At 37.9% G+C, this 60,948-nt stretch overlaps 1 long non-coding RNA gene across 1 annotated transcript; it reads right to left on the bottom strand.

Moving 5' to 3' along the window:
- Window positions 1-2,253: 2,253 nt before the first annotated feature.
- On the bottom strand, window positions 2,254-48,962 carry LOC143663639 (uncharacterized). The gene is made up of 4 exons (XR_013166086.1): window positions 48,928-48,962; window positions 32,812-32,865; window positions 25,286-25,383; window positions 2,254-3,743 (listed from the first exon to the last, which is right to left on the bottom strand). It is a non-coding gene; the product is annotated as an uncharacterized LOC143663639 (long non-coding RNA).
- Window positions 48,963-60,948: the final 11,986 nt, after the last annotated feature.

The following is a 60,948-nucleotide window of genomic DNA, read 5'->3' as shown; positions in this document are numbered from 1 at the left end:
TAGTGGGGATATTGTTAAAATGATTGCCCCTTGTCCAAGCAGAGTAACAGATAAAGTAAGTTACAATAAAGCTAATTGGCTGAGAAAAAAAGTGTGCTTGCAGTGACTGAGAAACATGAGGCTGGGAGGTCAGCAAAAAGAAGGTACTATCTCCACTGATATAAACATGGCAGCACATCCTTCATCTTTCCCAGACCTCAGGTTTCTCATCTGTAAAATAAGGATTTGGATGAGACTTCTTCAAAGCTTCTTCCCATTGAATAATATCAAAGTGTTTATGGTTTAGCAAGTTAGGAAATGCTGCACACTGCATCTCTTTCCAGGAGATTTACAATGCAGAGTAACATCTTAAAGCTCCATTCAAAGAGTCATTCAATTTTAGTTACTCTCATGATTTCCAGGTATATTTATCTTCCCTATTTCTGAGGAACATCTATTAATAGCTAGATGAAAAAATTCTTCAAAACACAATTTAGGAAAAGCTAGCTATAAACTAAGAATATAGAAAATATGAAGAAACATTGTCCTAGTTTGCTAGCTGCCAGAATGCAACACACCAGAGATGGATTGGCTTTTAATAAAAGGGGATTTATTTTGTTGGTTCTTCAGAGGAAAGGCAGCTAACTTTCCACTGAGGTTCTTTCTTACGTGGAAGGCACAAGATGGTCTCTGCTGGTATTCTCTCCAGGCCCCTGGGTTCCAGCAACTTTCCCTGGGGTGACTTCTTTCTGCATCTCCAAAGGCCTGGGCTGAGTTGCAAGTGCTGAGATGAGAAATGCTGAGCTGCTTAGCAATGCTACGTTGCAATCTCTCATTTAAGCATCAGCCAATTAAGTCAAATGTCACTCATTGCAGCAGACACGCCTCCTAGCCGACTGCAGATGTAATTAGCAACAGATGAGGTTCATGTACCATTGGCTTATGTCCTCAGCAACAAGACTAGGTATGCTCACCTGGCCAAGTTGACAACTGAATCTAACTAACACATACATATAAGCATATCTTGTGTATTCTTAGATAGGTCTGATGAAGCTGTACTTTAGAAAGAATAAATGACAATTTCATAGAGTGATGGTGGCACTAAGAATAAGACTTGGGTCAAAGTTTGAAGCTCAAACATCTACAGTTATTTTAAAGTAGGTGAGAATATATGAAGAAAAGAAAAATATAAGATGCTAAAAAGGAATTGGCAGTCTGCATGAGACACAGAGAGAGACAAGGAAATGGTTGAGGCTATACTGAAGAAAATAATGCAGAGCTTCATGAAAGAGGACAGTACCTACTCGTGCAAGCAACAGTTTCCAGGTAGGAATATGGGTGGTAAAATAGCAGTGTTCTAGTTTGCTAGCTGCCAAAATGCAATATACCAGAAACAGAATGGTTCTGAAAAAGGGGAATTTAGTAAGTTGCTAATTAACAGTTCTAAGGCTGAGAAAATGTCCCAATTAAAGCAAGCCTGTAGAAATGTCCCATCTAAAGCACCTAGGGAAAGACACCTTGGTTCAAGAAGGCCAATGAAATTCAGGGCTTCTTTCTCAAGTGGAAGGGCACATGGTGAACACAGTCACAGTTTCTCTCAAATCTGGAAGAGCACATGGCGAACATGGTGTCATCTGCTAGCTTCTTCTCTTGGCTTCCAATTTCATGAAGCTCCCCAGGAGGCATTTTCCTTCTTCATCTCCAAAGGTTGCTGGCTGGTGGACTCTGCTTCTTGTGGCTATTTTTGTTCTGCTCTGCTCTCTCTGAATCTCTCTTGTTCTCCAAAATGTCTCCTCTTTTATAGGACTCCAGAAACGAATCAAGACCCACCCAAATGGGTGGAGACACACCTCCAGAGAATTCAGATTAACAACCACTCTTGATTAAATCACATCTCCAGGGAGATGATCTGATTACAGTTTCAAACATACAATATTGAATAGGAATTGGAACAAATGGCTGTCTTTACAAAATGGGATTAGGATTAAAACATGGCTTTTTCAGGGTACATACATTATTTCAAACCAGCACATTCCACCCTCTAGACCCTAAAAAAGACATGTTTTCCCTGTATACAAAATACATTCATTCCATAACAATACAAGAGAATTTTAAACCATTTCAGTAATATTTCAAATACAAGATTAAAATCAGTACAAAATCTCATCAAAGTTAGTTAAAGACACGGACAGTCCTAAGGCAAAATTTTATCCATTTGCTCTGGACCTGTAAAATGCAGAACCAGTTATCTGCTGCCAACATACACAGGAGGACATTCATAGGATACATATACCCATTTCCATAGGAGGAAGAAACACAAGGGTCACTGCACCCATACAATTTCAAAAATCTGCAGGGTGAAGTGTATTAGATTTCAAAATCTGAGAGTCATTTATCTTCAGGGCTTCTGAAAGCAGCAGTTCCACCCTTTCCAAAGGCCTATGCAGTACCCTGCCTCTCTCCAAATCAATACTGGGGGACATTGAGGAGACCCCCTTTTTCTTGGCTCCACCCCCTCCAAGCATCAGGACCATACCTGGGCTCTGGCATCTCTGGGGCACATGCTCAACCCCTCCATGTGGTGGCAGCCAGGCCCTCCCCAGTCGCTAAGGAGCATGCTATACCTTCTCAAAGGCATGAGGTGGCACAGCTCTTCCACTGCAATGAGATGGGAGACTCATCCTCTGCCCTCAGGGTAAACTCACCCTCTCCATGTATATGGGTGGGTCCACTCTTCTGGGCCTAGGCTTCTTGGCCTCAGACCCAAACTTCCATGGTTCTCAGTCTGCAAACTCCAATTTGTCCCTTTTGTGTCCCCCTTTGTCCAGATTGGCAGTGGTTCCATTTATACCAACAGTCTCTTCAAGCACTTCAGGACTTCTCCATCATTCTCTTCACAGTTCCTCCAAAATCTTCCCCTTAGCCATCCAAAAAACCATTCCAACATATCTGGTATTTGCAAACTGCAGCAGCACCCCACTTTTCAGGTACCAAATCTGTTCTAGTTTGCTAGCTGCCAGAATGCAACACACCAGAGTCAGGTTGGCTTTTAATAGAAGGGGATTTATTTTGTTAGTTCTTCAGAAGAAAGATAGCTAACTTTCTACTGAGGTTCTTTCTTACATAGGAAGGCACAGGGTGATCTCTGCTGGCCTTCTCTCCAGGCCTCTGGGTTCCAACAACTTTCCTCAGGGTGATTCCTTTCTGTATCTCCAAAGGTCTGGGCTGAGCTGCGAGTTCTGAGATGAGGTATGCTGAGCTGCTTGGGCTGTGCTACATTAAACTCTCTCATTTACACACCAGCCAATTAAATCAAGCATCATTTATTATAGCAGGCGTGCCTCCTAGCCGACTGCAGATGTAATGAGCAACAGGTGAGGTTCATCTATTATTGGTTCATGTCCACAGCAACAGAACTAGGTGGCTTCACCTGGCCAAGTTGACAACTGAATCTAACTACCACAACCAGTATTCCAATTTTCAAGAGAAGGTGGAAAGTCTTATTTTTAAATAAAAGTTATCCGATTTTTGATGTTGAAAAATAATTCAAATTTAAAATACTGTGCTTTCCATTAGTTTGGAACCCAAGAACTTGCAGTCTAAGAAAACACATCTTCAGGCCATCCTTGTGCCATGAGCACTTTCCTGTTACCACTAAACAATCAAACAAGTAACTAATGAATCCCTGCCCTGTTAATCGCAGTGAAGCAGAAGTGAGAGAAGCAGCAGTCTTCAATAGAGAGTTTATGGTGAGATGACATCACCTGACAAAAAAAAAAGAAAGAGAGAGAGATTTCAATTAAGTTTAATGGATGTTTTGCAGGAAATGCAGGGCATATAGAAGAGAAGTTCTATAAAGCTCTCTTTGGGGGAAGTTTGCAGCAACATTGGAAAGTGGATTACACTTGTGAGATTAATGACAGAGATGGAAAGTCATGAAATTTCGAGTTATAAGAGTCAGAGGAGAAGAATATCACACATCTTATTTCAAACTGACCTTGAGTGGGCACACAGAGTACCCTATAGGTTTACAAAGTTGCATACCTTGTAGGGCAGATTTGGGGGAACCACTCAGACCTTCCAATTCCCAGCCTCATCCTTTTTAGTCAAGTCATGATGTTTTTATTATTTTAACACTATATATTTACTCTAACATTTTATTCTAGATATAGTTGAATAAATTTACTTATTGATAATATTTTTGATACCTTTTCCCAGAACCATAAAAATGATATAATGGATGGCATTTGAAGTGTCCCAGACAGACAATGTGATAGATGATAAGTTATTAAAATGAGATCCGTCAGGTAAGTATATTTTTGTTTCAACACAATTCATATAAATTCTAGGTTCTATACTAAGATAAAATAAAGCATGACATGAGAAGTCCAGTTAACTCAACCCTCAATTTTTTTTTTTTTACCTCTGCAGGGGTATTCTACATTGAAAAATGGATGCCCAGCAGAACAGAGGTTGAGAAATGCTCATTAGCAACATTCCATGGTAGACATGGCTAAATGTGACTGCTCAAGGGTCACTTGAGTATCTTTTATTAAAAACTGATTTTGGGAACTAACCCCCAGGTGATTCTGATGCTCAGCTGCAGTGAAAAAACATTGTGCTAACGGAAGATATGGTGTTTTAATTGTATTTAGATTTCTTTCAAAGCATGTTTTAGAGTAGACATTTTCTACATTGCTAAGAAAAACTTCCTTAGGTTGTATAAGTCTTAAAATTTATGAAGCAGTTTTGTAAAAGTTTGAACTTCCAACAACTGTAGAAGAGGCAAAAAGTTAATTAGATTCCCATTTTACAGATCAGGAAGTGATAATACCAAGAAATTTAGCTTAAATTTTCTAAAAGTAGTAGAACTGAGTAGAATTTAGTAATGAGTTATGATATAATGCCCATAGTGGGCATTATAATCAATTTATATCAATTTAATGAATTTTTAAAGTATAAATGATAGATGTTTTTATTGTGATATTATTAAGTTAACAAACTTGCTCTATAATCAAAATCATTGCGGTCACAATATGGCACTTTAAAATAGCAAATGTTAAGTTGAATGTTCTCTACAATATTATCTTTTATTGTTCTACAGTACTTTCTATAGTAATAGTGATAATTTCTATTTCTTGTCGAGTTTTCCAAGATACATTCTCTGCAAAAGAGTTCAATATGCCCAATGGTAAGGAGTGAGGAAATGAATGAAAGGTTATCAGGAGTGGGCAGGGAGAAAAATGAAGACAACAGCTTTGGGTAATCACCTGCTGAGTTTTAGAGCTATAATTGCCATTTTGGTTTGTCCTTAATGGGGCAACTCCTAAAAATCAGACACTGATATGTGCTGCAGAGGGGAGTGATGTGACCTTGGAAGAGGGAAACCTCTGCAGTTGAGGAAATCAGTCCTTTGTTGAAGGGATTTGCGTGGTATGTCAGTGTCTCCTATTCAATTAGTTTCTCTTTATCCATGATTCACTCAGCAGTAGTTTCCTGGCTCTCTATCACCATAAGTTCTACAATAGCACACTCCAAAATTAAATCCCATATTTTTGGTTGCACATTGAAATTTCAATCTAGGTATGATTTTACAACTTTGTAAAATATGTCTTGGGAAAATGCCCCCATGATCATCTTGAGAGATGTTATTTCCTGTTCCTTATGTCAAAGAGTAAAAAGATAGTTCACTGTCTTGCAAGCTTTTTCTTAAAATAAACTGAATCACATGTGGTTTATAGGTATTAAATGTTTTCATTTCCCCAGAGATTGAGTTTTTATGTATTTGATGAACATGGGATAGAAACATAAAAGATATGCATTTTCTCTATAAAAAATTGAAAATCATATTTTAGTCATCTAAGGCATTCATCTGTTAGATCTCAGAACAGACAGAAAGGTTACCTTGTTCCAAATTGCATGTACATATTCAGAACATTTTCTTCTTTCTTTTATTTATTCTTCCATTCTTTCTACTAATATTCATCTATATATATATTAGGCACTACACTATATATTAAGTACATCAAGGACCATATCAAGAACCATATTAAGGAGCTCACAGTCATGTTAAGGAAATGTATAAGAAAAAACATGCAATGCAGAATAATATACCTTGACATAGAAGTGTTGGTATAAAAAAGAAAGTTAACCAGTAAAGCTTGATAATACTATTGGAGACATAAACAAAACATAGATTTCTTCATTTGACTATATCCCAAAAGTCATTTACACATACAAACCATTTGATACTTGAATTTCTCAGACCAGAAATGGCCCAGTTTATGTTAATAAATTCTTTTGACAAGAAAAGCATGACTGTTAGAACTTTCCTTTCCTTCTTTGGGTATCTTGAGATGTTAGAACAAAAAAATGAACAGGAAAAATATTAAAATTAAAGGTGTCCTTTCAAAGTTGATCCTTAGTGACCCCTTTTTATTTTCTACTGAGTGAATATAATCTCATCTCAACATTTCAGACCTTCAAGTATGTAAAAACCCGCAAGGATTATGTTACTTGTTTACCTCATTCACAAATGCAAAATGTCAGAAGACAGTAACTAAGACTAGCTTTTAAAAATCAAATAGGAACATAGAAGGGTAGGGGATAAGCAAATGCTAGAAGAGAGAGCATGTCTAACTCAAAAAATACAAACAATAAATGTTTGAGCAATGTGAATATAATAAAATTAAACTAAAAAGAACCTGGGTGATCAGATATCATAAAGTATTTTTAAATCATAAGAAAAATATCCAAATGTCAATGAATAAAAACATCAAATGAGATGACAACTTATACAAAAAGAAATATGATTTTAAATATGCTTATAGAAAAAAGTCAATTCTTAGTTGCTAAGGGAAATCAAATTAAACAGCATAAGGTATCATTTTACAAGGGCTAGACTAGCAAAATTCTTTTGTATGCATGGACAGGTTTTAAAAGGATAATTCCTAGTGCTAGTGTAGTTCATGTGAAACAGTAAATACTTGGTGGAATTTCTAAATTAGTAAATTGTTAATAAATGCATTTGCCCTTTGAATAAAAAGAATAATAGCCATGCCTAACAATTATTCAACATTTACTGTCAGAAGATTTGTGTATGCATAAACCCCATGTAAGACCAATGAAGTATGTGCTTTTATTATGTCCATATTATAGATGAGAAAATTGAGGTTTCTAGAGTCCTGGGGTTTTTCATGGATGCCTTAGTGTAAGTGATAGAACCCAAGCTGTTAATCAGACCTAACATATAACAGTATACATTTGTTGGGATTAGCCCCAAGGATGAAATGTCACAGAAGAAAAATATGCTGATAAGCAAACAAAAAGACATTAATCAGTGTTATGTTAACAACCAAAAAGCAACTAAATATGTAGTCATTATTAAGAGGATGATGTAGAAATGTCAGAAATTAAAAGTAGAATTCAAATGGTACATACACTAATTATAACCATATAAATGCATCTTGACAGGTGGAAAAGGAGAGGAAACTAATGTGTAAAATGAAAATAACTATGTTAAAGATACTTTTAAAATTTTTATTTTAATAGCTCACATAACATCTTTCCAAAAGAACATTTCTTTGTCCCTTATCAAATTATATATAATTTAGACTTCATCCCTTATCAAATTATACATAATTTATACTTTGCCCCTTATCAAATTACATATTACTTTGAGGTCAGTATGCACAGAAGCCATGTTATTCTTGGTTATCTTAATTTTGGATAACTGATTTTGAATAAGAGTAAGCACAAACTGGAGGACAAGGACAGAGAAAAGCAAAATGAGAAGGGAAGATTTAAAACAAATTTCCTTTTTATGGTTAAAAACCTTTATAGAATTAATGTAGAACCATTCTCTGATTGTTGTCTTTAAAATTTTAATTTGATCTAAAGTGAAAAGTCAAGAGAATCTTGAATTGCTCAATATGGAATCATCGGGAATTTTTATGATTTGGTATAAAATTCCCTAGCAGTGCTGCCCATTTCCTATTATAAAGAGATAATAGTAGCAGAAAAAAAATGTAAAAACTCACCTAGAGAATATGTGAAATTTTAAGTAAAGTGTTATCATTAAATGATTGAGCATTCCAGAAGAAGCAGCAGCTGCTAGCTTGTATTTGATAGTCTGACATAGATTAGGATAATAAGGACATAATGGGCTACCATTGATTGTGACAGTTTATCACTTATGCTGTGTCAGCAAGATAAACATGGGATCAGCTCATCACATTCTACAGGATGACAAGACTTGTAGGGGCCAGGTAAGAGACATCACATGTGTTGTACTGCCCTTTTGTGGAGGAGCCAATTCTACACTGACTCATGGCAACTTTCTACACAATAGCATCTTAAAGGATGTTTATCTTATCAAGTTTCTGGGAAGATCACAGGTCCTTCCACAACGGCCTGGGTCTCTCTAAGGTTGAGATTTGCCTATACAGCCTATGTGGAGACATGCAAAGTCACCAAGAGGCCAGAGTGCCTTAGTAACAGTCATTTCTCTACAGGCGTAATGATCCAAAGCCTCTTAAACTGAAATGAAGTTCTCAAAGATGTGTTTTCTGTGCAACTTTAGCTTTATAGAAGTGACAAATATGAAATGAAGATGAGAAAATCTAAGAGAAATATTATTAAATGAAGATGTTTGAAAGACATCTAATCTACTGTGTTTGTTAAAGCTTGGTATTTTTTTTATTTTTATTGATTTGACCCTAGTTGAGAAAAAGAAAAGTTCTGATGATGCTCCAAGTCCAACATAATCCCAGAATAGTACTTATTGGAATAGTGTGTGTGTGTGTGTGTGTGTAGTCACGTACAACTGAAGACACATGGGAACCAATGGGTAGCTCTAACCCAAATGACAGGTTTGAGAATTACAAGTTTTAAATCCATGCTTCTCTCACTTTAAATTAAATATGACTCACCTGGGGATCTTGTTAAATGCAGATTCAGATGTAGCAGTCATAAGCTAGGGCCTGAGAATTTGCCTTTTTAGGAATCTCCCAGGTGAAGTAACTTGCATATTGAAGATACTACATGATAGTTATGTAGTTGATATCTTCTGCCTACCTCTAACAGTTTTCTAAATGTATATTAATGCAAGTTTTAACAATAAAGCTTTTGTCACACTTATTTTTCCCTAACAGCCTGTAGTCATGGCAAAAAGTTTATTACTGTGCCAAACTGACATCTAGTCATGAAAAAACATTTTGCTGAGCATTCATGGCAGCGTGTGAGTGATGGGAGTATGTGGATGTTGAGGGGAATTGTACAGAACAGATAAAACATGAAGGAAACACAGCCCTAACTTGGACAATTGGACTTGGAGATAAACTATACAGAGAAATAATTGCAAGGCAGTATACTTTATTCAAAACATCAAAAGGAAGATGAAAGTGAGTTTGACCAGGAAAATTACAAAAAGGTTCCCAGGGGGAATTATCATTTGTTATGGGTATTTTTAGTAGAAAAGAAATCATAAGACTAATTCAAATATTGGACACATCTATATTACATCTAAGAATAAAGGCCACAAGCTACTTTTCTACCTAATTGTTTTAACTGTGTCATGTGATACTCCTACCACCTTCTACTCATTTAGATGAGCCAGAAGTAGTGCTTCAAAGACAAACATTGATCAGCAAAATCTGAGGGACAACAGCAAACTTTGAGGAGATTCAAGTGATGCATTGTCTAAAATGGACATTTGATATTGAATTGTGGCAAAGCATCCACTTTTGGAGCTTTAAATGCAAAGCCTTAAGAGAGGGTTATAGAAGCTGAGATAACAGAAAAATGATAGGCAGTAGAAGGAAAACTAATAGCAGAGAACAGCTAATACACAGTAATGACAGAAACATGTATAGAAGGAGCAAAGTACATTAGAGTCACCCAGGGAGCTTTAAAAATCCCAAAGACCAGGCAGTATGCCAGGCCAAATGCTCTGGGGATGTGACCCAGGCTTCAGTGCTTTTAAAGCTCCCTAGTTGATTCCAAAGTGCAGCCAAGTTTGAGAGCCACTTATACAACAGATTTACTGTCATTCACTAGACCAGTTCTCCTTGAGGCTTGGTTGTGGAGTTTCCCTAGTTCTTCTTGAGGCTTGTTCATGTAATTGATAACTCGGTTTCCTGGGTTATCTTATACACTGGTTATTAAACTTTAGTTCTCAGCAGAATCAACCGAAGGGCTTATTAAAAAAATGGATGGTTGGAAGCAGTGTCAGAGTTTTTTAATTAGATTAGAGGAGGGGCCTACATTTACATTTCTAAGCTCCCAGGTGATGATAATGTTGCTGATCAATGGAACACACCTTATTAGAAAGATGAATTAGGAGACCGTGTGAAAGTGAGTGAGAAGGAGGCAAAGAGCAGGAAAGCAGAGAAGCAGATTCTAGGCTCTTGAATAATATGAATAAATGTGCATTTGTGTAAAATGGTGATTTGTTCACAGAATTTACAAAGTACTTTATGACTGTAATAAAGAAAACAAAAAAAGTGGAGAAGGCAAGAAATAAGACTGGTAGAGTGGACTGTGGCAGACAGGAAGAATTTGAATTATAGTATTTCATTGTATAAATTATGGTATGATGATTAAACTGAGCATATCTGGAATTAGAAAAGTAATTTTGGTCTTGGAATGTTAGTGGTTAATTCAAGAATAAAAAGAATTCTACCTTTCCCCCCAAATTCCAAAATGTGCATTTATTGTGATAGTTTTCATAAGAAATATTTTGGAAGCAAAGGGAAAAATACATTTATATGGTGCCTATCTCAAATGATGTATTTTTAAAATGAAAAATTGTGAAATAAAACAGCAACAAAAAGTTTTAGAAATTTAGAAAACAAAACAAATTATTTTTTCAAAATAATTGAATTTACTGTTATCAAACATTTAAAAAGTATTTCTTAGTGAAGTAACAAAAATTAGAATTTCTATCCTTCAGTTTGTTTGAGAATATATATATACAAGTAAATATATCTATGTATATATATTACACATCTATTTATATTCATTAAATATTAATTCCTGCTTTGCTCTGAAAATGATTTTGAATATTTTGGTCATTAAAAATAGGCATAGATTCTCAATTAAAAAATACCTTTCTGAAGAATTTTTACTGTGAAGGGGCAATATTATCATTTCTGCTAGTACATTGATACATAGATGGATTTCTCTTTCTTGATCTTCAGGAGATATTTTCATTTACTTTATTGTTTTAGCTTGTATAAAAATGCCTTCAAAAACAGTAATCATCGTTTCAACTTCAGTTTTATCTTCCTTGTTCCTGTTATTTAATGCATCAGTTTTATCAACTGTGACTGCTTCAGCAATACTTTATTTAAATGTCTATTGCTGGAAATGGAAGGGCAAAATTATATCTCTCATTCATATTGTCTTGAAAGCTTACATATTTATTTGTTTTCACGTCCTTATTCATCAAGTTATCTATTTCTTAGCTACAATAAAATTATAAACTACATATCACACTTGCTTTATTTTTAGGGTATCAATCTTTGACAATTCAGAAAAGTATACAATTGCAGTTATCACAAATTTCTCCTATTTAGTACTATTTTTTTAAAAAGATTTATGTACCCATGTATTTGGCCTGAATGAAGTTCCCATAACTTATGTGTTTTTCCTTGAGAAAAAATTTCCCAAATCAGAATCTTGTATTAAGCATGATATGAATTACAAGGGAGAAAATGTCCCCAAGTATTTGCAACTCATCAGCTCCGCTGGTAGAAGCAAATGATTCAAGGATCACTCCACTTTGGACAGTTATTTTGCTTGGCCCCTTTATCTTCTTGTTTCTTTGTCCTCAAAAATGTTTCATTTTATCATAGTACCTGTATTAGATAGGGTTCTCTAGAGAAACAGAATCAACAGGGAACACTTGCAAATATAAAATTTATGAAAGTGTCTCACGTGACCGTAGGAACGCAGAGTTCAAAATCCACAGGGCAGGCTGCGAAGCCGATGACTCGGATGGATGGCCTGGATGAACTCCACAGGAGAGACTCACCAGCCAGAGCAGGAATGGCACCTGTCTCCTCTGAGTCCTCCTTAAAAAGGCTTCCCATGATTGCATTTAGCATCACTAATTGCAGAAGACACTCCCCTTTGGCTGATTACAAATGGAATCAGCTGTGGATGTAGCTGACATGATCATGACCTAATCCTATGAAATGTCCTCATTGCAACAGACAGGCCAGCGCTTGCCCAATCAGATGAACAGGTACCACAACTTGGCCAAGTTGACACCTGTCCCCAACCATGACAGTACCTTTAGAATACATGGTGCCCTTAGATTGCAAAAATATTTTAATTTTTACATGATAATAATCATGATCAAAGATAATTTCAAATTTTAATTTTAAAATACTCAGCTTGGGGAAAGCATTTCCCAAACACAGGTACTGCATTTTGATAATAAGGTTGAGGGTGGGAGTGTCTGTTTATATCAGAAATTCAGACCCAAAGAAGAGGATGCCTGGACTGGCTGTGTGGACCATAGGAATACTGAGGGATTGTGGTTGGCCTTGATTCCAAAACCAAATCAGTACTCAGTCCCCAAGAATGTCTGTTAAATCAGACAAATGAGGTACCTGGGAAGAAAATCAAATATGTTGAATTTGTAGGGCATTTTGAAATCACTGAAAGTATAAAATTGGCTGAATTTACAAATGGGGTGAGTCATTGAGTTGAAGTCCTTTAAAAAAATTGGAAAATTTTTCAGGTTTATAAATAACTTAGAGAATAAACTCAATAATTTAAGAAATAGCTAGAGTTTAAAATTTTTAATTTAACTCATTGAAAATCATAGTTTAAAAACAGAAACTTAAATCTCTCAAAAATATTTTTTCTTCTATAAACACAGAAATACTTTATTTGTTTATTAAAGGCTGGACATTTACAGAATTTGGAAATTTGTCAAAATAAGTACTCCTTCCTCAAGTTAAGTCAAGATTACAAAAGGCAAGGGAGTGGAGTGACTGTATTTATTAAAATAAAGAATATCCATGGTTACATATCAAAATATAAATACATACAATTGTTGACAATTGTGTTTTAATACTTAGTCTAATCTCTTTTGTACAGAGAGAGAATTTCTTCATCCTAAAAATTTCTAATACTTAATTCATGCAACATATTACACATTTATAGAGAAAACAAAAATGCAATGGTGTTCAGAGATCTCGGAGTTTCAAGAATAGCTTCAAAAGACATCAAACTTATTTTAATATTTAAAAGTTATTTATATAAGTTGGTATAAAATATTCAAATGTTTAAAACAATGCAATATGTTTCAATAGTTTATGTGAGGAAATTCTGGCAAAATAATGAATTGTATAAATGTTTGTAAGTAGCTAAAAACTTTGTACATTTCTCAAAATCTACTATTTTGAAACCAATAATTCCATTTTCTCATATGGTCTAAACTCAAGAAATATAAATGTTGCCTAATATGAACAGATAATAAACCATGAAAGAAATAAGTTCGTCCCAAGGCTAAGAGCAGGAAGAAAGGAAAGTCGAAAAAAATGCTGAAACCATGGGCAGGAAAACCTGTTCGTAGAAATATCATCTGGAGCTGTAACCTTTTCTTCTGAGCTTGTTGGACTGCAGGACATATAACCTGAGCATGTGCAGAGAACAATGTCTCTGTCCTTTAAATGACTTTGGAAACACCTAGAACAGAGATCACCTCTCAGAACCAAGATTATGAGGACAGGGAGACACTGAAAGCAAATCAAATATGAGAGGTCCCCTCATCTCCATTCCCATAAAATCTCCCTTAATCTCCTTTATTAAATCACAGACACAGTTTTGAGCCTGGACCCCTGTCTGCATGGCTTGGTGACCTTGTATTAAAGCTCTTTCTTTTCTCAAAATCCCAATATCATGTATTGGCCTGTATGCATGCTGGGCAGCAAACCCTTGTTCAGTAACAATTTGATGACCACAGAGGGACCATTTGGTCTCAGTACACATGTCTGAAGTTCTGTGGCCCCAGCAGATGGAATTCAACAGTTGCTGGCCCCAGCAGAATGGAATTTGCCAGTCACTGACCCTAATTGCACACATAGATCTATTGTTTTAGAGGCTCTGTTGAGACATTGATTGAGACATTCTCTTATTTCCACCAGCATCACAGAATATTTGACACACTCTAATTTTGAGGGAAGAAACCATTCTGGGAACAAATGTTTTCTGGGTGAGTAAGTTTGAATGAGTGCCTCTTCTTTTGCCAAAGCTTGTCTGGTAGAAATGTAAATTTGAGTCCAAAGCTAGAATAAGACTGCTTTCAGGGGTTCCAATCCCTGTTTCAGGCACATTATCTACTAGGATTGTCAGTTCAAGTCCCACCCTACAACCTTTTATTGAGAACAAGCTCCAAGATTTATGAGAATGAGCCATAAAAAGTACCCACAGTTTCTAGTTCTGGTTCAGGATAAGCTTACAAGTGTTAGAAGTCAGGTTTGAGTCCTGTTAGGCAGATCAGACCTTGGGAAATATTCTGTTAGCACTGGATAATTGTAACCATGGAAAATTTAATGACACATCTGACTGTAGTCCTTTTGAAATAAATCCCCAATGATAATGACTCTCAAAATTTGAATCAACATGGAGTATGCCCTGAAAGTTTTCAGAAATGTTTGGGTCCTGTGACTTCTGTTTTCCTCTTGATCTCCCCTATGGCAATAGGAACTCCTCTGTAAAGCATGTGACCTGTCCTCTTTTATATCGAACTGGTTAACTGATTCCATGTTTGGTTATATGCCATTTTGAAAAGGTTTATGTACCCTAGAAAAGCCATGTTTTAATCCAATCAACCTTGTGGGAGCAATGGTTTCTTCTAATACTTATTCAGTACTATATGTTTGAAACTTTAATTAGCTTATCTCTGTGGAGATATGACTCAATCAAGTGTGGGTATTAAACTTGTGGGTCTTGATTTGTTTTACTATTATCCTTCAAAAGAAGAAGCACTTTGGTAAAAGCAAGAGAACAACAAGAGAGACAGCCACAAGATTTGGAAAGAGCAGAGAAGAATGGCAGAATGTGCAGAACCACGAAGCAGAGTCCACCAGCCAGTGACTTTTGGAAATGAAAAGGAAAACACCTCCCAGTGAACTGGACAGAAAGTTAGCAGATGACACTGTGTTCACCATGTGCCTTTTTTGGATGAGAGAGAAACACTGACTATGTTTGCCATGTGCCTTTCCACTTGAGAGAGAAACACTGAACTTCATGGGCCTTCTTAAATCAACATATTTTTTCCTGGACACCTTAGATTGGACATTTCTATAGACTTCTTTAACTGGGACATTTCCATGGCCTAAAAACTGTTAACTTGCAGCTTATTAAATTCCCCTTTTTAAAAGCCATTCTGCTTCTGGTATATTGCATTCTGGCAGCTAGCAAATTAGAACAGGTTACATCCTTACTTGAGGCACTAGCTGCTGTTGTCTCCCTTTCTGGAAGTCCAGAATTTTCCAGACCATGAATTTCTGGTTTCTTTCTACCCAAGAGTTCAGTTCTCAGCTTATCCCTTTCCTGTCATATTTTACTATAAGCTGCCAGGAGAAAACAGGCTGAATTTTCCAAATTTAGTTTTCAAATCTATTCAGCTAAGTATACCAGGTCATCACTTTCAAATTCTGCCTTCCATCCAACAGCAATATTCAATTTTACTAAATACTCTTCCTCTCTAAAGCAAGGACCTTCTTCCTTACACTTTGATGTCTAAGTCCTTATTGGAAGTATCTTTAGAGTCCATATTTTTGCTAACAGTTTCTTCAAAGCATTATAGACCTTCTCTATCAAGTTATGCACATTTTTTCTTTGGTACCAAAATCTGTTTTGGTTGCTAATGCTGCCAGAATGCAATGTATCAGAAATAGACTGGCTTTTACAAATGGGATTTATTCAATTACAAGTTTATAGTTCTGGCTTTTATAAATGGGATTTATTCAGTTACAAGTTTATAGTTATAAGGGCACAAAAATGTCCCAAATAAGGCATCCAAAGAAAGATACCTTAACTCCAAATGAAAGTCAAATGGCTGTCAAATGGGAAGGCATGTAGCTGGTATCTGCTGGTCCTTGCTCCAGGTTCTGTTGCTTCCAGTTTCTGATTTCAGTGGCTTCCTCTTTAAGCATTTGTGGGTCCACACTTAGCTTAGCTACTCTGGGGCAAAACTCTGGGTTTGGTCTCTTAGCTTAGCATCTCCCAGGACTGGTGGTTTCTACTTTTCAGATTCTGGCTATTTCTGTGAGACCTTCCTTAGTACTTGGGCTATTTCTGCCTTGATCTCCAGACATCTGTTTGTGCTCCCAGCATCTCCAAATATCTGCAATTATGTTGGCTGTGAAGTAGCTGTGCTTTTCCAAAATGTCTCCATTTTTAAAGGACTTCAGTAACTCATCAGGACCTACCTTAAATGGGTGGGGGCTCATCTCCACCTAATTAAAAGTTCACACCCACATTTGAGTTTGTCACATCTTCAGGCAAATAATTTAATTGAAAGTTTACACCCACAACTGGATATGTCACATCTCCATGGAAACAATCTAATCAAGGTTTCCGCCACAAACAATAGGTTAGAGTAGGAAAAATACTTGGCTTATTTGGGGTACATAATTTCAAACTAGCACAATGATTTTCTTTTGTGGCATGGCCTGACCCCAGTATCAACTAGAATCCTGGAAAAAATGGCCAGAAGATGGATGCCTTAATTTGAAGGCTAAGTTTCAATTAGTTTTATATTGTAACAGAGAAGAGAAATAGAATTAAATCCCATGTGTTCAATCTTTTCTGTCCTGGTCTCAGAATAAGAATTCACAGAAAAGACACATTTATGATTTAAACTAGTAAGTTTGATGTTCTTGTTGTTTTGTTTCTGACTTCTTGGCTAAAAACTTTTATTTGAAGCTACAGACCTTCTAATTGTGTCTGTCTGTTTGAAGCATTATTTCCTACCTCTGGATGGTCATACCAAATTAACAAATAAAAATTCTTACAAGAACTCTATTCAGATTGCTTAAAGATAAATAAGTGCTTGTACATGCATAAATTAGTACTTCTGAAGTCCCAGAAATTAAAGAAGCCAAACTTCTTATACTCCTTAAACTCTTCTAATCTTCCTCCTGTGTGACCTAGCTTAATCTAACTCCCCTTCTATAGCAATAAAATTTCCTAAATTCTATTGAAGTCTCAGTGTTTTTTAAAAAATGTCTTAACTGATAAATCTTAACATACAAGCAATTCATGTATGGTGTGCAATCAGTGGCTCATAATAACATCACATAATTGTGTATTCATCATCATGATCATTTTTTCAGAAATGAACACTCCAGAAAAAGAAAGAAAAACTCATTCATACCATATCACTTACCTCTCCCTCTCATTGACCACTAGTATTCCATCTACCCAATTTATTTTAACCTTTGCCCCCATATTTGTTTATTTTATATCCATATTTTTTACTCAGCTGTCCGTACCCTAGACACAAGTTTTTCACAATCACACAGTCACATTGTAAATGTTTTATCTTTACACAATTGTCTTCAAGAATCAAGGCTACTAGAAGACAGCTCAACAGTTTCAAGTACTTCCCTCTAGCCCCCCCAATACACCATAAACTAAAAAGGAATATTTTTATACTGCATAAGAATAAACTCTAGGATAACCTCTCAGCTCTGTTTGAAATCTCTTAGCCACTGAAACTTTATTTTGTCTCATTTCTTTCTTTCTCCTTTTTGTCAAGAAGGCTTTCTCAATCTCTTGATCCTGGGTCCTGGCTCATCCTGGAATTTATGTCCCACATTGCCAAGGAGATTTACATCCCCGGGAATCATGTCCCACATAGTGGAGAAGGGTAGTGATTTCCCTTACCACATCAGTTTAGACGGAGAGGCCACATCTGAGCAACAAAAGAGGTTCTTTTGGGGTGATTCTTGGGTATCATTTTAGATAGGCTTATCCTATCCTTTGCAGGAATAAGTTCCATAGGGTGAACCCCAAGTTTGAAGGCTTGGCCTATTGATTTGGTTGTCTCCAATGTCTACAAAAATATCACAAATTCTCCAAATGGGAAAGCTGAATATTTCTTCCTTTCTCCTTAGTATCCCAAGGGGACCTTGCAAATTCTTCTTTAATCACTGCCCAATTTACTCTGGGATATATTGGGACATCATACTAACTTGGACAAACCAACAAATTCTCATGCTTTATCCAAGATTCCATGTGTTTACAGTAATCAACTAAACTGACCATACAAGTTAAATTATGAAATGCACTGCCCCTAAAATACAAATTTTGCACCAAATAAACATCTCTCCCTTCGGCCTCACACAAAAGTTGATGTTTAAAAATATGGACAATATCATCCTTTGCCCTGTATTCTGATTTACCTTAGTCCTATCCAAGTCAGCTTCATTCATATCTCTACTCAAAGCTCTACTCAAAGTCAGGCCCCCTTTTCAACTGTTTAAACGTTCCTGTATGGGGTACTGCTGACTTTCACAGGTTCAGAGCTCTAATTCTAAGTCTCAGGTGTCACATAAATACCCGAAGTTTCTGGGAATGACCAGGTTATAAACAACAGCTTAGTATCTCAGAATTTAGAAATATACAGTTATAACTCATGAATATATATGACTGCTATAAGAGCTTACAACTAGGACTGTTTACAATAGGTTCCAACCTGATAATCCAGGCTCTTGACTTCAGTTTACTGAGTTTTTATATTGTCGTTAGTTCATATGAGTGAGGCATAATATTTGTCATTTTGTTTGACATTTCACTGGGTTTTACAAAAAAAATCAATCTTATTTCAGAATTATGAGCTTAATACTCAGACATTGACAATTAATAAACAGTTCTGCTGTGATGGCCATGCAGAAATCTGGATATTTCTGCACGAAACTATGTGGGGGAAAAAAACTAATGAAAATTAGTGTTCTCTAGGGAAACAGAACCAACAGGAGATATCTGTAAATATTATGAGATTTTATAGAATTGTCTAACACAATTGCAGGAATGCACAAGTCCAAATGCTGTAGGGCAGGCTGCAAACTGGCAACTCTGATGAAATTTTTCAATGAATTATCCAGGAGATACTGGGCTACCTAATGGAGAGATGAATGTTCTCTCTTCTGGCTGTTGAAATGATAACCTACCCCTTAAAAGCCTTCAAACATTGGATTAAATGTCTGTCATTGCAAAAGATGCCCCTCTTAGTTAATCATAGATGTCATCAACCATAGATGCAATCAACTGAATGATGATTTAAGTCCACAAAAGATCCTCACAGTATAGGCCAGGCCAATTTTTATTTGGCTGCACAACTGGGCACCATTACCTGGCCAAGTTGACAGAGAAGCCTAACATTCACAGTACACCCTCTAGTCAACTTGGAAGCTATCCAAATTATTTTTGGGGGGATGTGCATGGACTGGGAATCAAACCCAGGCCTTTCACATGGCAGATGAGAATTCCACAGTGTGATGCTTTTTAAGCACAAAAATAACTGCAACAATTTTTAAATAAAATTCTACAGTTTTATTGTTAGTAGTGATATTTAAAGCATATTTAATATTATTAACAAAGTAAAGAGTTTATAATATTTTTAGGATTCAACATTTTCAGTATGAGAGAAAATAGTTCAGTTAATCAAAGATGTTAAGAAGGAACACACTAATGTAATTATTTTTAGAAATACATTTATTCTTTTCTATCTCTGTTTACCAAAATAGCTTAGGAGCAAATGCCACTCCAGTAGCATACCTGATATGCAAACTCTAGTGCCCTTTTGTCTCTAACACCATTTTCAAAGAACCAGCACTTGTCAGAGAAATGGCTATTTTATGTTTAGAGCAGAGAAGATTCAAATTGAAACTAGAATTTATTTCTGGGCCAGAAATTAAGGGCATTTTCAAAGATTAAATGGGTCTTGTCTTGAGGACATAGGAGCAAAAGAGCTAAATCGAAAGAGTGCCAACGGGGGCAAGCTTATGACAATTGGGCACCAAAAGGAAATGCAGAGTTGAATGAATTGAATCTATAAAAATTCATGAATGCATAATGTTACTAAAAAGAAAAGTCTTCATAAAATACACAGTGTCACATATGCTCTTTTTGTTAAATGTATTTAATTAATTCAGTCCTTAGATTTAAATTCTAGTTTAGAGGAATTATAGGAAATATAGGAAAAAATTAATCAAACTACAAGGGCATTCTCCAGGACAACTGAAACAGTCTTCAGATCATACATGTTTTTCGCACAAAGAGATACTGTTAAAGAATAGAAAACTAAAGGGCCAAAACAAAATATGTGTAAATGGATCTTAATTCAGACAAACAGCAAAAAATATACTGAGGGCAAATGGGTAAATTTGAATATGGATGGCACATTAAATCATAGCAAGAAATTGTGATCCATAATTTGCGATTATGTTATTTTAGCTATGAAAGAAGACATGCCTATTTTTAGGAAAGCATCCTGAACTATTTAAGAATGAACCATTACCTGGTCTGTACTTTATGTTAAAATATATTAGCATAGACAGTGAAATATAAATGTGTGAGTATGTTAGGTTCAATCTACCCCCAAGGGAGGATCAACTGTCCTAATTTGGAATTTAGATTTCAAGGGTATTTAGCTAGATTTTATTCAAAAAGACCACACTTCCAAAGTTGCTGACAGCATTTTGGCTATCTTCATCTGTAATCAATACCAGATTACATCAATACAGGAAGTTTTGTTAATTAACATAATTACATGTCAGAATTGGATTTTTATAGTTAAATTATTGATTGGTTAATTTATGTAGTGGATACTAGAAATGAATTTTCATTAGTGAATCAATAGTTTTCAAGATGTATGGATTTGGGTATTTTTGAGGCATTCCTATTTTTGGATAAACCAAAATCAAGCAAGCAGAGCAATCTTGACCCTTAGAAAAGCTACTCTAGACTATATTCCTAAATGGCTTTACATCCATCCACTTTCTCCAGAAAAAGGTTCAGTATGGTTAGCTGAACCTTGCCATCAGACTATTACCACATTTGAAGCACATCCCCTTGAAAAAAACAGACAGAGCTGACTTCTCTGAGATCACAGCAGTTTACATGAGTGCTTTGTCTCTGCTTGCTTTTGTCCCAGACTTGCATTCATCATTGTTAGAAGAAATCCACAAAAGCCATCCACTTCTCATGATTAGAATGTGCATAGTGATATTTATCAAAAATAATCTAGTAGTTATGAATTACTAAATTGGCTTAGGCCAGTTTGCGGCACCATTTCTCTGGCCATTATTGATTAATGAATATAAATACAGCCTAATTTAAGGCAACAAGATGAAAACCTGAGAATTTTATAGAAAGTATATGGAAATTAATGTTTTGAAAGATACTATAAAGACACTAGAATCACCAAGCTGGTAAAATAGAATTCTCAAGCTGCTTATGGCCTATATTTGAAACTGTGTGGGATGAATGAGAAAGAATCCAATGGGAAAGAAACCATGATTTTGAGAGGTGGACAGGTTCTAGATTCAGCAATACCTGAATTTAGCTGTCTCCCAGGAATTTTCAATTATATAAATACCAAAATTATCTTCAACTAGATCATCGCAACCAACACAGATAATTATTTTAAAAAATGAATATTTTTATCAGAGTACTAAAGAATTTCTTGACTCATTCTAAGTTTATGAATCCCATTTACCACATCTTCAATGACTCTAATCAAAACTAATTAATCAATATAAATCAAGGTTAATTGTTGCATAATAACAACTTGGTTTACTCACAGGATCAATTGAGTAGCTTATCAGCAAATGTTCCTGATTTTAATTGTTTGGTACCTATACAAACTTTCCTAGTTCAAACCTTGGGACTTGGAAAACAAGTATTTTAATAAATACCTGTTAATCATCTATAAGGAACTAAAAAATATAATGGTTATCAAGTTTACACTGCTCCTACTTTCATGAACCTACATTCTAGAAGGGAATACAAACATAAGAATGAAAGTAGATTTGATGTATACACTGGATAAAAAGTGGAAGAAATTAAGTGAACATATAGTTGAAGCTAATCTTTTTTTTTTTTTTTTTTTTTTCCTGGAAGGAACCCCGGGCCAGCCAGGGCGTGGCTCTGCAGATCCAGGGCGCACTGAAGTTAATCTTTGAATATGAAAGATGAGCAGGCATTTACCGGGCATAGAGAAGGTAAAGAGTGTATCAGACAGAAAAAAATGATGTTATTTGAAGAATTGAAATAAATTTAAATATGAGTCCTGATGGCTAAGTTCAGGTGTCAACTTGGTTAGTTTGGTCAAGAAAGCAGTGGCCTGATTCTTACTGGGAGGATATTTTGTGGGTTTAAGTCATCAGTAAACTAATTACATCAATAGCTGATTACATATACAATGAATTAAGGAAACTGCCTTAAGCAATGAGAGAAGTCTCATCCAATCATTTTAACACCCTAAAGGGAGAACTGATGGAATTTCTATCTCTACTTCAACCAGCCAGCTTCTCCTGGGAATTCATTAAAAATCTTGATGCAAGTTCCCAGCTTGCAGCCTGCCCTATGGCATTCAGATTTGCCCATTCCTACAGTCACATGAGCCAATTACTATTAGAAAAACTCCTGCTGGTTCTGTTTTCTTAGAGAACCCCAACTAAGGTGTAGGTGGAGCCTAAATTATTAGAAGCAATGGACAAGATATGATGAAGAAAGTGGAAGCATATTATAAAGTGTCCCATCAACCATGTTAAGAATCTATCTTGGGGACAGTTAGGTTTGGGCATTAAGAATTTAAATGCAGGGTGAGGTAGTCAGATTTTGAATTTTGAAGCATGAAGTGATATAGTCAGATCGAAATTTTAAAAGGCTAACTAGTTTTGAAATAAAAATAAAGGGTGAGAAGGAGTATAAAAAAGACAGAATATTAATCCATCAGATTATAGTGATGAGAAGAGTAGCTGGCAATTGGATTAGAGAGGAGGGGATGGATTGAGCATACGTTTAGAGGGTAGAATGTAAAAGGACTTGGTGACTTGTTTAGACTACGAAGGAGCAGGAATGGAAAGAATCAAGAATGATTCGGGTTTCTGATTACCTGCATTTCAGTAGAAAACAATATGGAGCGCATTCTTAGAAGTAAAGAAGATGAGTTAACTCGGGCCATACCAAGCTTAAGTTTCCTGTGATACACCTGAATGGAGGTATTGTTTTGGCAATAATAAGACAACACTTTAGCTTTATAGATCTGAAGCATGGGGGAACAGGTCTATCTTGAAATAGAGATTTGTCCATCATCAGAACATGCATATTTACTGATGCTGGGGAAGAAGATGAAAGTGAAAAGGGAAGACTTAGGGCAGATCCGTGGAACAGCAACACTTAAGGAGTGCAGAATAGAAGAGGCAGTATAAGGGAGACCTTGAAAAGCAGCCACTAAAAGATGAAAGTCTCCTAGTGTTTACAGGAAAAGTTTTGGGAAAGAAATAATGCTCAACAGTGTTGAACATCATTGGGAGATCAAGAGAGATGAGAACTGAAGAGCAGATATTGTGTCTGGTCACAAAAAAAGGCTTGAATGATTATAGTGACAGCTGTGTACATGGCGTGTTGAAGGTGGACATTGAATCATAATGAGTTGAAGGATGACTCTGAGTTGAGAAAGTTGACACATTGAAATGGGCAGTTTAATCCAGATGTTTGGATCTTATAAGAAATAGACAGGGAAGTAAAGAAAGGAGGGAATAAAGCTGCGGGATGTTTGTAGGGTTTCTCATGTTGATATTATCTGTTGAACTTTTTTAAAAGGGAGTTGACCATATATAAATGTTGATTAAAAAACAAAAGTGAGGATGGGATGGGGATCAAGAGCCAAAATAGAAAATTTGGGGTTAGATTGAAGGATGGAGAAGTCCCCAGGTGTAATAAAATAACAAAAGGAAAAGATAGGTAGTGTACATACAATTAAGTCTGGTGACAAGAATGTGAAGTAAATTTTTGTTTTATTTCTTCTTTTTTTTTCTCAATTAAGTAATAATAACCACCAAAGTTATATGAAGAAATTGGAGGTTTATAGAGAGTGGCAATTGCTAAATAAGTTGTTCTGGAGTATTGAAGAAAACTGAATAGGGCAACAAAGTAGAAAATTCTGGCACACTCGTATGGATTTCTTTAGGAGTGTGCAGGCGTGGAACAGGTAAGCAGCTGTTTTCAACTCAAGTAGTCCACACATGGGTAGGAGAGTGAATAATGGAGTTAAGGACTAGCGCAAGGGTTTTTGAAGCTTTAGAGCGTTATACTGAAGCTGATAAAAAAGGTTAATATAGTGGTTACTCATAGAAGTTAGAAGAGCCCATGGACTTGTTGGAAGAACTGTTATTTTAGGAATTACTTATTGAGAAGGTGAGAAGGACAGCAGACTAGCAGGGTGGATCCTCTATAATCATTCTGAAGCCTGACACTACAGCATTTTCATGACCCCATTGCCTTTCTACTATTGCAATAAAAATTAATTCACTCACCCACATTTTCCATACCTCCAATAAAGTTTGTGCTCTTATGTATTATAATCCTAATTGGAGACCTATGCTCTTTTGATCAACATAAATCAGGATTAAGCAAGCCACACTGACATTTCACATATTCTTGTTTTCCTTTCTCTGACATTTGTCTATTGTGGGAAAAAAAATACAAGAACACAAAATCACAAAGGATTTACAAATCATAATAAAAAAATTTTAATAACTTTTCAACATCCAATTAACTCAAATAATAGCTAGAATAATTTTGAATATATCTCTTTTGGCTGTGTGCCTTGCACTATAAAAGAATATATAACCTCAAGGGCAAGTGCCTCAGATCAAGTGTGTAATTCAAGATTTACTTATTGTAGCTCCATTTTGTACACCTGTGAATATCCATTAATGATGAGAAAATTAGTAAATTGTACCTGAATTTGTAGTTTACAACTAAAAGGCTTATATTTCAGCTGATGACTCTTGTCCTCCACAGTTTAAAGGTGTGCTTCTGCTCACTGCTTTTCCCCAAAGGTTAATCCTCAAGCTATTTACTTCTAGATTTAACAAGAATCCTGAAGAAGCTCAGTAAGCAAAGCATAAGGCTTTGAACATACTTATTAACTCAAATAAAAATCTACTAATTTGTTTATTACTGGTGAATAGTAAAAGCAATTTATAGATCCTCAGTACCCTCTATCCATTGTCAACCATCTCTGGAGACATTGGCTAAAAGACAATACCTGTTTCTCCTGAAGAAGACTGTCTTCAAGAGGCACAGTTCTTTCAGTCCTTGGATACTCTAAAGTCTACCTCAAGATTAAGATAAACCTGTGGAGAGCTGAAACATAGACATTAGATTAATGCCAGATTATTAAATCATGATTTGATATGATGCCACAACCAAATTCATAGAGTCAGAAGCTAGAATATAGGTTACCAGGGGCTAGGGAAGGAGCAGGGAATGGGGAGTTAATGCTTACATTTACAGAGTCTCTATTTAGGTTGATGGAAAATTTTTGGTAAGTGATGGTGGTGATGGTAAAACAACACTGTACTTAACAGCACTGAATTACTTATTTGAACATGTTTTAAAGGGGAAATTTTAAGTTGTATACATGTTACTAGATTGAAAAATTAAAATAACAACAAAAATAGGACAAAAAGCAAAGGCTACATTGAGACATGAATCCAAAACATTATAAAAGTACATTGATGAGTATGTTGCTTAGTTTGTTATAAGAAATACTCTTGATGAGACCCATCAAAAGAAATCTCTGTTTGGTTTTTTTATTAGTTTTAATTAAATTTAGCCTTTCCTAAGATATTCAATTGGCCTTAAATTTATAAACAGTGAGTTATATAATTTACCAGATTTCCCTTTTATATTGGTTAGAAGAAACAAATTTGTCACCAGTAGCTGTCAAGGATAAAATCCTATATGGAATATATTTTAATAACCGTATGTGGTTCTGGTTTATTTGATTCTAACTCTTTTTTCACAATTATTTCTAATTTACATTCTCTTATATCTGTTAAGAAATCACTTGAAGTCACCTTTTGGAAAAGAGATAATAAAGCAATCAATTATAAAAGTTTTTGTATGAAAATGGTTATGAGTGTACTTCATATATATGTATACACATTTATAATTCCTAATATCATTAGCTATTAATCATTTCTATCAGTGCTCCTAGTATTCTTTGACTAAATTTAAACCAGGTTAGTCAGTTATTCCATGAATAACTTATACAAATTTGTTTCCATTGTCCAATTGTTGTTATTTTTAAGAAATACAGAATATTCCTTCAGCAGCAACTGTTTCATTTTTGTGGTAATTGTCTCTGTTCAAGAAAATTAGAAGTGATGGGGGCTTTATTAGCTAATTAGCAAGGCCTGAAGAATATTGCTCCACCAACTTAATTAAATCCATTTATAAACACACTATATAAACCATAGCTGCTGTTAATGATCAACACATCTAGTCTATTTGGTTCTATTTTTGACTCCTTAGTTTTTTCCTTAAACCTGTGAGCTTCCAGCTGTTTTCTCAAAATGAAGTGAAACAGCTGCTGAGAGACATTAACTCAAACATCCAAAAGACGATACCTTTAGATTTCCTTTCCCTTACCTGCTATTATAACATTCACTTCTGAAGATAGCTTTTTTATTCTTGCCCTTTTCCAAGCCAAAAATTTTCCCTAAAATGATGAGTGATTCAGGAAATGAGTAATTCTTCATTTACCTGCTTCTTTGAAAATTCTTCCTAATGACCTGAACAAACTAAAAAGTAACATTTCCTCTCCTTTGGTTATTAAGTAAATTTAACATAAATAGACTTCTTCATTTGTGTATGATTTTTATCTTTCTCCTCTTTTATTTTCCTTTCTCCGATAATTACCATGTCTTGTGTGCCTATCCTGACTCTTGATTAGCTCTCTATTATGTTGAAATATACGTGACTTATTTGACCCAAAAGGAGATTTGTGAGCAACACAGAATGACCCTTCTCTTGTTTACATAGTTATGTTGAAACTGCAAGAAACTGATAGAGGAGACAGAAGAGAAGTAAATAGAGTTGGAAGGATAGGCACCTCAGCTGTGGGCATGGTACTCTTTTGAGGTACTATGCTAAGTTAGTTTGGAGACAAACAATAATAACAGATAACTCTAGCTACTGTGTGAGTAATAATTTTAAGGAGGAGTGTCAGAGACAGTTTACTACCAAATAGCCATTCTACCTTTCTTCTACACAAATACAACCCTAAATCTGTTGCAATATTAAAATGCATACTTGAAAACTACGTACCCCAGCCTGCCTTGTAAAATGAAAGTGGCCATAGAAATTTAGAGTGTCGCTTCCAGCAAAACTCATTACATAGGGAAAGCTGAATAGTTAGCTCAGATATCTTCCTGCCCTTTCCCTGCCTGGAATGCAGATATGATGACTACAGTTTCAGCAGCTGTTCTGTTACCAAATATATTTGTTTACTGTTGTATACCAGAATCTAGAATAGTATCTAACACACGATTGGGAAAAATATTTTTCAAATGAATAATTAAACAGATAAAGTAAACAGAATATGCATCTCCCTTAGTAGCTACATGATCATTATTTCTTTTAGAAAATTATTTTGTTAGTTTTGCACATTGGCATTTTTAAGGCCAGGCTCTAGAGCGGTTGCATACTTACTGGCTGTGTGCCCTTGAGTAAGTAATTTACTCTTTATGAGTTTTGGTTCCACAGATGCAAATTGAGGTTATAATTCTATCTTTCATGACTACTGTTGAGGCTTGAAATAGGTTATTGCATTCCTAACATATTACCCAGCATATTCCTCAGAGAGACTTGTGAACAAATGTTTAAAATGTTTATCTTTCTCAGATTAACACATGATCTGAGAATATTACAAAGAATAACTAAAGTGTCATTGAATTCTTATTAGATGTCATATTTTATGCTAGGCATCCAGAATTTCCTAACTAATACTCAATCCCCTTATATTATTTCTTATTTCATCGTTCTTAGCCAAACATTCGTATCCAAATGTCAATACATTATTTTGTAAAATGTGGTATATAAAGATTAAACAAAAATAAAATCTTGAATGACTCCCATTTTTCTTCTCGTATATTATTTTCTATTATTAAGATGGAAATTACAGCTACATTAATAAAATAGTATCTCATGTTAAGGGTAAGGCACTAAAGGAACTTTTTCTAGAGCAGAGGAGATAAGATACACTCAGATAATCATGATACAAGGTAAAATGTGAATTCCATCAGTGGGATAAAAAGTGCTAGAGAATTCACAGGAGAAAGAGATTAAATGGAAATACAAGAAAAGGTATCAGGAAGGAGGCAGCATTGCAGGCAAGGTCTGAATCTGACAGATGGAGTAAAATGGAAGAAAGGGCATATTAGCTGACAGTACAGCATGAGAAAAGATGCAGAAAACAGGTTCAGGTAACAACTAATATCTCAGCTGACCAGAAGGTAAGGAATATAAAGGAAAGAGTAGGAGAGAAACCTAAAAGACACCAAATATGTGCACTGTTGGATGAACAATCTTAACCATTTCTTGAAAGGAACATGTAAGCACAACTAAGCTCACACACTTCACTTCATAGGAAGAGGAGTTCCTGAAAATGGGGGGATGACTGAATTAGGGAACTACGAGTCAGGCATTACAGTGATCCCTTCCACACCACCCGGATTAGGGGTGCGGTATCCCTGTGATTTGGAAAATCTGCATAAAATTTTTTGACCCTTCCTTCATACCAGAGAAGAAGTCTGATTTTTTTAAATCTTTTTCTTCTTTGGGTGTTTGTAGTACCTTATTACAAAAATTAAGTCAAGCATTTGGTCATAGGCTATATGTAGGTAATGTTAAGTAAAAAACTGTATGATACTTTTTTTAAATGAAACAAATTTAAAGAGAATAATACTCAACATACTGCATGTATAACAAAAGACATTATAAAAATAACCTTTGAAATTCCCTGCTGGTACTCATCATTAGCGGGTGGTACATCTCTGCTGGCCTTCATGTGTTCTCTGCAGCTTCCTCAAAATTCCCCCCAAATTCCCATTTCTTATGCCAATTCATGATATATCAAACCCACACTAGGAAAAGTCATGGATAGAAAAAGATGTGGAAGGGATAACTGTATAGTGTTGTGCCCTTGGTGATGCCATCCTCACATCTTTCACTGGCAGTTGTTTGTCCTTACCCTTAATCACCTGACTCCAACTACCTTTTCTATAACTGGTCACACTTCCCAGCATTCAGAGATATTTCGAATGCCTTTCATAATCTCCTCGGGTTTCCGGCAATCCCTGCCTTTCATTACCTTTCAGTCCATTTCCTGAAATGTGCAACCGACTACAACTAAACTTGTATGGAACATACTGCTGATAACTGTAGATGGTTCTTTTCACCAGTCTAGCCCTATCACCTAGACACCTTGCACCAGACATCATGGGTCAAAATAGTTTACCAGGTCATAGCAGGCACAGCAGTGAACACAGCAGAAATCACACAACAGGAGGTAATGTCAGGCAGGGTATGTTGGCTGAGAAAGTGCAACATATTGTGTATCATGACCAAAGACAGAAAGAAACAACAATGGCAACAAAAAAACATCCTGATTTTCAAGGATGCTGTATTTTTTCTCCAGAACTATACTTTTCTTTTCAAACTTTTTCCCTGTTTCATAAGTTCTCTCTCCTTTTCCAAGAAAGTTTGGATTTTATTGAGTGTTACATTTAATCACTCTGTTCTTAAAAAGAAAAAAAGCATTACATAAGTTGGTGGTTCCACGTCTCCTTCACTTCACTTTTGATAGGTATGTTTGGCAAGTAGAATAATATATGTGGAAAAGTTCTTCCTTACACTCAGTCTGCTTCTTTGTCAACTTCAATAGCAAAGCTCACTGAGTAGTCTCACTGTCTATAAGCAAATCCAGGTCCCCTAGAAACTCACCGGTCAGCTGAGAGAATCAGTAGACATTTGGCCTTTTATCACAGGATGGATCTATAGACTGACATGCCAATTAAGCCGGGTAGAGTAGGAGGTCGGGGTAACTTGAACCAGTCTCATCTGTTAATGACACACCAGTCTTCAACTGTTTTATAGCTTTCAGAAATGTCAAAAGTTGAGAAATTTTTTTTGAACATCTCATTCACCGGCGAAGTCAGTTAACCTCAAATATGATGCAAATTATTTCTGGGACATGGTGTGGTACAGTTAACCTACATGTTCATTCACTCTATAGGACTAGTTAATTTAACCACTAGATTCATGCACCGGGAGACAGCCATAGCTTTTATGGGATATGTGTAAAGGCACAATTAGAACAAATATGATTTAAAATGTACTGAAGTTGCTAATCTGCCTTAGATACCAACTGCAGCATCTAAAGGGTAATTTGTATCATGCTTGAGTCAGCTCAGATGATTCAAAGCCTGAGAAGATTCATCTTATTTATAACAAAATGTAATTTGAATGGTTCATAGATTACTGAATATTGAACATGTATGAGATCCCTCATTAAAAGCATTTTGCCATTATGATAAGCAGAGCTTTCTTTCATGAAACAATGTCACAAGAACACTTTGAAACGCTTTCACAGCTCTCACCTTTTTTATTTTTTTATTTTCTTTTTTTGTGTTTTTTTATCTCTCACCTTTTTTCATTTCGCTTTTACCACCTTTCTTTTCATGTAGATGCTGAAAATACCAAATCGCCCTCATGTCAAGATGTTGCTTGCCCTCCTAAAAAGTATTCATTCTACAAAAGGACTTTTTTAGAGATTGACCTTGAAACTCTGCATTCTTAATAGCACGCATTTCAAGCACTTTTAGTTGACTCTATAGCTAAGTCTACTAGCTCTGTTTTCTGATTTCAATCAATAACTGAATTTTCCTACAAGCCAGTGGATTTTTTTATTGTTTGTTAAAGTACCGCTGTTCCTCAATTTTGTGTGTAAAGCTGTAAAAACATCAGGAAACACAAATTCTGACTCTCTAGTGCTCTCAAATCAAGAGAAACTTTTCCTTTCCTCTTAATACATGCCACACAAGGCCTTGCTCTAATTAATCCCCAGACAATGCTAGTGCACCAAAGCTCAAACTTTGATCTGATAGATTCAAGGCAGGAAAAGGAGAGTCCAATGATATGAGTCTCTGAGATTGTAGTGGGTGAGGGCTAGCATGAAATAAAGCTAAAATGTTTGGCAAGATGGTAGTATGACAAAGCACTGTCTCCCTACACAAACCACAGTCCCTTCAAATATGACCTAAACTATGGTTTAGGTTCATTGACCGAAGGAGAAGATGTGAAAAACCACCAAAAGGAGACATATGAGAGCAAAAATAACCTGTTTTCTCTGTTTACCTACCACTGAACACAACCATATGGAGGTTGCATATAGGGTACATTTAATCAGTTAGGGACCACCCATGCCTGCAATGGGTGGAGATGTTGGTCTGCTCTCTTGTTGTTCTCTTTATTAAGGTCACTGATTCTCCTCTTTAAGGTTCTGCTAAGTTTTCTCCTTTCCAATCACTCACTTCACCAATTTTTCCAACCATGTCCTTGTTTTTTATGATTTCACCAAGTATGTTTGTTGCCATTTTCCTGCTTTTTGTGATCTCCTCCCACTGCCAACCCCTTTTATATGAAGCTCCTAGAATACCAACATATTTTCCTTTTCACTTCTTAAACATCTATTTTACCACATCCCCTTTGTGACAGCAAGAGGGCCTGAAACCCAGAGATGTTAATAGTTTCAACAGAGGCAGCAGGGGCCTGGCAGATCTGTCCTTTAAAGGAAGTTGCGTACTAATTTTGTAACTTACTTCTTTCAATCTTTTACCATTTAAAAGTAGAATGCAACGAGCATGTACCCCTTCATATTTTATGACAGTATTGTCATGTACATAATTATTATTAACTTTCAGAGCAACGCTTTGAGGAAGGATTTAATTTTCCCCATTTTACAACTGAAGACACTGGGGGTCAAAGACACTTGGTCAAAGTCACATTACAGTATTAGTTGTAATATCTGAATATTAATCTGAACTTTCTTACTCTGAGAACCAGAAACTATGTGTTCTCTCCATACATACCAAATGACCAAGATTAAATCTCTGCTTTTTAAGGACTTCACAAAAAAATCATCTTTTAAAATATCTCCTCATTAATGTATTTCAATGGAACCTAAAATTTCCATGTCACTAATTTCATTGCATAAAAGCACAGACAGAAACTGTGATATGAAAATAACAATTAAAATCCTAACATATCAAAATAGCTTCAGATCATCTTCAGTCCTTATCAACCAAGTTTCAATGAATTCATTTCATTAAGCCAGCAGAAATTTTGCAAAAGAATGTTTCCAAGAAAATAAGCTCTATTTCAGGTGTTTAGGGGTATAGCTTCTTGAGGAGCGCAGCTGTGCAGTAGATAGTGTCAACTTCCCACATCTTGAGCTACTGTTGCGAAGCAGTAGTGGAAACAGCATGTACACTAGACTGACCCCAAGGTTTGTCTGAATGTCACTCCTGGTCATATGTCTTTGACCCTCATTGCGATCTTCCCAGAGATAATCGAAAGCTGAATAACATCCTTTAATAAATTATTTTCAAACTTAAGTCAGTAAGAGAAGACATGCTTTCTCATAAAATGAGATTGTTCCAATGAGACTCAAGCAGAAGAATCTTAGAGACTTCTGGGAATGTTTGGTTTTTGGAATATAGGTACTACCTTTTCTCCTTATTCCTTCCTTCTTCTTCTTAGCTGACATGTTCAGATGGAAATCTGGAAATTAGATAATGTCGTTAAGGCTATGAGGGAAGAAGGAAAATTAAAGTAAATGCTTAGGATTATGAGCAGAAAGATGGTAGGAGCCTGAAATATTTTCAGTTACCATACCATCACTATGCTACTCACCTACAGACTTTTATTTATCTAAGAATCACAACCCTTTATTTGGTTATACAACTGTAAACAGATAAGTGATCATGGCAGCTTATACATGAGCCCATATATATATTTCACAAGCTTTTATATATATATATATTTCACATGCGCCTTTATATATATATATAATATATATGTATGTATGTATAAATATATATATATATTTCAAATAGGGACATTTTAAAATGTGAATATACTTTTGGAAAATATAAATGTATGTGATTTATTGACAAAAGTCTCTGTTCTACCACTATTTAACTTAATTTAACTTTAAGGATCTTGGATTACTCATCCAAAAGTGAGGTGAAATTGATCTTATATTCAGGATTAATTATTTCCTTCTAAAATTCCATGAAATGGCCTTAAATAATTGAAAAAAAAAGTATTTCTTTACTTGTAATTGCTCTGAAAATTGAATCAGTAATAGACAGAGACTGAAAATATTTCAAAGAGATTAACAAGGATATGATTTCATGTAAACTAGTGGAATTTGAGGCCTGGCCTCATACTCTCTAGCACAGGAAGCCAAACAGAATTTATATCTAAGTACATATAACAAAAGACAGAGCTAGTATATTTAAATTAAGTAAAAATAAATAATTAAAACTGAGTTCTGGAGGGCAATCAGAGTTCTGAAGGGATTTTAGCAAAAAGGAAAAGGCAGGATAACAGAAGCTGCTCTCCATGTGAAACTGAAAGCTGGTTATGTGCCAAACTAGTCAAACCGAGATAGAGGATGCTGATGCCTGCTTCAAACATTCATCATTTACTGGGGAAAGATTTACTGAGCATGTACTACGTACAAATCAACATGGGAAATAACATGAAGTATTGAGAGAAACATCATTTTCAAGTAGCTTTCAATCCACCAAAAAAGATAAGGGAATTTCATAAATAATCATAAAGTTGAATGGATTGATGAAAGGTCATATAAGGGTGACATATATGACATGCATTTGATTTGCCTTGGAAATCCAGAATTAAACACTATTTTTCTGGCTTAATTCTTGGCAGTGGCCTATTCATACTCAAAAGAACCTCCACAATGGTCACACATATTTTAAACTGAAATTTTATTTCATGTATTTATCTATATAAGAGTGCTGATTTCTATGCTTATTGCCTTTTGCAATTGTATAAAAAGATACTTGTGAGTCTTTTTTTAACTTACTTGTTTGCTCCTTAATTAGTCAATTTGCGTCTTTTCATAGAACTCAGCCATTAGCAACAAAAAAGAAATCTAAACAAAATTGTGAAAATATATTTTCAAGAGTAGTGATATAAATGGACCTTCCATAGCATCTTTAGAAAATACATTAAGTAAAACTAAGTCAAAAAAAAAAAAAAAAGACAAATTTAAAGGACAAAATGAACCTGTAAGACATACATCGGATACATTCATGTTTGGAGATTAAGAACATTCTCTTTGCATATAGAAAGAAGCTATTAATATGTTCTCTGACTGTGAAAGATAAAACTTTGCTCTCAATATAAGTGTCATCTGTCATATGAATTTGTGATATCCTATTTCTGCCAGTAGTAGTATAGTACTAGTAGGAATAGTAGTTGTAGTACTAGTAGTTCTGATAGGGGCTGACTGGCAGAAGGTAGTAATTGGTATTGACGGTGACAAATTAACTATGTCAAAGTGAAGTATTTTGGCATTGAAACAGTAGCACACAATAAGAAGTGATTAGTTGATCTGTGGTCATAGTTTGCATACTGAGAGCTCATTCTTTTACCAGGAAATTATTTAGGGCCATAAGTGGAATTTGTTATTGGTTTTGGCATTTTCCTTTTCTGATACTTGAAAGGAAAGACTAAACATGCCTTTCAGATCCTTGGCACCCACTGGTAAAATAATCTTCTAATAATAACAGAAAGTGCTGTGAGTAAAAAGATAGAGATTTTATTCCTTTCCAGTAATCTAATTTAGCACAAATCCCCATTTTTTTATATGTTGATACATAATTATAAAAGACTTAAAAAATAGTTTTGTGAGTAATGTGCACTAAAAAGTGAAGAGGATCAATCTATTCTCTCATTGTTTACTTCAAAATAAATGGGGGTGGGGAGGGCAAGACAACAGAGAAGGAGATTTTCCAATTTTCAACTTAAGTAAGCTACTCATCTCTAATCATTGTTACCAAAGTGAAATAGAGATTTCTGTCACTTAATAATACTGAGAAAAAATGTTTCCAGGTTAGGAAATGCTTATTAAAGGATTACACAAATAGAGTAATTCCATCAAGGTTTAATGTAAGATTAATTGGGAGTAAAATTTGACTTAAAACCTGGTTAAAAACAACTCATAAAATAACACCCTTCTTCTCTTTTTCTTCTTGAAATCTTGTCTCTCAGGGCTCAGAGAGGAAGAGTGACTTACCAAAGGTCACATTTAAGAGTTGTGAAATGGGAACGGACTCTGTCTCTCTGATACCTCATTTCTCAACTTACTTACTAACCTCTGCCCTCCTGTTACTTGGACTTCAGCTTTCACAACGGTAACTCAATCACTGTCCCAGCCTCATTGCTCCTTGACCTCTGGAACCCAAATTATTTTAGGACTCTCAGGACCTTATATCAGGAATCTCTTTAAATACACTTCATCTTTGGAATCTCAACTTGCCAATTCCCACTTCTGTGTTACAATATTTTATTCATTGACATTGACGTTGGTTATGCACCAATTGCACCAATCAATTTACTTACCTTTTTTTCCTTGACTCTTCCCTATTCTATTCCTTCAAAGGCCTCTCTATTTCCCCCACCTAGTCTCAACAGTCAATGATTTCAAATGATCCTTTAATATTACTGAGCATGATTTTGTTGAATGAACACCAAGAATAAAATGAGACAGGTGATGGTTAAAACATGTTTCTGACATTTAAAACCTGTGACCTTCTCCCAATTGCTGTTATCTCAACTTTAGTTTCTTCTTCAGTAAAATGGAAATAATGTCTACCTCTCAAGACTTAGTGAGGATTAAATGAACAATGTATATAAAGTTGCTTGGTGTATATATATATATATATATATATATATATATATATATAGTTGCTGAATAAAGGTTATTTCCTTCCTTCTCTTTGTCCTTCTGTAAAATTTATAGTTAATTCCCATTGTAAGACCTACCCAAATAAATCTTATGTCAATTTCTACAATTATGCTATTAAACTGTGATACAAAAATAAAATTTCTGACTCCACTAAACATTCCCAATAGAGCTTGGGATTCTTTTTTTTTTTTTTTTTTTTGCTTTTGCTTTCTATGTAGTTCTCTCTTGCATCCCTTACTTCTATGATTCTAAGTTTTTATCATATTTTTACAAGCTTTCCTCACTCTGCTTCCCTCTATCCTAGCAAATTACTTTGCTTCACACTCCTCTGAGAATCCAAAGACTATAATATGTGAACCTGATCAACTTCCTTACTACTACCAAAATCCTCTCTTTATCTACATACTTACCAACCTACCTATTTTTCCATCTTTCCCTTACATCTCTAAAGGACAGATGCCTACTTTAACTCCAACACCAAATGTATAATTGCCCTTAATCCCATTCTGTTCCATCTGACAGTCTGCTTCAGGGATGATGCCATTCCATTTTCTGTTGGAATTTTCCCTTTTCTTTTTGGCATAATGAGCAGGTTTATTTCTTTTTCCATTTAAAGATCTTTGTTTAACTATGTAACCCTCTCACCGCATTATCCACGCTCTGCAATCGGCTTTACTGCCCAAGTCCTTAAACTAATTGGCTATTTATTTTCTTTCATTTCTTGTTTATCATTCCTTTCTTAATTCATAGAATGACTTCTGCCTTCCTTGCTTAACTAAAATGACTTTGGCATTACATCTGACAACTTTTCAATTTCAGAATTTGGTGGGCAGCTTTTTTTATATTCATTGTCTTGTTTGGCCTCTCTGAGGTGTTTGTCACTCTTGTCTTCTTGAGAATTTTTCTCTTCTTGATTTCTGGACATAATTGTCTTCATAACTTTACTATACTTTTCCCCATTTTCTTTCTTTGTATTGGCAGCCCTAAATTATTTTTTTATAATTTCTATCTTTAATCTTTTCTTACGCTATATACTTCTGCCTCCAGTGCTTCTATTCATGCTAAAAAAGTTCGATAGCCAAATATAAAACTGATAAACTCATATTTACATTTGTGCCCTGTATTGATTCTTGAGCTCGCGGATAAGTTTGTAACTGATACTATACATCAACACGGGATATTTGCTCATCAATTAAAGGGTCTCTATTAATGAAGTCATCCAGAATAGAAATTTGCTGTAACTATCTTTGGGAGGCTCAGGTATATCTTTCTCAGAGTTTGAGTCTAGCAAAGGAAAGGGCAGAGATCCTGTCTCCAGACTGTCGAGAGGGAAAGTATTGTGACTCTAGAGAAAAAAAACAAATGGAAAGCCCTGAGATAAAACTAAGAAAATCAAAGGACACATGTGGAGCTGAAATTGGAGATGTAGTCAAGGATCCATAAAAACAATTCATAATAGGATTGCAGAAGAATGGTGGGAAAACCCAGAAAAGTCCTTAATGATAGCTCATAAGTGTTGCAGGAGCTTCTGTGGTTTGTGGTTCTTGAGAAGACCATGTTGACTGAAAGCTAGACTCAGTGAACAGTGATGTTTGGTTTCTCCATTTCTAACATCCTTATATGTTATCAATCCAGATACTTTTAAATCCACTTATTTCTACCTCCTAAATATATCTCAGTCCAATTCTCTTCTTTCCATCCTGTTATCACTGCTTCAGTTCAGGTCATCATCAACTGTCACATGGACTATTGCAATAGCCTTTTAATTGGTCTCTCTTGGTCTCTCTGACACTAACCTCTCAATTCTGATAAATCTTACAAATTGCCTTCAGAGTGATCTTTCTACAACATGAACTTGGCCAAGTCCTCCATTGCTTTGAAAGTCCTCTGATGAAAAGTTAAAGCCTACATTCCTGAAGGTCAAGCAAGGATATTGACAAACTCACCCCTTCCCACATTTCTAGGCTTAACTCCTACTGCTCACATCGGTTGGGTTCCTGCTCTCTGATTATATAACATTCTTTCACATTTATGCATTCCCTTACTGGATCTGAATATTATGTCCCCAAATCCATACTTTGTTTTGTTTTTTTGATCTGGGGAAACAACAGAATTCTTCTCATTCTAACTTAAAGATAATGTCTCTGTCAAGCTTATATATACCATTACAAGACTATTTCTCTTGTCACATTAATTGTAAAAAGATCAGATCCCTAAGGGTCAGCTATTTACTTGATGTCAGGAATCATATTTATTTATATTTGCATGTTCCCTATTTGGGTGAATGCCCAATACAGTAAATACAATTGAGGTTTGATTTATTGAAAAAAAATGGATACATGGATGGATGAATTAATGAATGAAAGGCTATTACAAAAACTGGTCATGTTCCATAGAATGTATAAGCTGGTTTAAAGATATTTTTCCTATGGTAAAAATACTGTAAATACTTTAAGAAGAGCACTCAAAATTAACTACAGAGAGTGAAAAGGATTGTCAGTCTCCAAAGAGGAAGCATTTCTTTCAGATACTAGGTGACAAGATCAATGATGGTAAGGCTTCTTAATGTTTCTATTTAAAAATTTGAAAAGCTATTTAAATTTATAGAAACTACTACTTATCCTAGTAATTATAACCTAGCAGTTGCTTCAATGCAAATTCAGGAGATAAATTAGTATCTGACAACTAATCAGTATACATGAAGGGAGTGAAATTCCTGTCAGTGGTCACCCCTGCTCTCCTATGCTGCTCTCAGTAATTACTGATGCCTTTCCCCAGCAGTCGCAGCACCACCCACTTTCTGAGGCAGTTCTAAACAGTTTTTCTGGGGTTATTTTCAGCCTCAGAGGTTACCATCTGGCAGACTGTGGAAGTGCAAGGGAAAAGTCTCATCTCACTCTATTGGTTCATTCTATGCCGTGAGTCAGGTTCAGTTTACTGCCTGTATCCCATTCTTCACTGCACCACAATCTGCTCATGAGGCTTGGAAACCTTATCTATCTTCTGTCCTCTTTGGCTGAATGGATGGATCATTCAGACAAAATCACTCGTACTTGCCCCAATGCCTTTAGCACTAATTTGCACTGTAAACCTTCTTGGGCCCTGAATCTTCTCACTATTTTATTGCAATGTCTGCTTAAATCAAACTTGTGTTTGCCTCTTACTTCTGGACATTCTAAATATGAAGGGGGATACTCCTTTGAATTGACAGTTCTAGAACTGGGATGTGTGTTGGTTTGAAAGTATTATGTATCCCTGAAAAGCCATGGCTGAATCCTGATCTAATCTTGTGGGCACAGCTGTTTCTTTAAAATCCTGATTCAATACTGAAGTGTGAAACTTTTGATTAGATTATCTCATGGCGATGTAGCATGCCCAATTGTGGGTGTGACCTTTTGATTAGATGGAGATGTGACTCCACTCATTCTAGGTGTGTCTTATTAGTTTACTAGGATCGTTTAAAAGAGGAAACATTTTGGAGAGAGTTAGAAATGACAGAAGCCTCAGAGCCAACAGAGAGAGCAAATGGAGAACAGTTCTTCAGAGAACAGAGACATGGATATTTGGAGATGCCTGAGGCCCAGCAGATATCACCATAATATAGTAAGCAAGCCAAAAACTGGAAAGAGCCAAGAGAAGCCAAGAGACGAAAGCTAGCCCCAGAGAAGCAAAATGAGGAACCTCCACAGGAACAGAGGCTGAAAGCAAAGGAGCCTAGGAGCAAGGGACCAGCAGATGCCAGCCACATGACTTCCCAGCTGACAAAGGCTTTTCCTGAGTGAAGGTAACTTATTTTGGTGCCTTAATTTGAAAACTTTCACTTCATTAGAACTGTAAACTTGTAACTTATTAAATTCCCTTTTAAACAGCCATTCCATTTCTGGTATATCACATTCCGGCAGCTCGCAAACTAGAACAGGACATATTTTGGTTCCCTTTTTAGCTGACATCGAGCACGGTGGTTCTCAATGGAGGGAAGATGGGCATTAAACCACCACGATGCCTCATGGCTAAGCTGACCCCAGCTGAAACCAAGGCGGAAAACATATAAAGTGTGCCAATTTTTGGTTCTATAATCTAGTCACTTGCTGAGGTTTCCCATCTTGATGCGATAGCAGCTGACCATCCCTCTTCTATAAAGGGCCCTTGAGGTTTAATAAATCCATTTTAATGAGACACTTTGCCATCCTCAGGTGAAAAATATTCCACAAGTGTTATTCCCATCACAAGAGAGAGCAAGGACTGCTTTGCAGATTGGCACATGAAGTTCATTCCTGCAATGCACCTCCATCCCATAGCTCCAAAAAGTACAAAATTTGCTCATAAAAAATAGAACCAGACTGACAACTTCAGCATTTTCTTTTACTTCTGTCAGTAGAAGCAGAGTCACTGAAGAATCAGCTGTCAGGTGGCTGCATCTCTAAATTATCCAGCGCGTCAAACACCACTGTTATTGAATTCCTCAGTTGGTTTATAGAATTCCCTAATGTATAAAGCAGACAGTGTAGGGAGATTGCACTGATCTTGCAGAAAGGAGGATTAAAAAATCCTTAAAGCGCCTGCCGAAAGTTTCAATCTAGCAAATGCGGCATATGTAAAGTAGTAAGGATTTGGCAGGGAACAATTAAGGATTCTTCTTCCTTAAGGTTCAAAAAAAGAAAGGGTTTTGCCCTTCTGACAGGATTTAAATATTAGTGCATGGGAAGGTACCCATATTTTTAGCTTGGATGGGTTATGTTTGCATTGCCTCACAAATTAACCTATGACTAAATGACACCTTGGGTTTTATTTCTTAAGGAACTGAATTTCATTTTTTAGCCATCTTTAATTTTAATTAGAAAGATATTAATAAAAGATTAAAACAACCATTTTCCATTTTGTATATTACTTACCTATACATATATATATATACTTACATGAATACAATCATGGTAAATTTTAGTTTTACAGTCTTTTAACTAACTTAATTATCATCTTGATGAATTCAAAGTATTTTATTCATTCATTTATTCATGCATTCTGTCTTTTAAGTAAATAATTATGGAGTGTTTATGTCAAGCCAGCTTACATTAAGGAATCATCTTTGTAGATACTATTCTAATCCAAACCACTGGTGATCTTCACTTGCTTGGACTACTTTCATAACCTTCTAACTTGCGTTTATTTTTAATTTGGGGAATGAGTTTCGCTTTTTTTTTTATGTGTGATCCCCACATACACCCAAGGCACTCTGTATCCTTTTAGTCTGCTTTGTTTTCTTGAGAACACAGATCACTATCAACACTGCATGATTTATTTAAGTGACTATTTTTTAAGTAATCACAGAGAATATAAACTGCATAAAAGAGATAATGCTGGATACCTAGAGGTATTTTTACGTTTCACTGAATGAATTACGAAACAAGTAATATATCTGTGCCAGTTTGAAACTGTCAGAAAACCCATGTTCTTTGATTCTCATTCAATATTGCTGGGTGGAATCTTTTTTGTTTCCATGGAAATATGACTCCCCAAGTGTAGGTGGTAACTTTTTATTAGATGGTTTCTATGTAGATGTGTCTCCACCTATTCAAGGTAGGGTTGCTTATTGGAGCCCTTTAAGAGGGGACCATTTTGAAAAAAAGTTTAGTGCCAACAGAGCCCACACAGTCAGACCTTTGGAGTTGAAAGAAAATGTCCCCAGGGAAGCCTGGAGAGAAAGCTATGAGATGCCAGCTACTTGCCTTCCCAGCTGACACAGGTGTTCCGAACAGCATCAGCCTTTCTTGAGTGAAGGCAACAGTTAGTTGTTGCCTTAATTTGGACATTTTCAAAGTCTTAGAATTGTAATTTTGCAATTTAATAAATTTCCCTTTTTAAAAGCCATTCCATTTCTGGTATATTTCATTCTGGCAACTTTAGCAAACTAAAACAATATCTATTTGTTTTTCTAATATAAAATTAGGTCAAATTTGATAGATTGTTATTGGATTTGAAAAATATTTGTCACTTGATTGTTGACAGCCTCTTTTCAATCTGCCATCATTTCAAAAACCAAGCACATTACAGGCTTGAAAAAATAAGCTGATTTAATTCACTTTATTTGAAAGTTAAAAAAAAAAAACCCAAGATCACACAGATTTGCTTCTCAAATTCTAGTACAAAAACCAGTAAACTTTTTCTGCAGAGGGCCAGAATGTAAATATTTTAGGCTTTGAGGGTCTGAAAATCTTTGTTGCAACTACTCAATTCTGCCATTGTAGAAGGAAAGAAGGCATATTCAATACATAAATGAATAATGCAGAGTCATGACTGTGTTACAATAAAGCTTTGCTAATAATAAAGTTGCAATAAGGCTGGATTTAACATGTAGGTTGTAGTTTTCCAATCCCTGCTCTAGAGTATCAAAAACTGGATTTTGTTAAAATACTTCAGGATTATTTTACCATCTTCACATTGCAAAAGCAAAACAAAAAAGTCAGTTTTGTCTTCCTAATTTTAAAATATAAACTGTTGCAATATTCACATTTCAATAGTTTATATTTGAATCGTAATGTACAATTTATAATTTGTTTCTATCCAGATCATCTTGTTCCAGTTTGCTAAAGCTGCCAGAATGCAATATGACAGATATGGATTGGCTTTTACAAAGAAGATTTATTAACTTACAATTTACAGTTCCCATGAAACATCCCAATTAAGGCATTAACAGAATGCTACTTGGACTCTAAAGACAGACTGCTGGCATCCAGGACGCCACTGTCATATGGGAAAGCTCACGGCTAGCATCTACTGTTCCTCCATTCCTAAGTTTCATTGCTTTCAGCTTCTGGTTCCAGTGGCTTCCTCTATGGCCCTCTCTTGGCTTTTCTTAGACTTTTATCTCTAACAACTATTGTATTATTCTTTATTCTCTATAAAGGACTCCAATAAAAGGATTAAGACCCACTTTGAATAGGGTGGGTCACACATCTCAAATTGGAATAAACTAGCTAAAAGTTCCCACCCACAACAGGTCTGCACCCACAGGAATGGATAAAAAGAATATGGCCTTTTCTGGGGTACATAACAGTTTCAAAGCAGCACACATCTCATTTTTTTTCCTGTATAACAAACAACTCTGTGAGTTAGGCAGAAACTGCTATGATCATCATTTACAAGGAAGAAAACTAAAAGGAAAAAGAGGTATCAGCCACTAAGTCTGTACATTTCCTTTGCACTTTATCACTTGGTCCTCAAAGGGATTTCATGAAATACATATTCTAGTTCTCATTTTTCTAAATGAGAAAAATTGATGTTTGACGAAACTGAGGTTATGTGATCAAGATCACATAGCTAAGCAGCAAGCTGGGTCCAAATTTAAATTTAAATCACTCCATCAGTGATATACCAGCAAAGAACCTCACTTATGCTATTACATAGTCCAGAAACCCAGTCGGTTTGCTCAGTCTTATTCAAACTTCAACGTATATGTCAGAGGAGAGTAAGATTTACTCATATCTTGTTCTTTGAGCTTGAATAGAAGCAATATGCCAAATTTCCCTGAATCTATATTCACTAAGATTTTTGAGACATATTCTTCTATTGTTAACTGTGAATATCTAGAATCATAAAACTAATAAAATATGTATATGCCATCCAAATTTTAATCTGCTTTCTCTTGGGTGATGTAGGAAACATCCAGGGCCGCAGAGTCTCATAGTTTATGCTTGTTCACTCCAGGCTCAGCCATCCTCTTGTAATGATAGCCTTTTCTTAGCATGTACGGCCTTGGCTGAAAATCAAGTGCCTACCACCAAATGAAGTGTTTCTCAAGATACTCCCACCCCCTAGAAGTGAGTTAGCAATACAACCTACTGAAACTGTGGGCAGTCAAAAACTGGTTTGTGGGAATGTCCTCCATTGTAGCATTTTATTTCCTGAGATTGTTTTACAGTCAATCAAACTGGCCACAAGTTATCAACTGGGACATGTGCAGAAACACAAGTTCTTGTCCCTTAGATAATGCCTGAGACACTAGGAATTTACTCTCCTCAGAACCAAAATCTATGAGGATGAGGAGATATTAGAAGCAAATAAAATATGAGGGACCCTTCAACAAGGAATATCCAGCCCATAAACATTGTTCTACCATATATGGATAGCTTTAAAAGCAACCAATCAGAACATGTCAAACCAAATCCCTGCCACTGACCTCAAATTCCTTTATTCTTATCCTATAAAACTCTCTCAATTCTCAGATTGGGTAGACAAATTTGAGATTGCTTTCTGTGCTGGTTTGAAAGTGTATCCAGAAAAGCCATGTCATTTAATCTTGATTCAATATTGTAGTGGGCAAAGCTTTGATTAGATTACTTCTATGGAGACTGACTCTCAGTTGTTGGTGTGACCTCCTGATTAGGTTATTCCATGGAGATGTGATATGCCCAATTGTGGATGTGAACTTTTTGATTAGGTGGAGATATGGCTCTACCCATTCAAAGTAGGTCTTAATTAGTTTACTGAATCCTTTAAAGGTGGAAACATTTTGAAGAAAACTCAGATGCTTGGACAATAGTTGCTTCAGGACCAGCAGAGATGCAGACATTTGAAGATGCATGGGTTGCTGGACAGAGATAGCAGCTGCCTAGACATGGATGTTTGGAGATGCAGAGCCCAGCAGACATCACCAGGTGCCTTCCCATGAGATGCTAAGCAAGCCAGAATCCAGAATTGTGTCCCAGAGAAGCTAAGTGAGGGCCTATAGATGCTTACAGAGGAAATTACAGCATCAGAAGCTGGAGGAAACAGAACCAGAAACAAGGACCAACAGACACAGGCCACATGTCTTCCCATGTGACAGACTTCAGCCTTTCTTGAATCAAGGTATCTTTCTCTGGATGTCTTAGTTTCACTATTTTTATATCTTTAGAACTTAAAACTTACAAGTTAATAAAGTATGCTTTTAAAAGTCATTCCATTTCTGGTATATTGCATTCTGACAACATTTAGCAAACCAAAACACTTTCTATCTCCTGGATGGTCAACATCTCATTTAAGTATTTCTTTTCTCAGAATCTAACATCTCATTAAAATATTTCTTTTCTCAGAATCTTGGTGTCACTGTATTAGTTTTTGTATGCATCAGGCAGTGAGTCGATTGTTTGATAACACTACTAATGATAAATATTTGGAAATTGAAAAACATGTACCCTTCTATGTAGAAAGCTAAAATAAGCAAATTATCATGTATGCAAAATATTTCAATTAATGATGTTAAGCAGTATCAGTTGCTAAGCAGACAAATCCTGAAATGTCAAGTGGCGTAATACAACAAAAGTTTGGATTTTTTACTCATACAAAGTCTGATGGAGGAGACATTTTTCTTCAAGGTGGTAACTCAGGGAGATATGCTGCTTCTATCCCATGATAGTGCAATTTCAACAGTTGAACTCCCTCATTGGCATTTAAAACAATAAAGAAATATGGAGGAAGAACCCAAGCTTTTTACTTCCTCAGCTTGAAAAAGATATGCCTTACTTCTTTTCTTAATCCTTTGCCCCATATAACTCACTTGACTCTACCCAGTTGCGAGGGAGGCAGGAAAGTGTAAGGAAACACGTAGAATATTAGATGAGTACCTTACCTTTGTGCTGTGTAAGGGAAAATGGTCTATTTCACAAGATTAAATGAAATGTGACTCTTATAATTCACATTAGCTGTGAATATAGACGTGTATTTATTATAAAGCATTATCTCAATGGGAACACTAAAGAAAAATTTAGATTGTATCACCTGGTTGATGTTAAATGGCTACTGTGCTCTGATACATGATATTAAAAATTACTAGTGGAAATCAGAGAACTGGATCTTCCACAACTGAATTGAAGACATAAAAACATAATTATTTTTTCAGTTTTTAAAGTAGCAGTTGAATGTGCTATGATTATTAATATATGTTTAATCAGAAATTCTGTATTTAAGTAAAAATGTATTTCTATATTTTGATTTTTTTCAACTAATTAGCTAATAATGTTATATGATTCATTTAATCTTTTTGGTCCTCAGTTGCTTTTTTTTTTACATAAAGGAGAGGAACTAAATAGACTCTGACATCTTTTTCAATATTAAACATTTATGATTCTGCGACCTTTTGTTCAATTCAAATTGTTTTATCCTCATAAAGGCATGCCCTAAACATTATTATGCAACATAATGAGTACCTTGATTAAAAAAATATTTGAGGGTCTGTGTTCTAGAACCTCTGATAATTTCTGAATTGGATGCAAATTTAACCCAGACAAAGACCCAGCCCATAAGCACAGTGTTCTAGTTTGCAAAAGCTGCCAGAATAAAATATACCAGAAACAGAACGGAAATGTATTTAGTTGCAAGTTTACAGTTCTAAGGCCACGAAAATGTCCAAAATAAGGCATCCAAAGAAAGATGTCTTAACTACAAAGAAAGGACTGATGAAGTCCAGGGTTTCTCTCTCATATGGAAGGGCACAATGATGATGTCTGCTAGCTTTCTTTCCTCATTTTATAAATCTTTTCCAGGGGTATTTTCCTTCTGCTCCAAAGGTCTCTGGTTGCCTGGGCTCTGTTGGCTCTGTTGGCTCTGGTGTCTCTTGTGGCTCTAAAGCTTTTTACAAAATTATTCCCTCTTAAAGGGCTCCAGTAAGCAACCTCACCTTGAATGGGTGGAGACATATTTCCATGGAAACCATCTAATCAAAAGTTACCACCCCAAATTGGGTGGTTCATATCTCCACAGAAACAATAAAAAAGATTCCACCCAGCAATATTGAATGAAGATTAAAGGACATGGCTTTTCTTGGGTACAACAGACTCAAACTGGCTCACAATGTCTCATAAAAAATGTTGAAAGCTTAATTTTGCAGGTAACATTTGTAATGTACTGTGCCATCAACAAATCATAAAGAATACTCCCTCACAGCAATCTGGTTAAGAGTAACTTTTTGTGAAAGAAAAGCATAAGTAATGGCTGAGAATAGAGTTGACCAAAAAATTCCCAGTATTCCTGAAATGTTATAATGGGAGAAAAAAGTTAAATATTGCAAGCTTATTGTAAAATATGCATGTCTTTGAAATTATTTTAGCAAATTTTTTTATCTTATTTTCAGTTTAAGAAATAACGTTTTTGTTTCCTCTCAAGACAAAGATTTAAAACAAATAACGCACCCCAGCATTGTCTTGTTTGCCCTGATGTTTTCAAAGGGTGAAAGGTGACATTATAACCACACAATAGCTTTCAAAAGTTATTTTGACTTTGTGGACATTTAACAGGTGCACCTGCTGTTGTGCAGAACTGGCAGGTGGCTAACAATTTTTTACTACTGCAAAACTTTTCCCTTAATGCCTGCATGCTGTTTCATATCATTTTCCCCCCTGAGGAAAAGCATGTACCCTGCTGTTTAATCTGCCTAAACATCCTGTGTAACAAACTTGCTATTTTGAGCATGCCTATGTTATAGTTGTAGTTTCATGACACATAATAGAGTTGCTTTGTTTTGAATACTATTCTTAAAGTCTTAGTATGATTCCATAGATTCATCAAAAAAAAGGGTAGCAGCAATGTGATGCATGACGACTAGCTGGTCCTTAGTGGGTGGGAAAACATTCCTTTATGTGGTCACCACTTACCCACTGCGAGGCCACAGCTTTGCTAATCCAGAAACCTAATTATATCATTTCACTAAGAACTGATCAGGCTTTGGGGAATCACATCAGGATGTGAGTAATCAAACACACAGAAGATTGATGATTCATTAACATAGACTAGACCTATAGATTTAACACACCTAGGGAACTCATGTCTCCATCCAAATCACCCATGGACAGAATCAAAGCATCTGGAAGACAGAATATATCATTTACAAGCAGCTTCATGGGGTTGAATCAGTGCTTAAAAAGGATTTGGACACTTTTGAAGTAGGTTTGTTTTAGTGAAATATGAGGGTCTAATACTTTTTCCAGCAATATATTTCTCCTGGAATAAAAGAAATTCATATTCATTAGAGTTTACTCTTTGGTATGCTATTGGTCAGCTATAGTATTATGTATGTATGTAATTTCACTTAATCTGCCCAGCAACCCAAGGAGGGTGATGCTGATATTATTACTCACAAAAATAAACAAATTTAAAGTCAAGAGAAAATCTCACTGCTTTGAGGGGTGGACTCAGGACTTCAGGTTTGTGTGACATCAAAACCTAACCTAGATCATAGTATTTGATGCAATACCTATCCACTCCACCCAAAAGCAAGGCCTTTCCTGAATGGGGAAAGTCGAGTAAAAACTGAAAGAAACTTTGTTTTTTATTCTGTCTTTTCTAAACGCAATACAGAACTTACTCCACTCTGGATGATTCCTTTATTCCCACAGACACTTGTACAAACTATGAGTTTCTTTATCAACATTCTTATCCTGAGGCTTCCTGGTTCATGTGGGTATTCCCAAACCTCTAGAAACACTTTCAGAAAGTGAAATGATATTACTCTGATAAAACTAGCCCTTGGTGAACTCCTATTGCCTTCTAGTTCTTATTACTTTTATTCAAGTAGGCTGGATTTTTTTCAAGGATCTTGATTCGATGGTATAAAAATTATAAAACAGTTTTTTTTCTTTACTCACTGCCCTCCTAAGACTTTGTTGAATTTCCATTCCCTACTCAGAGGTAGATCCCTTAATAACCACCATAGGAAGCTTCTGTAGCTTTCTGGTCCTTGTTGGATATATAATTAAACCAATCTAGTTTAAAATTCCAAATGATGATATATTTAAAGCTTTCTTCTTGACAACACTTGTAGCAATGGAACTATTAATTGGAAAAGATGCATAATCTACTTTTACAGTCCTTACCTTCTTCCCTCTTCTAGGATGTAGGGACTCTGAATATGACAAAGGAAAGGAAAAGGCAGTTGTCAGTGGACTTAGAAGGATAGAGTTGCAATTCTCTCTGTAAAGTCTGTTGCTACATTTTCAACCAAAGTTGACCAATGGCCTCCCTGTGGCAGATCTGCCTTTCTCATGAGGCAATCCTGTCTCAGAGCAGCCAACCTTGAAGGTTTCTCTACAGTTCATGGATATGGGAGGTCAAGCTCATTCATTTCTACCACCATTCTGCATGCCCCCATCATGTTCCTCTTCCAGTCGTCCACCTCGTGTAAAGATATCTTCTTTGACCATCAATCCCCCAGAGTTGTTTCCACAAGGACAGCTGAAAAACACTTATGTTCTATAGTGCACACTTGATACAAAAGAAATCTACACATCTCTACCAAGCCAAACAGTGAGTGCACAGACTGCGTCACACTCTCACCCCACTCTACACTGTCCTCTCTCCAATTTTCTTTTCCTTTGCTCAAAAAACCACAGGGATAGTCAGAAATCCACTGTCAATGGTATATTCAAATAAAGTACACAGCATCAGTCTCTCTTATTGCAGTAAAGACATATAGGTGATGCCAGGAAGTGTCCGTATCACTTGATTTGGGGGTAGACTACCCCCCTTTCATCCTCATTGTGGACTGCCTCTCACCAACCAAGCTTCACTTCCTATGACACTGTTTGGCTTTGCTAAAGCTGACAAAATGCAATATACCAGAAATGGCTTTTAGAGGGGAGTTTATTGACTTACAAATTTATAGTCCTAAGGCAGTGAAAATGTATCAATTAAGGCATCAAGATGACAATACCATCTCTGAAGAAGGGTTTCATTGCTGTTAGCTTCTGGTTTCAGTGGCTTCCTCTCTCAGCTTCTCTGGGTCTTCTCTGAACTCTCTGGGTTTCATCTCCAAGCTTTTTCTGTGTCCTCTTATAAAGGAATCCAGAAAGGGCATGAAGACTCACCTTGAATGGGATTGGTCACATCTCAATTGAAACAATCAAATGAAAAGTTCCCACTTACACACAAATGGATTAAAAGAACATGGCATTTTCTGTGGTACATAACAGCTCCAAACAACCACAGAGACCAATGATTCTCTTTCCCTCTTGCTTATCTAAGCTTAGATATATTGGGCAGAAGGTAAGTTTGACATGTAGTGGTACAAAGAGTACTAATTCCAATAGCACTTAGTAAGGCCTGGGCAGAAGTATGACACCAATTTTGGGTAGTTATCTTTAGAATGAAATAAAGTCATTGACCTTTTCTTTATCTTTGGGCTGAATTATAACAGCTGAGTTGTTATATCTTAGGAAGAAAAAGTCCTATCATATTTCCAATTATACATTTGTTTTTTAATTCATTATTGCAAAGAATTACTCAATGCCTTCTGTGTGACATCCATTGTCTTGAGTGCTAATACGAGACACTGATAAAATACAGTTACCACTCTCACAGTTATCATCAGACACATTAGTTCATGCACTATTTTTGGTCATAATATTCACAGCTACTCACTAGGTTTAACCTGGGCTCTTCTTCACTGTAATGATAGTATTTATTAAATGTGACAGAAACAGCTAGAAGGGTGAGAATGGGTCTCTGTGGGAGGTGGTAGGTCAGGGAAGGCTTCACAGATGAAGAATTGTTCCTACTGCCTCTTACAGAAAAAGTAGGAATTATCCAGTTAAAAGGATAAGAATGGGCTCACAAGATAGAAAGAGCACTGTGTGCAAAAGCAAGAAGGCATGAAAGAAATATGATAATGCAAATAATCGGGTATGGTTTAAACAAAGACTCCATAATAGCAGTAGAAGGTTAAACAAGGCAATCATATTTAATTACTTTATTTTACTTAATCACTATCCTTAAACTAGTGGTTCTTATTCTTTGACAGACATAAGAATTTCCATGGGTTCTTGTTTGTATGCAAATGCAAATTTCCAAACCCTCTAGAGATTTCCTGGACTCACTGGAAATTCTGAATCAGGATTTGTAACTAGGGCCCATGATTCTGCATTTTTAAAGGCGCTCCAGAAGAATCTAAACAAGTATCTTCTGTGGTTCATTGTAAGAGATTCCAAAACTCTTTGAAGAATTTTAAGCAAGGAGGTAACATATTAAGACTTACATTTTAGACACACATTTCAGGCTCCTTGTGGATGAGTAACTGGACTAAGGCAAGACCAGAGGCAGGAGACTAACCATATGACTAGTATAGTGTTCCAACTGTAGCAGGCAACCTCTGTTTGTCCAAGCCACTTCCTGTTGCAGCAGACAGGCCTCTGTTTACTCAGGCCATTTGCTCCTTGAAAAGTCTCCCAGGCCCCAAGAATGGTCAAAACTGCATGCAGGCAGGATGAGAGAAGTCCTTGTAAAACGCCTCCCCTGAGACCACTCATCCACTTCTGTAAACTCAGCTTTGCAACCCTTCCTCATCAGTACGCAGCCAATTGCTTCCCTTGAGTATTGCCAGTTGCCATATAAGTAACACCCTACCTCTAACGAGCCATCTTGTCTATAAAATCTTGTATCAGCCCCTGTTCAGGGCTCACACTTTCAGAGGTGACTCGGCTGAGCCCTGTGCACACAGACTAATAAAGCTTGCTTCCTGAAACTTGGAGCTTCAGTCATAGTTCTTCCCGTGTTTTGCGTAATGTTCCTGGAGGCTTGCAGCCTCATTCCTGGTTTCATGCTACATTTCTGGGGGCTTGTCGGAGATCGAGAGGCTGGTGATATCCTCATCTCCCTCTGGAGACCTGACGGAATCCAGGCACTGGGGCTTTCCTCATCTTTTGGACTTCTAACCTCCCCGGGCAGGGCACCTGTCACCGCCAGAGTGGCAACGGATCTGGGACAGTTTCTGGAACCAGGTTCCTGGGAACACCACCCATGTGACTATTAAGCACCTGGATGCATTAGGTATCAGCCCACTCATAAAAGGCTAGGGAAGCCTGAGTGGGAAGGGAGCCTGATCATCTCGCAAGACTGAGTACCCTTGGTCTCTGCTCAGACAACCAAGCAAAATGGAAGTCTTCAGGTCCGGTTCTGGGAAGGGTGGTGTTGGCTGAGTGTGTGTGACTGTGTGAGTGAAAGGAAGTTTTGGGCCATAAGGAGCCATGCACCAGGCTGCGATTGAGTTTGGACCCTGCAGTTCCTGTGACTCTGCTAAGGGCCAGGCCAGACTGAACAAAGCCGCACTTTGGTCAAAACCCTTTGTTGTTTATCTGTAAGCCCTCTCCCTAATTATCGGTACCACCAATATGGGAGGGGAAGCCAGTAAGACACCATTATGGTGCATGATGTCCAACTTTAAGAAGGTTTTTTACTGATGACTGGGGAGTCAAACTGACTCCTGGGCAACTTAGGAAGCTGTGTGAGCTAGAGTGGACCACTTTGGGGTTGATTGGCTGTGTGAAGGAACTTTTGAGTTAGAAAAGGTGAAGACAGTTTATAGTATAATGACAGGGATGCCTGGACACCCAGATCAGTTTCCCTAAATCACCACCTAGCTGGAAGTTGCCAAAAAGAAGCCAGGGTGGATAAAGACTTGCTTTGATGGGCACTGCCAGGTGTTTCTTGCCCAAGTGATGGAAAAATCCCACAAGGAACCAATCAACAAGCCTAAGGTCCCAGTTCTATCCAGTACACCAGAAGAAGAAGGGAACCCACCACCTTATTTCATGTCGCGACCACCCACAGCTCTGCTGAGTTCCTCCATGGTGACCCCAGACCCCTCTTGCAGCTCTGAAACACCACCTGAGGGCCTGCCAAGTCTGGCCATTCCTGAATTCCCTGAGCCACAGCAACTGTGGCCCCAGCCGGGCATGGCCACTCCATCCACAGCCACACCCATAATGCCCCTGAGAGAAGCTTGAGGATCTCCCTATATGGATGCTCAGGGGGACATTCAGGAGGGGAGAAGAACCTTCATGTGCATCCCCTTCACTTCTACTGATCTGCTTAAGTGGAAGAACCATATGCTGTCCTACACTGAGAGACCCCAGGCAATGATTGTCCTGTTCCAGCCTATTGTCCAGACTTACCAGCCCACCTGGCCTGACTGCAACCAGCTGCTTATAACTCTCTTCTGCACTGAAGAATGCCAGTGCATGGTAGCAGTGACACAAAAGTACCTGGAGGAGAGTGCCTCCAAGAGCACCTTAGACCCAGCCCAATATACCACCCGTAATTTCCTGAGGGATGACCAGGAAAAATGACCAGGACCCCAACACTGAAGAGGGGTTACAGTCCCTTCAATGGTTCCTTAAGGCCCTGATCCAAGGCCTCAGGAAAGATGCTGAAAAGTCACCAACATGACCAAAATCCATAAGGTCTTGCAAAAAACAGATGAGCCCCTGAGCAAGTTGCTTGAACAATTGACGGAAACATTCCACCAATACACACCATTCAATCCTGAGGCCCCAGACAGCCAGATGTTGGTAAATGCCACCTTCATGGGACAACCCACCCTTGACATTTGGTGTAAGCTTCAGAAACTAGACAGATTTGCAGGCATGACCATGAGCCAGCTGATAGAAGTAGCCGTGAGGGCATTTGTCACTTGGGACCAAGTGGGTGCCAAGGGAAAGAAATGAGAATTCAGGGAAAAGGTTCAGATACTTGCTGCCACCTTTGAAAAGCTGGACCAAGGGCCCTGGATAAAAATGACCCGGCAGGTCCAAGCACTCCTGGGGCAAAACCAGTATGCTTACTGCAAGGAGGAGGGGCATTGGAAGAACAAGTGTCTCAATAATACCATCCTGTCAACAAACAGGGGAAGAAGGGATGCCCGTCCCAGGCTTCATCCAGATCCCGATACCATCACCTTGGCTCTAGATGAGCTCTCTGACTAGGACAGACTGGGTTCCATATTTTTGGGGCCATGGGCAAAGTAGAATTGGGGGGCTGAACAATGGACTTCATGGTAGATACCGGTGCTGAACACTCAGTGATAACCCAGTCCTTGGGGGATGTTTGCCCATTTTCCAGCTGGACAATAGACATGGTGGGTGCCACTGTTGTAGTGTGGAAGAAGTCATTCTTGAAGGCCAGAAAGTGCAGCACTGGGTGTCACTCTGTGTCACACCAGTTCCTGTACATGCCTGAATGCCCACTGCCACTACTGAGACGGACGTCCTCAAGAAACCGTATACCCAATTACTTTTAACGCCAAGGGAGAAGCCTCTCTAAAAATTGATGGCCCACAAAAGATCCCACTTCTAAACATACCAGCTGGCAAAGAGTGTTGGCTGCACTAGGAGTCTAAAGCAGGAGGGGAGGTCTGCCCTAGCCTGCCATTTCCACACTTTCCAAGTGTCTGGGCTGAGGACAACCACCAGGCCTAGCTGAGCACTGCCCACTAGTGATAATTGCCCTCAAGCCTATGGCATGCCCTGTGGAAGTGCAACAGTATCCGATCCCTCAAAAGGCAATTGAGGTAATCCAAGGCCATTTGTCATGGCTGGAATCCTACCAGATCATCCAGCCCTGCAACTCCGCATGGAACACTCCACTATTACCTGTGAAGAAAGTGCAAACAGGGGAATTTCACCTGGTCCAAGACCTGCAAGCAGTCAATGCAGCTGCGGAAACCATACACCCCATGGTTCCCAACCTGTATACCCTCCTCAGCCTCAGGGAAAACCAAATGGTTCTTGTGCTTGGACTTGAAGGATGCCTTCATCTGCATCCGGGCAGCTCCAGTCAGCCAGAAAATATTCATCTTCGAGTGGGAAAGGGCCTCTGTGGGAACCAGACGACAGCATACCTGGACTCAGTTGCCTCAGGGGTTCAAAAGCTCCCCCACTATTTTTGGGCAAGCACTAGGGAAGTACCTGCAATCATTCTAAGCCAAAGATTACAACTGCACTGTCCCAAAATATGTAGATGACCTCCTGCTTGCCACCGAATCCCTCAGTGACTGTGAGCAAGGGACAGAGCACCTTCTCTGTCACCTGGACCAGGCAGGGTACCGCGTGTCCCAGAAGAAGGCCCAAATCTGCCAGCAGCAAGTCATATATCTGGGTGTTTACCTACAGCATGTGACCCGAAACCTAGGGCTGGAGCTTAAGAGGGTAGTCTGTGCCATCCCCACACCAACTACCAGGAAACAAGTGAGGGAGTTTTTAGGGGCAACCAGGTTTTGCAGAGTCAAGATCCCGAAATATGTACTCCTAGCAAGACCCCTCTACAAAGTCACAAAGGGGGGTGACAAGGACCCATTCCAGTGGGGGACTGAACAAGAGCACACTCTCCAGCATCTAAAGGTGGCACTCACACAGACCCCAAGTCTAGGCCTCCCAGCCTTGGAGAAACTGTTCACCCTATACATCCATGAGTGGGAAGGGGCAGCCATCAGGATCATAACCCAGACCTTTGGACCATGGAAAAGAACTGTAGCCTACCTCTGCCGGTAACTGGACAATGTAGCACTAGGATGGCCTTCCTGCCTAAGAGCAGTCACTGCCACTGCCCTCCTAGTCCATGAGGCCAGAAAGCTCACATTTGGATAGGAACTGACTGTGCTGGCTCCCCATTCAGTCACCAGTCTTATGAAACAAAAGGGACACCTCTGGTTGTCAAATGCAAGATTCACCCAGTACCAGGCCACCTTGTGTGAAACCCCAAACTTGCACCTCGGCATCTACCAAACCCTGAATCCCACCACCCTGCTGCCTGTCAGGTCAGGGGTCCCAAAACATGACTGCATAGAGATTGTGGACAAAGTCTGCTCCAGTCATCCAGACTTGAAAGACCAACCATAAGAATGTCCCAGCATTGAACTGTTCACCAATGGAAGCAGTATGGTGAAAGATGGGATACATTATGCTGGATATGCAGTTGTCACCCTAGCAGACATACTAGAGACAGAGGCTCTACCCTCAAGAACATCAGTCCAAAAGGCCGAGACCATAGCACTCACCTGGGTCTGCAGTTGGCAGCAGGAAAAAAAGCCAGTATATACACCGACTCAAAGCATATGTTCACAACCCTACATGTGTACAGGGCATTATACAAAGAACGAGGGCTAATAACAGCAAGGGGAAAGCATATCAAGCATGGGCCAGAAAACCTGGCCTTACTGGAGGCAGCCTGGGCCGCCTCTGCTGTGGTTATCATCCATTGCCAAGGCCACCAGAAGGCAAACTCTTTAACTACAAAAGGCAACTGTAAGGTGGACTTGGCTGCCAAACAAGTGGCACTGGGGCAGCTAGTGTTTCCTCCAGAGCCCAAACTGCTCTTTGCTCCCCTCACCCCCCACCCATTACAGTGGTGGAGAGAAAAGCCAAGCTATTCCAGGTCAGAGGGAGACTGGCTAGCAAGGGAAGGGAAAAAATGCCATGATGAATGGTGGATCCTATCGACGAATTCAACGTTGTCCCTGAGAACCTGGCTTGGCCCCTAGTAAAAAGTGTTCACCACCAAACTCACTTCAGAGGGAAAGCCGTAACTGCCAGTCTGAACACTTACCTCTACATACCCAAGCTCCCTTCCTGGGCAAAGCTAGCATATAAAAGATGTGTTACTTGCCAAAAAAACAATGCCAAACAACCCAGTGGCAGGATGGGAGGAATAAATAACCAGCTAGCAGGTCTAAGTTTGTTTGAAGACCTACTGGTAGACTTCACAGAGCTTCTACCCAGGGATATCACTATCTCCTGGTATTCATCTGCACCTTCTCAGGTTGGGTAGAAGCATACCCCACCTACTCAGAAACAACCCAGGAGGTGGTATGGGCCCTCCTCACATTCCTCAGTATGGAATGCCACTTACCATCAGCCCTGACAATGGCTCTAGTTCTGTAGCTGAGACCCTCTAAAAGCTAGCAAAAGTCTTGCAGATAACTTGGAAGCTCCTCACTGCCTATCAACCTCAAAGCAACAGAAAGGCATAAAAGATGATTCAAACTCTAAGGGAAAATTGAAGAAAATCTGCCAAGAAACAAAACTGACCTGGGTGTGGGTGCTCCCTATAGCTTTGTTTATAATTAGATCTGCCCCAACAAAGAAAATAGGTTTCTTCCCCTTTGAACTAGTGTATGGAAGGCCACCACCCCTTACCAGAGTCTTGCAGGGAAACCTCAGAGAAATTGGGAACTTAAGCCCAACCCAACACTTGGTCAGCTGGGACAAGTGAGTTCTAAGTGAGTTGAAAGGGAAAGCATTAGAAGCAGTGCCCAAGTCTTTCAGCATCTACCCCCACGCCCCGTACATGAATTCGAACCAAGGGACTTAGTATGGGTAAAGGACTGGAAAAAAGGCTCTCTCCAGCCTCAATGGAGAGGCCCTTACCTTGTTGTTTTAACAACCCCAACAGCTTTCAGAGCTGCAGAAATCATCCCAATGGATTCACCACTCTTGGGTCAAGAGGGCACGCAGATGACCCCTGGGAGTGCACCCTTAATTCTGAACACCTGACACTCATCATTCTCCAGAGGCCACTACACCCTTCTCCATGGCAGCCGAGATCAGCTGACCAGCCCGCAACTGAGGCCTGAATAACAGCATTGCCCTGTTCTAGCTCATGGAGAGCAGCTAGCCGATGCATGGCCGAAGTCTGAGCAGACCTCTGAGCCTTGCTTCAGTTACCTCCGGAAGCTGACTGATCCATGCATGGCTGAAGATTAAGAAGCCAGCATATGGACATCCAGCCTGTCAGGTCTGTGGACTTGTCTTTTTCTTGCTCTTTGCATTTGTTCTTCATTTAGCAGTATTAGCACTCCTAGAAGCAGGACACCTGGAGTTCTTCCCCCAAACCAATTTCACTTTAATCTGGTGGGATCCTTTCTACCAGGTACTCTGTAACCACCATCATGTTCCTCACCCTCACAAGCTTGCTCATTGTCCCCATGGCCCCTTCAGGGAGGGGCGATGCATGCCAGGCATATCTCCAAACTATTTATTCTGGGGAAGAGGTAAAAACCACCATGGTGTACTATGCCACGCCACCTGCCTGGGTCAGACTTCGACGTGCACGTTTAACATCACAGAACACACTCTCTGCCTAGGCACCTCAAAGTGCCTGGACTCCCAGTCACCAAGTACAGTGGCAAAGTATTCCCTCTGTTGGCAAGGAGTGCCTGTATCTAGCACTTTGCCCGGTGCAAGGGTCATCCTAAACTTTAGCATGTGCATGTCCTTAGGATACTGTGTCATCGCTGGTATCTCTCCTCTAATCTCTCCTCTAAGGATAGAAGAGCATCTCCAGTTGCAGCCAAACTTCACCACACCTGTCCCCCCACTGTAGTCACTACAGCTACTCCTTTGATCCTACCAAAACACGGGGGAGCCAGTCATGGCTCTCACGGCATCTCAATGTTCCCACTACAATGACGGAACATTATGGAGTTGCCAGGGACTGGTAGCTAAAAGTTTCCTCGTGTTACAGAAAGAACTAAAAACCCTCATCAAAACCCAGATGGAGCCCCCTACTACGTCCGTAGTCAGTGAAAACAAGGCACACAGGCCCCAGAGCAGAGCGCGAAGTTCCCAGCCTCCCCCAGCTACCCCTGAACTAGGCCCGTGGAAAGCATGTTTGTTGAACTGATTGAGCAAATCACATCCTCCCTCAATATAACATCATGCTGTATTTGTAGAGGCACAGGTATCAGGGATCAGTGGCCTTGGATAGTCCAATAGTGGAGGGGGGGGAGCCCAGTCCTCTAAACCTTACTCTTCTTGGCCTTCCCGGGCCCCAGGGCAGCTGGTATACTAGGGAAACACTGTGGTGCGGTGGGGCCGATTATTTTCTGTCCCGGTCGGAGAACTCGTGTGCCTGGGAAGGCAAGTGCTTCATGAAGGTACGGACCAGATGGTCTGGGAGGGAGACAGAAATGCCAGTCAGGTCACCCCTTACAAAATACTTAATCTGACCAGGCACTGGGACAACATAGGTAACCCCGGCCCTTGAAAGGCCCCAGTCGGATTTTACTGGATATGCGAGAAAACAGCCTACAAGCCACTGCCCACCGGGTGAACGGGGTCCTGTACAGCTGAAACCACTCACCCGGCCTTCTTCTTAGCCCCCCTGTTCTGGGGTAACTAGCTTGGGTACCCCAGACAATATCCAAACAGGGAGCTGAGAAGACAATGAGTGGCCTCCAGAGCGAATAATACAATATTGTGGACCCGCCACCTGGGCTCAGGTTGGGTCCTGGCGGTACAGAACCCCCATCTACAAGCTCAACCATGTCATCTGCCTCCAGGCAGTTCTAGAGCTAATAGCTAACAGGACTTCATGGGCACTGGAAGCCCTAGTTGACAACCAGGATAAAATCCGAGCAGCTATTAACCAAAACTGACTGGCCCTAGGCTGTCTCCTGGCAGACAAGGAAGGGGTCTGTGGGAAATTCAGCTGGACTGACTGCTGCCTCCAAATAGACAAACAAGGAAAAGCTATTAGAGAAATAACTAATGAGGTGAGACATCTAGCCCACGTTCCCATACAAGCATGGAAAGGGTAGAACCCAAGTGATCTGTTTGGAGGATGATTCTCTATGTTTGGGGGATTGCCAGCATCCTCAGCCTGCTAGGTATATGCCTCCTCCTCCCCTGCCTCCTGCCACTGCTAATAAGCAGTTTACGACATTCTGCCAAGGCCTGATAGAAAAATAGACCTTGGCAAAAATCCTGGCTGTATAGAAGCACCAATACCAGCCCCTACAACTAGAAGAAGATAAAGTGTAGGTGATGTAACTGTCCACTGACATGGACAAGCATCCAAGGGGGAATGTAGCAGGCAACCCCTGTTTGTCCAAGCCACTTCTGTTGCAGCAAACAGGCCTCTATTTACTAAAGTCTTTTCCTCCTTGAAAAGTCTCCCAGGCCCCGAGAAGGGTCAAAACTGCACGTAGGCAGGATGAGAGAAGTCCCTGTGAAACCCCTTCCCTGAGACCCCTCATCCACTTCTGTAAACTCAGCTTTGCAACCCATCCTCATCAGCAAGCAGCCATTCGCTTCCCTCGAGCATTGCCAGTTGCCATATTAGGAACACCCTACCTCTAACGAGCCATCTTGTCTATAAAAATCTTGTATCAGCCCCTGTTCAGGGCTCAGACTTTCAGAGGTGACTCGGCTGAGCCCTGTGTGCACAGACTAATAAAGCTTGCTTCCTGAAACTTCAGAGCCTCAATCGTGGTTCTTCCAGTGTTCTGAGTAATGTTCTGGAGGCTGGCAGCCTTGTGCCTGGTTTCGCGCTGCGCAAGCATGCTATAAGGGTGGTCTAGACAGCGTCGGATTACAGCGTGGACCAGTCAGGCAGATGCCTGACGTAGTAACATGAAAGTGTACTAAAATAATCATGACACAGAACTGGTATATGGCACCAGTTATATCAGGTTTCTTCCAAGGACTGCTAACATAATTAACAAAGGCAAAATATACCTTGATCACACTCACACTGAGTTACAGAGGACCAAGTTTCAGACTCTTTTCTTTGTCCAGTGATGTTTTAGTTCAGATAGTCATTAGGGGATACAACTATAGACCAAAACATCAACCTGAGTCATTAAGCCACCTCCAGTCCATTGACATTATGAAAACAAAGAGCTTAGCACAAAATGTGAGAATTATTTTATTATCTAAATTTAAGCCCTTTGCTATGCCTCCCAAGAAAATTGTGAGATTATGGTAATTCCAAAAATGACTGAAGAGAGATCAAAACTCTGAGAAAAGTGGGGGAAACTTTCTAAAAAGGAAAACAGAAAAACAAAAGCAGAAAAGGAGGTTTATAGCCATTTCCTCTCAGTTACTTGCATGTCTGATGAATAGACAAAGTAATAGACAAAGTGAAATATAGACAAAAATCATTTTCAATTGGGTACATGCATATATGGGAAACATTTTGAGATTTTTATTCATGGTATATTCCTTATTCCTATCTTTCATTTTATTCTTTCAGGAAATAGGATTTTTTTGGCATAGAAAAGTGACATTGTCAAAAATTGGAAGGAGAGGGAAGATGAGAGACAGAGAGAGAATATGTGTATACAAATA

This window comes from Tamandua tetradactyla, chromosome 19 (genome assembly GCF_023851605.1).
Source record: "Tamandua tetradactyla isolate mTamTet1 chromosome 19, mTamTet1.pri, whole genome shotgun sequence".
Lineage (NCBI taxonomy): Eukaryota > Metazoa > Chordata > Mammalia > Pilosa > Myrmecophagidae > Tamandua > Tamandua tetradactyla.
Note: the sequence above shows the minus strand (reverse complement) of the source record. Positions and strands in the feature narration are given on the sequence as shown.